Source organism: Salvelinus namaycush, chromosome 25, assembly GCF_016432855.1.
Source record: "Salvelinus namaycush isolate Seneca chromosome 25, SaNama_1.0, whole genome shotgun sequence".
In the NCBI taxonomy this organism is placed as follows: domain Eukaryota; kingdom Metazoa; phylum Chordata; class Actinopteri; order Salmoniformes; family Salmonidae; genus Salvelinus; species Salvelinus namaycush.
The window spans coordinates 30,410,572-30,481,881 of NC_052331.1; the positions used below are offsets into that span (position 1 = coordinate 30,410,572).

The 71,310-nt window shown below is 42.6% G+C and overlaps 3 protein-coding genes and 1 long non-coding RNA gene across 10 annotated transcripts in view; all 4 read right to left on the reverse strand.

Annotated features, from left to right (window-relative positions):
* Positions 1–1,329: 1,329 nt before the first annotated feature.
* LOC120020466 (segment polarity protein dishevelled homolog DVL-3-like) lies at positions 1,330–17,186 on the reverse strand. 4 transcript variants are annotated; one of them, XM_038964158.1, is made up of 15 exons: positions 16,597–17,186; positions 11,947–12,016; positions 9,589–9,710; positions 6,886–6,998; positions 6,198–6,330; positions 5,989–6,079; positions 5,830–5,899; positions 5,513–5,652; positions 5,214–5,290; positions 4,905–4,972; positions 4,626–4,775; positions 4,208–4,339; positions 3,452–3,619; positions 3,134–3,355; positions 1,330–2,518 (listed from the first exon to the last, which is right to left on the reverse strand). In XM_038964158.1, exons 1-15 carry the CDS (start codon positions 16,755–16,757, stop codon positions 2,148–2,150), a joined length of 2,088 nt encoding a protein of 695 aa, XP_038820086.1. In that variant the 5' UTR covers positions 16,758–17,186; the 3' UTR covers positions 1,330–2,147. The 4 variants fall into 4 exon arrangements, with proteins under 4 accessions (XP_038820086.1, XP_038820085.1, XP_038820087.1 ...); XM_038964157.1 differs by having other exon boundaries at positions 9,580–9,710; XM_038964159.1 differs by lacking the exons at positions 9,589–9,710; positions 11,947–12,016; positions 16,597–17,186 and adding an exon at positions 8,040–8,385 and having other exon boundaries at positions 6,886–8,009.
* A 6,989-nt stretch (positions 17,187–24,175) lies between these two features.
* On the reverse strand, positions 24,176–30,011 carry LOC120020468 (piggyBac transposable element-derived protein 4-like). Of its 3 annotated transcripts, none has more exons than XM_038964162.1 (4): positions 29,921–30,011; positions 29,675–29,747; positions 28,927–29,085; positions 24,176–26,888 (listed from the first exon to the last, which is right to left on the reverse strand). In XM_038964162.1, exons 2-4 carry the CDS (start codon positions 29,725–29,727, stop codon positions 24,662–24,664), a joined length of 2,439 nt encoding a protein of 812 aa, XP_038820090.1. In that variant the 5' UTR covers positions 29,728–29,747; positions 29,921–30,011; the 3' UTR covers positions 24,176–24,661. The 3 variants fall into 3 exon arrangements, with proteins under 3 accessions (XP_038820090.1, XP_038820092.1, XP_038820089.1); XM_038964164.1 differs by having other exon boundaries at positions 29,909–30,011; XM_038964161.1 differs by having other exon boundaries at positions 29,675–30,005.
* Positions 30,012–33,584: 3,573 nt separating this feature from the next.
* On the reverse strand, positions 33,585–37,242 carry LOC120020721. Its single transcript, XR_005472449.1, has 3 exons — positions 37,129–37,242; positions 36,688–36,739; positions 33,585–33,623 (listed from the first exon to the last, which is right to left on the reverse strand). It is a non-coding gene; the product is annotated as an uncharacterized LOC120020721 (long non-coding RNA).
* A 16,043-nt stretch (positions 37,243–53,285) lies between these two features.
* Positions 53,286–71,310, reverse strand: part of copb2 (COPI coat complex subunit beta 2) — a 19,866-nt gene continuing 1,841 nt past the window's right edge. Inside the window, exons 2-21 of one of the 2 annotated variants that reach the window (XM_038964166.1) lie at positions 65,229–65,366; positions 65,024–65,110; positions 64,742–64,868; positions 64,466–64,614; positions 64,167–64,313; positions 63,698–63,797; positions 63,360–63,502; positions 62,922–63,121; positions 62,498–62,608; positions 62,234–62,322; positions 61,898–62,004; positions 61,524–61,667; positions 61,273–61,403; positions 58,863–59,070; positions 58,506–58,616; positions 57,932–58,146; positions 54,540–54,816; positions 54,271–54,354; positions 53,867–54,022; positions 53,286–53,708 (exon numbers count right to left, since the gene is read on the reverse strand). In XM_038964166.1, the coding sequence (XP_038820094.1) occupies positions 53,613–53,708; positions 53,867–54,022; positions 54,271–54,354; positions 54,540–54,816; positions 57,932–58,146; positions 58,506–58,616; positions 58,863–59,070; positions 61,273–61,403; positions 61,524–61,667; positions 61,898–62,004; positions 62,234–62,322; positions 62,498–62,608; positions 62,922–63,121; positions 63,360–63,502; positions 63,698–63,797; positions 64,167–64,313; positions 64,466–64,614; positions 64,742–64,868; positions 65,024–65,110; positions 65,229–65,366 (2,820 nt within the window). In that variant the 3' untranslated portion in view covers positions 53,286–53,612. Of the gene's footprint in view, positions 53,709–53,866; positions 54,026–54,270; positions 54,355–54,539; positions 54,817–57,931; positions 58,147–58,505; positions 58,617–58,862; positions 59,071–61,272; positions 61,404–61,523; positions 61,668–61,897; positions 62,005–62,233; positions 62,323–62,497; positions 62,609–62,921; positions 63,122–63,359; positions 63,503–63,697; positions 63,798–64,166; positions 64,314–64,465; positions 64,615–64,741; positions 64,869–65,023; positions 65,111–65,228; positions 65,367–71,310 lie in introns of both variants that reach the window. The other variant, XM_038964165.1, reaches the window with a different exon arrangement.

Consider the following 71,310-nt stretch of genomic DNA (forward strand, 5'->3'; position numbering starts at 1 on the left):
GTGCTCAGTCCCCTCCTGTACTCCCTGTTCACTCATGACTGCACGGCCAGGCACGAATCCAACACCATCATTAAGTTTGCCGATGACACAACAGTGGTAGGCCTGACCACCGACAACGACAAGACAGCTTATAGGAAGGTGGTCAGAGACCTGGCCGTGTGGTGCCAGGACAACAACCTCTCTCTCTCAATGTGATCAAGACAAAAGGAGATGATTGTGGACTACAAGAAAAGGAGGACCGAGCACGCACCCATTCTCATCTACAGGACTGCAGTGGAGCAGGTTGAGAGCTTCAAGTTCCTTGGTGTCCACATCAACAACAAACTAACATGGTCCAAACACACTAAAACAGTCGTGAAGAGGGCGCGACAAAACCTATTCCCCCTCAGGAGACAAATGATTTGGCATGGGTCCTCAGATCCTCAAAAGGTTCTACAGCTGCACCATCGAGAGCATCCTGACTGGTTGCATCACTGCTTGGTAATGCAACTGCTCAACCTCTGACCGCAAGGCACTACAGAGGGTAGTGCGAACGGCCCAGTACATCACTGGGGCCAAGCTTCCTGCCATCCAGGACATCTATACCAGGCGGTGTCAGAGGAAGGCCCTAAAAATTGTCAAAGACTCCAGCCAGTTCTCTCTGCTACCGCACGGCAAGCGGTACCGGAGCGCCAAGTCTAGGTCCAAGAGGCTTCTAAACAGCTTCTACCCCAAGCCATAAGACTCCTGAACATCTAGGCAAATGGCTACCCAGATTACTTGCAGTGCCCCCCCTCACCCCCTCTTTAACCCACTGCTTCTCTTCGTTGTCATCTACACAGTCATTTTAATAACACTATCTACATGTACATATTACCTCAACTAACCGGTGCCCCCGCACATTGACTCTATATCAGTATCCCCCCCTGTGTATAGTCTCGCTATTGTTATTTTACTGCTGCTCTTTAATTACTTGTTACTTTTAACTCTTAACCTTTTTTTTTTTTTTTAACTGCATTGTTGGTTTGGGGCTCGTAAGTAAGCATTTCACTGTAAGGTTGTATTCGACACATGACTAATAGAATTTGATGCTACAGCAGTCCTACCAACTTCATCTCAAAATATGTATCCTGGAACTGCATGATCAAGTCATGCTCCCTTAGCATTTTCCCTTCATAAAGTGTCATATCCAGACCTTTACATTTGGAAGCTTTTTGATGCAGTGGATCAACCAGTTAAAAGGAAGCTTAAATACACACTCACTCTCACACACACAATTCCTTGCTTGCTTTAAAGTGCAAATAATGTCCTTCCCCAGGTTTCTTGCGGACACACACACAAAACAACACATTAAAGTCATAAAACTATTTATAAATAAAAACACATTTCTTAATAAAAGAGTAGTGAGAGTTGGTAAGAAAACCTTTTTTCTCTCCACTGTACATTATCGCAAGACAGAGACACAAATATACCTCTGGTTAACAGACAAATATACTTTAACAATGAGTCTAAGCTGGAAGCTCATGTTAAGTGTTGAAAAATAAACTACATGTATCTGCAACCAGCTATGATAAACACAAGAGAACAGAAAGGGCATCAGGTCTCTTGCACTACATTTTCATAGTCAAACAAAGTCATACAAACAAAAGTCAATTTAAGATTAGTGTTAATTTTCTATTTCTTTCACTTTGCAAACATAAATCGGTTGTTAAGGGACCATTTTAGGTGAAAGAAAGTATGGAGGGAGGGAGGAAGCTTTTTTAACCTTTGTCTCTGATGGACTGGGGTTGGGGAGGACAGAGGATGTGCAGATAAGGAGAGGAAAGACAGAAAATAACAAATTAAAAACATCCAAGTAGAAAAGCGCGGAGTCATCCTCAGCTGTTTCCCCGGCCTCCCTCCCGGTCACGACCCAAACACAACTCTCCTCACAGGGAGGAAACTGACGGGGGGTTTCTTCACTGAAGAAAGTAGAGCAGAAGAGCAAGAGAGGACATTTCCAGCAGGGTTGGGCTCAATTACATTTTAATTCTGCCAATTCAAAAAGGAAATGGAATTGACCCCAACAATGATTTTCTAGAGACCTCCTCCTCCTGTCTGTCCCTCTCAGCACTAAACAAAACAATTCTTATCCACCATTTTGTGGTGTGCCTATGACATGACCTGTGTCACATGACATCGACAAAGAACTCGCCAGGGTTGCCCACAGCTATGCGCAGGGACTGGCGGGAGCCGGTGAGCTCTGGGGGAGCGTTGGCCAGCTCTCGGCCTGGGGGTGCTCCGGGGGCAGCTGTGGCCAGGTGGAGGGGCTGAGGGGGCAGGCCTGGGGGGGCATAGACCAAGCCGGGGCCGTAGGACAGTGAGTGGGCGCTTCGATGGCTGTAGGAACTGCGGGTGCTGCGCTCGCTAGGGGCCACAGAGCGCTCACTGGGGGCACGATGGCTCCTGATCTCTGACTCGCTGCCACTACCACCCGACTTGTTGGAGCCCCCGGCACCGCCTCTGCCCTCGGTCTTACTGCAGTTGGAGCCGCTGCTGCCTGGAGTCAGGGGAGGAAAACAAACAAAGTGTGTTAACATCCAACTATTTGACCTTCATACATGACTGCAAATGTTTTATATGATTGACTGTGTGTACGTTCTGGCTTTGCTGCGTACATGACTTTTAGATATATTCAAATACATTTATCTATTAGAGCAACACTCCTGTATAATCTTAAAATCTCCTTCTGAAGTTTTTCTATATCATTTATTTACGCTGTGACTCAAGTCAGGCATGGTAGTGCTGATTCATGCCGGGGCCAACACATAATGACTGATATTGACTGGCCAACACATAATGACTGATATTGACTGGCCAACACATAATGACTGATATTGACTGGCCAACACATAATGACTGATATTGACTGGCCAACACATAATGACTGATATTGACTGGCCAATAAGTTCAAATGCGGCAGATAAATAGCTCAATAGCTTTTAAATCAACAGGAAATATTGTTACGATTGTATTATGATTATCTTTTACAATGTGTGTTAACTCAAAGTGTTGCATTGTCCTAGGCTGTAGTGTTGGTTAACTGAAACTAGTTCCCCCTCTCTCTGTGTCTGGGTTTGACTGAATTCTGCTGGTGAGTCCCAGCTCTCCTCACCGTCGCTGTGTTGGCTGCCAGCGCTGCCCGCCCCTACTCCTGGGAAGCCCTGGGGCAGGTCGTGTTGGGGCTGGGGGTTGTAGGGGTGGGCGATGGGGAACTGGTAGGGTAGGGCCATGGGCCAGGGGGCCGCCCCAGGGTGGGGCAGAGGGGGCAGGGTGTCCTGGTCCGACGCCCCTCCGCTGGAGCCGTCGTGGTCTTGCAGAGACAGGTGGGTCATGTCTGAGAGAGAGACAGGTCAAGAACATAAATGTTGTAGTTTTGGACTAGGGACTGTTTTCAAACTAGGAAATATGAGGATCTACTGAAAACACTCACTGCCACAGAGGTCTCCGAAGATGTAGTAACACTGCTCGGAGAAGGTGATCTTGTTGACGGTGTGGCGGATGTAGCCGGCCTTGAGCAGGTTACTGGCGTACTTCCTGGCTTCCCTTCGGTCCGAGAAGCCCTCCACGTGATGGAAGAGCCAGTCCACCACGTCTGAGCCTGGGAAGACACACACACGCACACAATGAGTCTAGACACAAACATACACATTCAATGGCAATTAACCTGCAAAAGAGACAAAGTAAGGCCTAGAACAGGGGGAATTTAGAAAGACATCTAGACAAAATGAGAAAGTGAAAAACTGGAGGACAGGAAGACAGACAGATGGGTAGGGGGGGGGGGGGGGGGGGGGGGTAGATAGAGAGAGGGGGGGTAGAGAGAGAGAGGGGTAGACAGACAGACAGAGCGAGCGAGACACAGAGAGAGGGGTAGACCGAGGGGTAGAGAGAGAGGTAGAGAGAGAGGTAGAGAGAGAGAGAGATAGAGAGAGGGGTAGAGAGAGAGAGGGGTAGAGAGAGAGAGATAGACAGAGAGAGAGGTAGACAGAGAGAGGTAGAGAGAGGTAGACAGAGAGAGGTAGAGAGAGATAGACATACAGAGAGAGAGATAGACAGACAGAGAGTGGGACAGAGGGGTAGACAGAGAGGTAGACAGAGAGAGGTAGACAGAGAGAGGTAGACAGAGAGAGAGAGAGAGATAGACAGAGAGAGAGACAGAGAGAGAAAGAGGAAAAGAGAGTGAGCATACCTATAAAAGCATTTGCGATGGTGATCTTTAGCCACATCCTGTCTCGCACCTCCAGGCCCGACTCCGGGGAAGCCATGGCCTTGGCAACGGTTGCCATGTCGCTGTGGATGGACAAGTGGAAATCGTCGAAGCCTGTGAGGAGCAAATGGGAGGTGTGGGTTACTGGGTTTAGCCAGGGTAGCAACCATGGCTTACAGGTTTAGAATGGGACAGTGGGACTCTTTAGTTAGGACGCAGGTTTTCCCCAGTATGACAGTTATGGGTTCCTTTCAAAGATTAGTGGAACTTATTAAAAGGCATCACATTAGGATCTCGTTCACATACTAGACTGTCGATTGCTTCATGACGCAATAAAACAAGAGGTATTATAGAGTGTTTCCATGAGTTTTGATGGGACCCAGGTGTAGGTGTGACTCACGTTCAGTCTCAGGGATGGAGCTGCTGATGGAGGAGCTGGTGGAGGTGACCGTGGTCATCGAGGGGCTCATGCCATAGGCAGGGTACACCCCCGTCATCGCTGCAGTGTGGGACACCCACGCAGCAGGGTCAATGGGCCGGATCGGCTCACCTGGTGGGAGAAAAGGGGGTTAGAGGGACATAGTACACAGATATCACAAAACCACCACAAATATTCACAAACATTAACATATTTTGAGTGGTGTGTTGCGTGAGGAAGACACAGCAGGAGAATACTCACTTCTAGGCAGAGCAAAGCAGCTCCGGGGGTTGGGGTCCCAGCACTTAGCCACAGTCAGAGTGATGGGACTGTAAACAGAGTTTACACACACACACACTTAACACAGAGCTGGCTATGCACACAACACACATTTATAAGGCAAAGCTGCTAAACCTACACCTGTCTTTTTACAGACTGAATACAATACCAAAGAAAGTGAAAGTATAAAATACAACATTCTTTCTCTGTCCTAAGACTGTGGTTGCAACTTGTGTGTGTTTGTAAATGTGCTTGTGAAAGAACACAGGTGTGTATGTGAGAGAGAATCACCCTGGCTTGTGTACGATGTCCCTCAGCACTCGAACCGCATCGTCGTTGTTCATATTCTCAAAGTTGATGTCATTCACCTGTTAGAAGTGAGGAGACAATCTCTGATCTGGTTCGTACCTATTAGGTTTCACCGGAGCAAATTGTAGCAAAACAAGCACTTTCTTATTGGACATATTCAGGTAGTTCCACCCTGTTTCAGTCCATTTAATGCATCATGAACTCAACCCTGAATTCAACTGCTTGATCACCCTGCTCCAATGTTGAATGGGGGCCACACATTTCTGGAGTCACAGACACACCTGCAGCAGCATGTCTCCAGGCTCAATGCGTCCGTCTGCGGCCACAGCCCCTCCTTTCATGATGGAGCCGATGTAGATGCCACCGTCTCCCCTCTCATTGCTTTGCCCCACGATGCTGATGCCCAGGAAGTTATACTTCTCTACAAGATAGAAAGATGGAGAGAGAGGAGGCACATTGAGACAGTGTAGGATTTCTACTTCATATTTGTAGTTAATTAGTTCATATTCCAGTTTGTCAAAAAACGCTTTGAGAACTATCCAAAGTTTTATTACAGTTTATCAGGAAAAGTGAGAAATACAGCAACAGAAATACTTACCCATGTTCAGTGTGACAGTGATGATGTTCAGAGACATGGTGGAGTCTGTGACGCTGCTGAAGGATGAAGACTACAAAAAAAGAGCGGGAGACAAAGCGTGACGAGAGACATAAGGTAATTTACATATCAAAATACTGTGTGCGTGTCCGCCCATCTCACCCTTTCCATGTTGGACGTTTTGGGTTTCCGCCGGCGCCGGCGGTGTCGCCTCATCAGGCGAGAGGAGCTCTGCTCTGTGGAACTGCTGAAGCTGGGAGGAGAAAGCCCAAAAGGGTCACAGTAGACATAAGGCAAAGGTTCCCACTGGAAGGAGGCAAGAAAGTGGAGGTTAGACAAACGTTGCGTGACGGTTAGGTGGAGGGCCTCACCGGCTGGTGGCGTCGTCGTCCTCAGAGTCGAAGCAGCTGGTGGACTCCAGCTCACTGCTCATGAAGGACGAGCAGCTGTCGTATTGGCTCAGCTCAGCCCCTCGGCCCACTCGCGAGTAACCGTTCCTCCCACCTGCAGGGGGCGACACGGCACTGAGCGAAAGGCCTCACGCTATAGGCCCAGGCCCTAGGAACGTCATGTAGTTTGGATAACTATAAAGCTGGATAGTTTCAAATGGTGGTAATAGCTTCCCACTGCCCCTTGATAGGTGCATATTCCACCAAGCCTATCCAAAAACTGTCATTTGTCACATCTTCCACTAGGAAGTGGATGGTAGAGTTAAGAGAGTATGTCAAAGAGGAGTGAAAGAGAGATGCTGAGTGAGTGACTAAAGAGAGGAGTGAAAGAGAGATGCTGAGTGACTGACTAAAGAGAGGAGTGAAAGAGAGGTGCTGAGTGAGTGACTAAAGAGAGGAGTGAAAGAGAGATGCTGAGTGAGTGACTAAAGAGAGGAGTGAAAGAGAGATGCTGAGTGAGTGACTAAAGAGAGGAGTGAAAGAGAGATGCTGAGTGAGTGACTAAAGAGAGGAGTGAAAGAGAGATGCTGAGTGAGTGACTAAAGAGAGGAGTGAAAGAGAGATGCTGAGTGAGTGACTAAAGAGAGGAGTGGACAGACTGCTCTCAGACCAGGCTGGTGAGTGGGTTTCCGGCGCGGGCGCTCCCTCTCTCTCCTCTGGGACACCATCGAGCCCGTCTCAGTCTCGTTGTCCAACGAGTCTCGTCCACCTGTGGCCTTCCCACTGCAGTGCGACATGGAGAAACGGATGGAGAAAGGGATGAGGGAGGGGAGAGAAATTGAGAGTGGGTCAGAGGGGGAGAGAGAAAAGAGTGGCGTGTCACAAAAGTAATAATTATTCCATTGAGCAAGTAGTTGTGCTCACGGTTGTCATGGTTATTAGGCAGATGTTAGAAGCACAAAGGATACATTATTTGTAAATTCACCCTGTCAATCTACACCGACTTAAGAGCTGGTTTGATAAAGCACAGAATAATTTAGGGAAATTACAAACGCCATAAACTTGGTTGTTATGGCAGGTTTAAGAAAACACTGGCAAAAAATATATTTGTGGCCAGTAAGCACGTTTCCATCCACAGTTTATGTGAGTAAAGTCATACCGTATTTTAAAGAAAAATCACAATAGCTGTGATAGAAACAGGAAGTTCTGGTAAAAATTGTACATGCCATCGGGTAATTTGTTCGTTCGACATGGTGGGGTCTTTTTGTGTCTGTAAAATTAATTATGAGAGAAATGGCGGTGGAAACACCTTTATGCACAAATATTGATAGAATACCCATCATATCAAAGTAAACTTAGGAGTCAAGCGATTATATGGTGTTCTTTCATTGTGTCTGGAAGCTAGTAGCTTTTGCGGTTATTTTTGGGCCAGTACCAAAAGGTTGCTGGATCGAATCCCCGAGCTGACATGGTACAAATCTGTCGTTCTGCCCCTGAACAAGGCAGTTAACCCACTGTTCCCTGGTAGGCTGTCATTGTAAATAAGAAGTTGTTCTTAACTGTTAAATAATCATATTCTTTTAATTGCCACCTTTAGCCAGTTAGCTTGGGCGTTTGACCTCCGTTGTTCCGAGTGTTCTAAACCTCACAGTGTCCACCTCGAGTGTTCTAAACCTCACAGTGTCCACCTCGAGTGTTCTAAACCTCACAGTGTCCACCTCGAGTGTTCTAAACCTCACAGTGTCCACCTCGAGTGTTCTAAACCTCACAGTGTCCACCTCGAGTGTTCTAAACCTCACAGTGTCCACCTCGAGTGTTCTAAACCTCAGTGTCCACCTCGGTCAGGGCATCCAGTGTGCACTCTGACCGAACCAAGAACGAAACTCTGCCAATTTATGAATGGGCCCAGAGTGCACTCTGACACTTTAGGGTGATTTTACAAACACACCCTAAGACATATACAGAGTCTTGGAGAGAGAAAGAAACACACTCATTCACAAGCACACATACAACTTCTCTTACACACACACAGACAAAAAATAAACAGTCAAATAGATGTGCTGTCGTGACTGTACTGTGATGTTCCAGATGGGTCGGATCAGCTTCGCATTGGATGACTTCAACCAGACCCTCTCTCACCCACAGAGAGGGGAGGAGGGAACTGGTGGGGGGTGGGGGGGGTGGGGGGGGGGGGGGGGGGGTCGACAGCTCATACCCTGCTGTAAATCAAGGATTAGAACTTTCAGCTGTCTCCTTCTCCAAATTCACACAGGAGTGTGTGTGCCTTTGTTTCACAGAGGTTTTCCCGACAAAACTCTAAAACATCCTATAGCAAATACAGGAACAATATCTCTAACATAGAACGTGGGGGATGGTCAGAGGCCATCTAAAGAATAATAATGTCATTTTGTGACATCATTAAATATTGTTATAAAGGAAATACTGTAAATTGGAAAGTATACATACTACATGTACAAAGTGTCCATCCTCTACGTTGTGTATGAAATAGGACAAACACAGTATTTTTGTTAAGAGAGGGATGTGATCTTAGAAACTATAAGAGGGAATTATTTCTATAACTTTGTACAAGTGAGTAGTCACCGCCCCCTTGAGTGAGGTCAGAGATCGTGTCAGCCTCACGAACCACCCCTTTAGAATGAACCGTCTAAAAAAGGTGGGTTAAGAATTAACATATGAGACCAGAGAGGCGTTGAGCTGCAGCACACGTCCAAAGTGGTTGGATCTCTGAAATCTCAACAAGGTAGTCACCTCCCGGACAATCACTGGTACGGCTGATTAGCTATGCTAAGCATCTAGAAAAGTGAACTTAAGTGGGAGCTACTCTTCTCAAATCACCGTATTCTACTACTCTCATCACCAATGGGAACCATCGACACGGCTGGCTAGCCTATCTTTCTCCATCTCCTTTGTAACAAGCCGCCATATTGAGTCAGTCCACTAGGGACCTGTTTCTAATGTATTAAGTGTGTATGTTTATCCTGTGTTACCATTTAGTTAGCTAGTAAATAAATAATTAAAATAATTTGTGTAGTACAGAATCATAAGTAAGGCTGTTTTTTTTGCAGATACAGGAGGTTACGACTGTTCAGAATGATGATATGATACGAGGTTATGATTAATCCGTTGACTGTTTATGGGCGTGATAGCTAAAGACCTTTAGAGTTTAATTCGGGAGATGGTAACTTTCGTGGTGCCCCAATTCCTAAAGAGTTAATTGTTACATGATTAATTGAAAAATCGGGTAACAAATAAACATAGTTGATTACATAAATAACAGTCATCAGATTAATGAAAGTAAAGTCACAACAGTACATTGCGCACACAGCTGAACAGGCACACACACACAACTAACTGGTAGGATGGTGGTCTGGAGTCCCCGATGCCCCCAGTCCTCTCCAGGGGGGGTGGCGGCAGCTCCAACAAACTCTCAACCACCGAGCCCCCGTCTGAGTGAGCACCGTCCCCTGACACCAGCTGAGGACAGAGAGACCAACGTTGAGACTCCAACAATCATGCACCCTCAAATTGTATTTGCATGCACTATACAGCTATTTTTACAAATGCGTTTTACAACAAACCAGGCCTGTAGCCCCAAAGACCAAGCAGAGAGGCGACAAACAGACATACACCCTGGATACTAAACACATTTCACTAGAACTTAATTTTAGCCTGATCAGACAGAGACCGAGACAGACAAAGCCAATTGACACATACAGACAGATAAATATACATAGACACAACCAGAGATGATGATCATACTTTCCTGACCATGTACTGTATGAAAGAAAGCCAATAACCTAGGGCCCAGAGATATTCCTAGTTATAGTAAGAAGGTAGGCCTACACCCTCTCCCTCCACACACAGTACCTTTCCTTGTCAATCTTACAAATACATACTAGTTCAATGATCATCAACTAGATTCAGCCACGGGACAATTTTTTATTGAGCGGATGGTTGGGGGGGTCCGGAAAATAATTACGAATAATGTGTAGACTGAAAATTGACTGAAAATTGACTGCAAGAAGCCCAAACAGATATGTTTGACTAAAACAATAATTTCAAACCTTGCTTACATTTGTATACAATCACGTGGGAATACTTGAGAACAGATTTCATAAATTAAAATCACTTGGAGCTGATTTCCTGGTGTTTGTACAGTCTTATGTCCAACAAGGGGAAAAAATCCAAGTGTTTTTTTGGGGGGGGGGTCAGAAAAGTTGGGGGGCCAAATTAAACCACCCGGGGGTGTCAGTTGGGGAACCCTGCACTAGTTGTTAATGTCTCCAAAATGAATCTCAGAGTACATACACCATTTCCTTCTTAAACAAACCACCCTTTCACTCCTCACTTTCTTTTGCCACTCTCTGTGATTCAATCTTCTCATTAGGTGCAGTGAAGTTCTTTATTTGAGAGTGATGTCTATGATCCTGTGATTTCAGTTTGTCTTAATCAGAACTCAATTGAGAAAGAGGACAAGCAAGGAGGTGCAGAAAAACACGTCTCAGTCACGAAGACACACACTGGTCTGTGTGTACTGAGAATGTATGAGTTGGAAACAAACAACAAGTGTATTTGGAAGACAGCTAAAAAGATTGACGAGAAATAAAGAGAATGAGAAACAGCGCGTGTGTGTGTAATTAGGGCCGGGACGATACCAGTATTGCGATATTTTTTTCAATGGCAAAAATGAAAACACGAAGCAGATTAAACTCTTTGGTCTTTTAAACCCCCTGCTCTATGTATACTTAACAAAAATCTAAAAACGCAACATTTAACAATTTCAACAATTTTACCGAGTTACAGCTCATAAGAAAGTCAATTTAAATATACATTTTAAGCCCTAATCTATGGAATATACATGACTGGGCAGGCATAGGTCCAAACATTTGGGAGCCAGGAACACACACTGGAGAGCCAGGCCCAACCAATAAGAACGAGTTTCCTCAGCTGTACGAGTGGCTGGTCTCAGAATATCCCGTAGGTGAAAAAGCCAGGTGTAAATGTTGAGTGTCTTCACTGCAAGTAGATTGCATGTTTTAATAAAATATAATAAAAAAGTATATTTTTAAGAAGCCTGGTGTGAAGATCCTGAGATGGCGTGGTTACACGTGTGCTGCGGTTGCGAGGCCAATTGGACATACTGACAGATTCTCTAAAGGAATGTTGGAGGCGGCTTATGGTAGAGAAATGAACATTCAATTCTCTGGCAACAGCTGTGGTGGACATTCCTGCAGTCAGCATGCCCATTGCACGCTCGTTCAAAATTGAGACATTGTGTTGTCATTGTCCCCAGCATAAGGTGCACCTGTGAAATGATACTGTTGTTTAATCAGCTTCTTGATATGCCATACCTGTCAGGTTCGTGGATTATCTTGGCAAAGGAGAAATGCTCACTAAAAGGGATGTATACAAATTGCGAACAAAATTTGAGAGAAATTAGCTTCTTGTGCGTATGGAAAATTTCTGGGATCTTTTATTTCAGCATTAGGGCTGTTTTCTTAAGTTAATTATGCTTTGTGTTGTTTCCTTGCCACAATACTTACGAGTATCGCAATACTGGTATCATCCCGGCCCTAGTAATAATGATATTATCAAACAAATGAGTGAGGCTCCTCCCCAGAGACAGAGTGATGTTCGGAGTCAATAGCAGCCACAACAGATGGGTGTCATTGACAAACACTTAAGACAAAGGTGGTGTGTGTGTGCTTACCCAAGATACCACACGACCATTAAAACAAGGGAGTTTGGCATTGTCATCAGATATCTCTTCTTTCACCACCCTGCGAGGAAAAGAGAGAACAACATTTACTCAACATGTGTACACAAATGCTGGTAAAGAATGCACTGACACTAGGGTGAAACACTCCCAGTCCCAACAATAGGGAAACCAACAGTCTAAAAAAATTAAAAATAAAGTATTTTTTATATAATTCGCTGCTTTAGGCCAAACCCATAAAGACAAAAGACATTCTAATAATTCACCTCATGGTAGAAACATATGGGCCAAGATCTAAGTCTCAATTTTGTTAAATTACTGCGCTAGCTAGTTCAATTACTAAGCTTTGATTTTCTACAACGTGTGTGTCGTGTGCGAAACAAACCTGCAGTGCCAAATTTCAATTTAGCCTGGTGTCAATAGAGCACGTTATTTAGCAGGCCGAACATACATACATACATACATACATACACAGTGCATTTGGAAAGTATTCAGACCCCTTGACATTTTGTTACGTTACAGCAATATTCTAAAATGGATTTTAAAAAATAAACATCTCCTAAATCTACACAATACCTCATAATGACAAAACAAAAACTGTTAGACATTTATAAAAAATAAACTAATATTACATTTACATAAGTATTCAGACCCTTTACTCAGTACTAGAGGTCGACCGAAAATGATTTTTCAACGCCGATACCGATTATTGGAGGACCAAATAAAACATTTTAATATATATTTGTAATAATGACAATTACAACAATACTGAATGAACACTTTTCTTTTACCTTAATATAATACATCAATAAAATCAATTTAGCATCAAATAAATAATGAAACACGTTCAATTTGGTTTAAATAATGCAAAAACAAAGTGTTGGAGAAGAAAGTGCAATATGTGCCATGTAAGAAAGCTAACGTTTAAGTTCCTTGCTCAGAACATGAGAACATATGAAAGCTGGTGGTTCCTTTTAACATGAGTCTTCAATATTCCCAGGTAAGAAGTTTTAGGTTGTAGTTATTATAGGAATTATAGGACTATTTCTCTCTATTATACCATTTGTATATCATATAGCTTTGACTATTGGATGTTCTTATAGGCACTTTAGTATTGCCAGTGTTACAGTAAAGCTTCCGTCCAAAACCTCGCGCCTCCCTGGGCTCGAACCAGGAACACATCGACAACAGCCACCCTCGAAGCATCGCTACCCATCGCTCCACAAAAGCCGCGGCCCTTGCAGAGCAAGGGGAACAACTACTCCAAATCTCAGAGCAAGTGACGTCACCGATTGAAACGCTATTAACGCGCACCCCGCTAACTAGCTAGCCATTTCACATCGGTTACACCAGCCTAATCTCGGGAGTTGATAGGCTTGAAGTCATAAACAACTCAATGCTTGAAGCACAGCGAAGAGCTGCAGTCAAATGCACGAAAGTGCTGTTTGAATGAATGCTTACGAGCCTGCTGCTGCCTACCATGGCTCAGTCAGATTGCTCTATCAAATATCAAATCATAGACTTAATTATAACACACAGAAATACGAGCCTCTGGTCATTGATATGGTCGAATCCGGAAACTATCATTTTGAAAACAAAACTTTTATTCTTTCAGTGAAATACGGAACCGTTCCGTATTTTATCTAACGGGTGGCATCCCTAAGTCTAAATATTGCTGTTACATTGTACAACCTTCAATGTTATGTCATAATTATGTACATTTCCGGCAAATTAATTACGGTCTTTGTTAGCAAAAAATGGACTTCACACAGTTTGCAACGAGCCAGGCGGCCAAAACTGCTGCATATACACTGACTGCTTGCACGGAACGCAAGAGAAGTGACACAATTTCCCTAATTATAAGAAATTCATGTTAGCAAGCAATATTAACTAAATATGCAGGTTTAAAAATATATACTTGTGTATTGATTTTAAAGAAAGGCATTGATGTTTATGGTTAGGTTTGGTGCAACGACAGTGCTAAATCATCACCCGTTTGACGAAGTAGGCTGTGATTCAATGAGAAATTAACAGGCACCGCATCGATTATATGCAACACAGCACACGCTAGATAAACTAGTAATATCATCAACCATGTGTAGTTAACTAGTGATTATGTTAAGACTGATTGTTTTTTATAAGATAAATTTAATGCTAGCTAGCAACTTACCTTGGCTTCTTGCTGCCCTCGCGTAACAGGTAGTCAGCCTGCCACGCAGGCTCCTCGTGGAGTGCAATGTAAGGCAGGTGGTTAGAGCGTTGGACTAGTAACCGCAAGGTTGCAAAAACGAATCCCCGAGCTGACAAGGTAAAAATCTGTCGTTCTGCCCCTGAACAAGAAAGTTAACCCACCGTTCCTAGGGCCGTCATTGAAAATAAGAATGTGTTCTTAACTGACTTGCCCAGTTAAATAAAGGTGTAAAAAAAAAAATCTGTGTCCAAAAATACCGATTTCCGATTGTTATGAAAACTTGAAATCGGCCCGAATTAATCGGCCATTCCGATTAATCAATCGACCTCTACTCAGTACTTTGTTGAAGCACCTTTAGCAGCCTCGAGTCTTCTTCGGTATGACACTACAAGCTTGGCACACCTGTATTTGGGGAGTTTCTCCCATTCTTCTCTGCAGATCCTCTCAAGCTCTGTCAGGTTAGATGGGGAGCATCGCTGCACAGCCATTTTCAGGTCTCTCCAGAGATGTTCGATCGGGTTCAAGTCCAGGCTCTGGCTGGGCCACTCAAGGACATTCAGAGACTTGTCCTGAAGCCACTCCTGCTTTCGCTTGGCTGTGTGCTTAGGGTCATTGTCCTGTTGGAAGGTGAACCTTTACCCCAGTCTGAGGTTGTGAGTGGAGCAGGATTTCATCAAGGATCTCTATGTACTTTGCTCCGTTGATCTTTCCCTTGACCCGGTCTCCCATTTCGTGCCACTGAAAAACAACCCCACAGCATGCTTCACAGTAGGGATGGTATTGGCCAGGTGATGAGAGGTGCTTGGCATTCAGGCCAAAGAGTTCAATATTGGTTTCATCAGACCAGAAAATCTTGTTATCATGGTCTGAGAGTCCTTTAGGTGCTTTTTGGCAAACTCCAAGCGGGCTGTCATGTGCATTCTATTGAGGAGTGGCTTCCGTCTGGCCACTCTACTATTAAGGCCTGATTGGTGGAGTGCTTCAAAGATGGTTGTCCTTCTGGAAGACTCTCCCATCTCCACAGAAGAACTCTGGAACTCTGTCAGAGTGACCATTGGGATCCTTCAACACTTCAGAAATGTTTTGGTACCCTTCCGCATATCTGTGCACTGACACAGTCCTGTCTTGGGGCTCTATGGACAATTCCTTTGACCTCATGGCTTGGTTTTTGCTCTGACATGCACTGTCAACTGTGGGACCTTATATCGACAGGTGTGTGCCTTTCCAAATCATGTCCAATCAATTGAATTTACCACAGGTGGACTCCAATCAAGTTGTAGAAACATCTCAAGGATGATCAATAGAAACAGGATGCACCTGAGCTCAATTTCAAGTCTTGTAGCAAAGGGTATGAATACTTATGTAAATAAGGTATTTATGTTTATCATTTTAATTGTTTGGCAAACATGTCTAAAAACCTGTTTTGGATTTGTCATTATGGGGTATTGTGTGTAGATTGATGAGGACATTTTTTAGAATAAGGCTGTAGTGTAACAAAATGTGGAAAAGGTGAAGGGGTCTGAATACTTTCCCAATGCACTGCATCTCAGTGGTGCATTCAGTCCCATTGCAGACCGGTTTGAGATCAAATACATAACCTGTCCTGACCCTCAATCTGAGGAGTTGGACTTCTACCAGGAGCTCAATCTGGCAAAGCCCATTGGGAGTTCCCCACCGTCCGGATAGACAGTTAGGCCTTAGCCATTCTCTATAAACAGGCCATTGAGGTGTTTCACTTTTTTACATTTTACTCAACGAAATATTCAACACTGATGTTACCCATTTCTGACATGCACTGTATTTTGAAACACCCAAACGCTCTGAAGGAACACAAGATCTATCCCAAATCACCTTACTGTTAAGTTTAAGGCCATTTTCAGTGATTAATGGGACATGGAATCATTTCCTTTACCATTTCACACGCAAAGGGCTGGCTTGTAAACATGCCAGTGAACAACAGCGCATTCCAGAGTAAGTGACCGACGGTAATGTCCAACCAACCAGTCTACTGCATCCCTTTTTTTGACAACAACAGCAGGAGGAGAGAAGAGACCATTATCCTGGTCTGGTCTGTTGGCCTTCTCCCTGATGTAAGCCACTTCACTGGCTATTATACAACCGATAGGTAACTAGATAGCCCACCTATCTCAATTATCCATACTTGAATCTTGTGCAATAGGAAAATTGTCAATGTTGCCTAGTTTCGTATATCATTTGAACGTTAGTTAGCTAAAATATATAACTGTTACAATAGCTAGCAAACTAACGTTAACTGTGTAATATAAAAAAAAGCGACGAATAACGTTAAACAAAGGAATAACACTCATGCCATGATTAACATGAAAACGTTGATTAGCTAACGTTAGCCAACCCGTTTTGACAAATTATAATTTCATTGTGAAAGAATAGCTAACGTTCCCGTAGCAGACTGTTTAGATGCTAATAATGCTCACCCAAAATCGTCATCCATAGATTTGAAGAAGAACTTGTAGTTAGGTTTCTTCAGAACATTTTTGAAGTCTGCAAGTGTGACCCTGTCCGCGGGCACTGCCAATTTGACCAGGTAAGGTGTTTCCTGGTCGTCGAGGTGATATATGACTTTGGTCTCCCCCATTGTGGGATGCTGGGGCGAGGCAGGCAGGGTACATCAAGCCGCGGTCCTGGAAGGCTCCCTTTCGGGCCTCGGCTCCCCGCGGTGCTGCTGTGATTCCCCTGGCTTTCTGGCTAGCCGGCTAGCTACCAGTTGTTATTTTGAATCCTTTTAGCTAGTTACGGTAGCAACCTAACGTTAGCTAGTATTAGCTAGCTATTTAGAAGCACCTCGCTCCACAAAGGTTCAGCCAGACGAAGACTATTACGTACCCGGATATTATGTTACCAATTTGAAAGGGCGCAACCTACCAAATGTATCTACTTTCCAATCTTGACTAAATGTGAATTTAGGCAGTAGTTGTTCACGCTAGCTGGCAGTTACTTTGTTGAATAAACACGAAGAATCTTTCCTCCTGAGTTCAGAATGCAGTCTACAACAAACAACCACCAACCCTAAGCTAAAAGTGCTCCCTCTACCGGAGAGGAGGAAAGAAAAAGAATCGCAATGGCTTTTCAAGGAATAACGTTACTTCGGGATTTTGGCAATGAAACCCGTTTTCTACTTCCCCAGAGTCAATAAGCGAATGTATAAATATTTATGTCTCTGCAAGTTAGAGACAGTTTCGCGAGTCATTGCTAAATTGTATGTAGCTACACCACAGATAGAACAATGTCGAGACAGATATTTCACTGGATGTATAAATGTGTAGCATAAAACTTGGGAGGAAGCCCACTGGCCAGCAGTGGGAGAAGATGGAAAGAGGTGGATTTTGGCCGACATTCTGAACATTTTATCATTGATGAAACATTTGATCTCAATACAGCTTTCTGTTCCCAAAACTAGAATATGTTATGAACAGTGTGTTGTAGACTTTACCCTTTGCAAAATCGCGTTGTTTAGGAGTGCAAAGGCGAATTTAGTTATTGCACACGCGCACTTCATAGAGGTGTTCCCTAACGGAAATACGCAGATTATGCTAGAACGCGCCAATAGGATCTCGCTTTCGGCTCTTTTATTTAACTAGGAAAGTCAGTTAAGAACAAATTGTTATTTACAATGACAGCCTATCCTGGCCAAACCCTAACCCGGATGACGCTGGGTCAATTGTGCACCGCTCTATGGGTGCTTCCAATCACTGCCGGTTGTGATACAGCCTGGAATTGAACCAAGGTCTGTAGTGACGCCTATTGCACTGAGATGCAGTGTGTTGATGACACAAGTTTACTGGAGAACTGAGACGAAGTAGAGACTCTGGACAGGGTGGATATTCGTATAATAAAAAACAGTTTTATTCAGAGGTAAAGATATCTGATACAAGCATGCTTGGACTCGTTCATTCAGCTCGTAAGGAACCTGCAGACAGAGCCCAGATAACAGAAATACATAGTCATTTTATACAGGACAGAAAGTAGGTTGAGTCTGGTAGATCTGGTTTTCTGGTTGGTCCTGATCAGGTTGTTGTCTTCTCAGATTGGTCCGGATGAGCTGTGCGTCATCCTTCTGAGTCTTGCATCAAAAGTTCTTTGTTACCAAATGTTCAGCTAAAACAGGAGATTTAGGTGTGTGCGCAGATGTTCCTATCTAATCGGTGTTTATGAAAGGTTTACGTCAGCCCTCTGTCCTTGGTTATGTGTGTGTCTCATTATTTCGTGAAATGCAGACCCAAGCACTCTTTTCTTATCAGTGTTTATGGAAGGTCTGTGCCAGCCCTCTGTCCTTGGGTGTGTGTGGGTCTCAGGTTCTGCTTGTGAGAAACCCTGTTTTTTAGAAAGAAGTTAGTTATAACAATGTAATAGCAATATGCTTGTGTTATTTACAATGGTATTTCTTACAAATCCCCCTCTTCACGTCTCATAAGAGACGTGACAAAAGCTAGGACAAAAGCTATAAATGGCAAAATTAGAGTAAACTTTATCAAGTGCCTTAGACCGATGCGCCATTCTGGCTCTGCCCACCTTCTTGCTTGTTCTGCCCACTATGACTAATTTGTTCCCATTTGAGACTGTAGCCTATAAATCTTGTGTTAGCGCAATGACTGGAAGTCTACGGTATCTACTAGCATGCTTGCAGTTAGCAAATGCGCTAATGCTAGTTAGCAACTTCCTTCAAACTGCATGAGGACATAAACTTTTAATTTATTTTTCTATAGTCTATTCCCTTTCAGATATATACAATGATTCCCCCATCACATACTGTGTTCACGCATAATACAAAACTATAATACTGTTTCACATAATATTTGTTTCCCTCTCACATACATAATATGAAATGTGTATTAAAATATGTTTAGATAATAAATGTAATTAGTTGATGCACCTTTGGCAGCCATACCTGAAACTTTTGGGATTCGTATCTAGTACATACAGTGCCTTCAGAAAGTATTCACACACTTTGACTTTAACAACATTTTGTTGTGTCATGGTGAAATCCCTGAGCAGTTTCCTTCCTTGTCGGCAACTGAGTTAGGAAGGATGCCTGTATCTTTGTAGTGACTGGGTGTATTGATACACCACCAATCATGTTAAACACTATTATTGCACAGAGTGAGTCCATGCAACTTATGTAACTTGTTAAGCAAATGTTTACTCCTGAATTTATTTAAGCTTGCCACAACAAAGGGGTTGAGCACTTATTGACTCAAGAAATTTCATTTTTTCATTTTTTATTCATTTATAAACATTTCTAAAAACATAATTCCACTTTGGCATTATGGGGGTATTGTGTGCTGGCCAGTAACACAAAATATCAATTTAATCCATTTTAAATTCAGGCTATAATGAGGCCAATGGAGACGTTTAAACAGAGTTTAATGGTTGTGATATGAGAACTGAGAATGGCTCAACAACATCTAATTACTCCACAATACTAACCTAAATGTCAGACTGAAAAGAAGTAAGCCTGTAAAGAATAAAAAATATTCCAAGAAATAGATCCTGTTTGCAACAAGGCACTTATGTAATAATGCAAAAAATGTGGCAAAGAAAGGAACTTTTTGTCCTGAATACAAAGTGTTATGTTAGGTGGAAATCCAACACAACACATCACTGACTACAACTCTTCATATTTTCAAACATGGTGGTGGTTGCATCATGTTATGGGTATGCTTTCAAATAGCTCTTTGTTGACTGTTGCTGGGTGCTAACGTCCTCCATCAGCACCGGCCTGTACCCTACCTGCCCTAAGCTCTCTCCTGGCCCCTTACACTAAGTCTGAATTTGTCCTGCTAGGTGACCTAAACTGGGACATGCTTAAACCATTTTACCAAGTCCTAAAGCAATGGGACTCCCTAAATCTTTCTCAGATTATTACCAATTCCACAAGGTATGACTCCAAACACCCAGAAAATGCTACTCTCCTTGATGTTATCCTCACAAATAATCCTGATAGGTATCAGTCTGATGTTTTCTGTAATGACCTTAGTGATCACTGTTTTACAGCCTGTGTTCATAATGGCTGCTCAGTGAAACGACCTGTCCTGATTTGTCATAGACGCTTGCTAAAAAACGTAAATGAGCAAGCCTTCCTTCATGAACTGGTCTCTGTAAAATGGTATAGAATCAGTTTCATCCCCTCTGTCGAAGACGCTTGGACCTTCTTTCTATATATTTTCAGTGGTATTGTTAACAAACACGCCCCCATAAAGAAAATTTGAATTAAAAACAGGTTCAGCCCCTGGTTCGACCGTGATCTTGCAGAGTTACTCCACCTCAAGAATTGCATTTGGCGAAAGGCTCGGCACATGCATACTCAGGCTGACTGGCTCTCGTTCAGGCAAATGAGAAATAAGTGCACTCAGGCTATCCGGAAGGCCAAAGTTAGTTACTTTAAGGAGCAGTTCTCTCTCTGTGGGTCTAACACCAAGAAGTTCTGGTAAACAGTTAAAGACCTGAAGAATAAATCCTCCTCACATCTGCACATGTCCCTTAAAGTTGATGTGGTTGTTACTGACAAGAAGCACATGGCTGAGCTCTTTAATCACCACTTCATTAAGTCAGGGTTCCTATTTGACTCAGCCATGCCTCCTTGCCCGTCTGACATTTCCTCATGTCCCACTCCTTCTAATGTGACTATCCCCGATGCTTCTCCCTCTTTTTCCCCTGCCCCGCTACAAAGTTTCTCCCTGCAGGCTGTCACTGAGTCCGAGGTGCTAAAAGAGCACCTGAAACTTGACCCCCAAAAAACATCTGGGTCTTTAAAAAACATTTTTTACTCCTTTTCCCCCAATGTCCTAGTATCCAATTGGTAGTTACAGTCTTGTTTCATCGCTGCAACTACCGTACAGACTCGGGAGAGGCGAAGGTCAAGAGCCGTGTGTCCCCCGAAACACAACCCAGCCAAGCCAAGCCGCTTCTTGACACAATGCACACTTAACCCGGAAGCCAGCCGCACCAATGTGTCGGAGGGAACACCGTACACCTGGCAACCGTGTCAGCGTGCACTGCGCCCGGCCCGCCACAGGAGTCGCTATTGCGTGATGGGACAAGGACTTCCCTGCTGGCCAAACCCTCCCCTAACCCGGACGACGCTGGTTGATGCTTATTTATAAAACCCTCTTAGGCCTCACTCCCTCCTATCTGAGATATCTACTGCAGCCCTCATCCTCCACATACAACACCCGTTCTGCCAGTCACATTCTGTTAAAGGTCCCCAAAGCACACACATCCCTGGGTCGCTCCTCTTTTTAGTTCGCTGCAGCTAGCGACTGGAACGAGCTGCAACAAACACTCAAACTGGACAGTTTTATCTCAGTCTCTTCATTCAAAGACTCAATCATGGACACTCTTACTGACAGTTGTGGCTGATTTGCGTGATCTATTGTTGTCTCTACCTTCTTGCTTTTTGTGCTGTTGTCTGTGCCCAATAATGTTTATACCATGTTTTGTGCTGCTACCATGTTGTGTTGCTACCATGCTATGTTGCTGTCTTAGGTGTCTTCTTTATGTAGTGTTGTCTCTCTTGTCATGATGTGTGTTTTGTCCTATATTTATATTTTAAATTGTATTTGTAATCCCAGGCCCACATCCCCGCAGGAGGCCTTTTGCCTTTTGGTAGGCATTCACTGGAAATAAGATTTTTTTCTTAACTGACTTGCCTCCTAGTTAAATAAAGGTTCAATTTTTTTAATATATATTTTTTTAAATCGGCAAGGACTAAGGAGTGTTTTTTTTCGGATAAAAATAAACAGAATATAGCTATAAGCAAAGGCAAAATCCTGGAGGAAAACCTGGTTCAGTTTGCTTTCCAACAGACACTGGGAGACAAATTCACCTTTCAGCAGGACAATAACCTAAAACACAAGGCCAAATATACACAGGAGTGGCTTACCAAGACGAGATTGAATGTTCCTGAGTTTTGACTTAAATCGGCTTGAAAATATTTGGTAAGACATGAAAATGGCTGTATAACAATGATCAACAACCAACTTGACAGAGCTTGAAGAATGCAAATTTTGTGCAATCCAGGTGTGCAAAACTCTTAGTGCCCGATTCCCGACAGAGTAATTACGCCTTTCCTATTAACCCCTGTCCTACGCACTTCTCAGTAGTTAGTATTGACTTACCTTATGAAGGTGCGTAATGGGCTTTGCAGGGCTGTTTCCCTTGCGTGTGCTGAATAAAATGTAATTCAACTGCTGAAAACCCTCCAACTTGCTGGCCAACAGAATTTCTCATGGAGTTTATTACATTTATCTTAAGCCATCCCTTTAAATACGGTGTACCGTCAATTAGAATTTTGTTGACAGACTAGAATACACTGAGTGAACGGGTTCAGAAAACAGGCATCAATGAAAGAAAGCCATCTAATTATATGCCTATTCATCTCCGTTTTAATACTAACTGGTAAATCTAAAAAATAACATGTTCTTGTAGATTATTTAGGCACATTTTAGGACTAGGAAAGTATATATGAATCATTAAAAAAAAAATTGGCACAAAATATACTGATTAATCAAAAATACAGTGGTTTGATTCATTCTGAAAATTGCCACATTGTTATTTAACCCACGGTGATGTTGGAAGATTAGTGTACATAGAAATATAATAGGGAGAATAATGTACAATAGTAGTCTATACCCTCTATTGCCTGCACTAACCATGGAACTGTGTGATGACACAGCCAAGTGTTGTGCCATGGGTCAGGATGAAACTGTAACGGCTTGGTCTGCGCTCTGCTCCATAAATATTACGTATTTTTTAATGTTATGAACTGTTACTAATGATCCTCAGCAACACCCACATGGTTGTGACAGCATTTACAGAGGAAACAAATTAAGGTAAATTAAGCAAGTTAGGCTATACCAACTGAATGGAACTAACAGTAAATTGACAGTTGAATATGTCTGGTTATTAGGCCTACTGACGGTCGATACTGATAGTGACTAATATTTAACACGATAGAAATAGGAAACAGAGAAAGTCGGGGTAGCATATAATTAAGACATTCGAGAGTGCTCATCCCTGCAAGTTAAAAGGCCATACCATTCAAATTCTGCATAATACCACAGCATTTCATAAACTTCAGTGGGAAAGTTGATATGCTTTCAGTTTGCTGCCATATGACTGGTTTCACATTTATCTCCACCGATTACAATGTAAATAGATCTAAAACACGTGTAATTTATATTTCCTTTTCCTAAACGGATGACTCATTAACCTAACTCTTATCGTTGCAAATTACAGTATATGGAGAATGCTGGCATTTCTATCGGAAAAGTTGATGCTTTTTGTTGATAAAGTTGATGCTTTTTCCACTTGGAACCGGCAGATTTGCTCAACATGGTTTCCTCTTGCTTAAAGGTGGCGGAATTAAGTCAAGGTCAGAATACGGCGTATCTATTGACACCTCCGCCACACCTTCATTTATTTGATCTCCACCCAGAACGAATAGCAGGTGAATAGCGTGCTATTCTCATGCTTAAATTCAAGGTAGGAATACGCATAGAGAGAAAAGTGCATAAAAATGGAATAACATTCCATTTACGCACACATAACTCGGGTCGGAATCAGGGCCTTAGAAACTTACCCAGAAAGACTCACAGCTGTAACCGCTGCCAGAGGGGATTCTAACATGTATTGATTCAGGGGTGTTAATACTTATGTAAATGAGATATTTCTGTACATCATTTTCAATTAATTTGCAAATATTTATAAAAACATGTTTTCACTTTGCCATTATAGGTTAGTGTGTAGATGGGTAAGATTAAAAAAATAATAATAATCAATTTTGAATTCAGACAAAATGTGGAATAAGTGAAGGGGTATGAATACTTTCTGAAGGCACTGTATATACCAACTTTGCACACAGGCTTGGGGCAATATTAATCTAATCCTTTTTTCTATTACGTCCCCATGAACTTGCAAAATCTTGCCAAGTTGAACAACACTCTTCTATTACCCATTTCAGAAAGCTTATAGTCCAGGGAAAAAACATTTGCATCAGTCTGTTCATTGTCTTTAATCACATTCCATATTTTTAAGCAGTTTCTGGCAAGACTAACTCTGCAAAATCATCTAAATAATCATTGCACAAATGACACTTCATGTGTACAGTACATCTGAGAGATTTTAAGAGTGCTGGGATCATTCATGGGCACAAATATTAATAGAATAAACTAAAATAATAAAACAATACAAATAATAGGCCTAACCATAATAATAATAATCATTACCATAATCATCATCCCACTTGAGACCACTGGTATTATCAATGCAACTGAAAAGTTGTGCCAGAGACATTCTATTGATCCGTATGCCACACTCAGAACCGGAAGCAGTGCCTGTCTTCTATCATACAGAGCGGCGCCTGACAGGTCTCACAGTGCCAGTTGGTCTTGCACAGACAATAGTTCTTCCTGCCCACGGTTTCTCTTTGAGAGATGTCAATAGTGGTAGGATCATTAGTGTGCACAGGACAGCAAAATAGTTTTACTTCCTGTTGTTCCTCAAGCCAAAATGACGTTTAATGAAACTCTGCGCCTGTTTTTGAGACTTAAACTCAATTTTCCCCCCCCCATATTCCATCCAAGGATGGGTAGGGTATGGGTTGTACTTTATATGCCTCTTGAAAACTTCTGCTACGAGATCCTTTTTATTCATGTGCCAAACTCTGAAGCAGTTTCTGTCTGGTATCATACAGAGTGCTACCTGACAGGACTCACACTGCCAGTTGGTCTGGCTTTCCTTGCACAGACAACATTTTTTCCTGCCACTAGATTTTCTTTGAGAGGTGTCAACAGTGGTAGGATCAATTATGGGTACAGGGTAGCATGGTCGCTTCACTTCCACCAATTCCTTCTCTTCTTCTGGTTGTTCTTCTTCTTCCTCCTCCTCCTCCTCCGAAGACTCTTCTTCAGCCTCCTCCTGCTTACCAATGTCAGCAAGCTGCAGGCACAGCTGCTCCCTGAACTGCTTGTGGGTCATTGGCTTTTTCTTCTTCATCTGGGCCATGTCCTTCTGCAGGAGGAAGCTGTTCACCACAGCAATGTCTACAAAGTGGAAGAAGAAGGTCTTGTACCACTTCATGGTTTTGTGGGCCACACTATAGCATTTGATAAGGGCATCAGACAGGTCCACACCCCCCATATACTTGTTGTACGGCTTGATTGCCTCTGGGACGGGTATGCACTGTGTTGTCCAGGATCCATTTTTGCTCTGTTTCCTGATTTTGACCTGCTCCCCTGCAAATGCCTTATGAATAGTGGTACACATGGTGACTGGTTGTGCGCCCATCCACTTGGTGAAGAGCAGCTCCCCATCACGGAGCCAGCGGATGGTTCCTTTCTCTGCTCGAGCAGGCATGCTGTTCTCTCGGATGCCCACACGGATTTCACGTATGGTTCCACATGCTCCCAATTTCTTTTTGTACAGGTCACGGAAGAAAGTTGTGCTGGTGAAATAATTATCAACATAAATGTGGTATCCTGTGCCCAAGTAAGGCACCTTCAACAGGTTCATGGCAACATCATAGCTCTCCCCTTTGCCTGAAGCAGATGGGTTTTTGGTCATAAAGACATTGAAGTCGCAGGTGTAGCCATTTCTTGAATCTGCTAAAACATACAGCTTGAATCCATACCTGTAGGGCTTGGATTTAATGTATTGTTTGAGGCTGTGGCGGGCCTTGGAGTGCACCATGCGCTCATCAATGGAAAGATTCTGGAATGGGTGGTAGAAGGCCCTGCATGCATCCAAAATCTGGTCTTTGAGAGGTTTGATTCTCATGAGCCGATCATACCCTGCAGTCCCCTTCTTCTTGTCGTTTTCCTCATCCTCTGCTGGGTCACTCATGTGCAGTGAATAGGTGATTGCCCGAAATCTTGTCATAGTCATGACTGTACAACAAAAAGGAAGACAATATATTCTGTTTCGATTCCAGTAGTCTGATACAGTGTGCACATTCAGCAGACCCATATAGATTACAATGCTGAGGTATTTGTACATTTCCTCCACAGATACAGGTTTCCATGGTTCTTTGATTCCATGTTCTTGTCTTCTCTTGGCATTCTTGTTGGTGTTTGAGCAGAGAGTATCAACAATGTCATTACTGAAGAAGAGCTGGAAGAGCTCTAGAACAGTGTAGTTCTTTGAAGTGTCTAGCTGGGGTCCAGGAGTCCTAGCTGGTTCAAAAGGTAACAGTTTATGCTCTTGGTCTGGTTCATCCTCAGTCCTCCACTTCCTCTCTGACCCACTGAAAAGAGGTGTGGCTGCATGAGCTCTGTTTTTGGATTTGGCAGGGCTGGGTGTCCAGGGGGGAGAGGATGGAGGCCTGGCCTTCCTTTGCGGTGCTGCTTTGGGGCTAGAGATGAGTTTTGTTATTTTTGAAGCCCTGCTCTCGATGACTTCTGTATCAGGGGGAAGGTCTTCTCCATCTTCCTCACTTGACTCTGAAGCTTCTATCTTAGGGCGAGAGGAGATGCCCCTTACCCTGAGCCGTGTCATAATTGGAGGAGAGTCATCTCCCCCTCTAGTCTCTGTAACTTCTGTCCCATCTGGAGGGTATTCATCCTCCTCTATAGTCTCTGTAACTTCTGTCCTGTTGGGAGTGAAGTCATCTCCCCTTCTAGTTTCTGTAACTTCTGTTCCATTGGGAGGGGATTCATCCCCCTCCATAGCCTCTGAAGGTTCCGTCAGATAAGGAAGGTCTTCATTCTCATCTCTGAAAAACAATTAATAAAATAATAGAATGTTTTAGGTGGTGCCATACATATAAACAGCATCATTGTGACAATCTGGTTTCTACCAACTTACTTAGAGAAAGGTTGGGTTTGTTGATAAAATTACAGATTTATGCAAAATTACAGATTTAGGAAAATAATACTGAATGGAGAGCTTGACAGTCCATAAGGCCAATATGATAGGTTTTCTAACCCGTTTTATATTGTTTGTTTACAAATACATTTTATACAGTTCAACTAAGCCCATGAGACATTAGTGTTATTTTTCAAGAATCAATAGATATACACTACCGGTCAAAAGTTTTAGAACACCTACTCATTCAAGAGTTTTTCTTTATTTTTTTACATTGTAGAATAATAGTGAATACATCAAAACTATGAAATAACACATATGGAATCATGTAGTAACCAAAAAATAATAATATTTTAGATTCTTCAAAGTAGCCACCCTTTGTCTTGATGACAGCTTTGCACTCTGTTGACATTCTCTCAACCAGCTTCACCTGGAATGCTTTTCCAAAAGTCTTGGAGTTCCCTCATATGCTGAGAACTTGTTGGCAGCTTATCCTTCACTCTGCGGTCCAACTCATCCTAAACCATCTCAATTTGGTTGAAGTCGGGGGATTGCGGAGGCCAGGTCATCTGATGCAGCACTCCATCAATCTCCTTCTTGGTAAAATAGCCCCTACATAGCCTGGAGGTGTGTTGGGTCATTGTCCTGTTGAAAAACAAACCAGATGGGATGGCGTATTACTGCAGAATACTGTGGTAGCCGTGCTGGTTAAGTGTGCTTTGAATTCTAAATAAATCACAGACAGTGTCACCAGCAAAGCACCCCCACACCATAACACCTCCTCCTCCATGCTTTACGGTGGGAAATGCACATGCGGAGATCATCCGTTCACCCACCCCGCGTCTCACAAAGACACGGCGGTTGGAACCAAAAATCTCCAATTTGGACTCATTAGACCAAAGGACAAATTTCCACCGGTCTAATGTCCATTGCTCATGTTTCTTGGCCCAAGCAAGTCTCTTCTTCTTATTGGTGTCCTTTAGTAGTGGTTTCTTTGCAGAAATTCGACCATGAAGGCCTGACTCACGCAGTCTCCTCTAAACAGTTGATGTTGAGATGTGTCTGCTGATGTGTCTGCTCTGAAGCATTTATTTGGGCTACAATCTGAGGTAAAGTTAATTGCTGATTTCTGAGGCTGATAACTCTAATGAACTTATACTCTGCAACAGAGGTAACTCTGCGTCTTCCTTTCCTGTGGCGGTCCTCATGAGAGCCAGTTTCATCATAGCGCTTGATGGTTTTGAGACTGCACATGAAGAAACTCTCAAAGTTCTTGAGATTTTCCATATTGACTGACCTTCATGTCTTAAAGTAATGATGGACTGTCGTTTCTCTTTGCTTATTTGAACTGTTCTTTCCATAATATATACTTGGTCTTTTACCTAAAAAGGCTATATTCTGTATACCACCCCCACCTTGTCACAACACAACTGATTGGCTCAAACACATTAAGAAGGAAAGAAATTCCACAAATTTACTTTTAACAAGGCACACCTGTTAATTGAAATGTATTCCAGGTGACTACCTCATGAAGTTGGTTGAGAGAATGCCAAGAGTGTGCAAAGCTGTCATCAAGGCAAAGGGTGGCTAGTTGAAGTATCTAAAATATATTTTGATTTGTTTAACACTTTTTTGGTTACTACATGATTCCATGTGTTATTTCATAGTTTTGACATCTTCACTATTATTCCACAATGTAGAAAAAAATAAAGAACAACACTTGAATTAGTGGGTGTTCTAAAACTTTTGACTGGTAGTGTATATAATTAACAAAATATAAATATCACACTGGGTGTGGTAATTTCAATAAATAAAAATGCAAATGACTCAATATCAAAATGTGTAAAATGGGTGTTAGAACATTAAAGATATTTAAGCAAACAATACTGAGTGGATGCTTAAATTAAAATTCTATCCACTCTGAATAATGTAATAGTTCAACTCACAGGTCCAAAAGTCGATCCATCGCCTCTTCAAAGATGGAATCTAGAAATGAATCGTTGCTGCCACATCCCTGAAATTCTCCATCAGAATGAATTTCTCCTGCTTCCTTTCCATTATCATCTTGAACAACGCTGCTGTTCTCAGGTTGCATTGCCTTCTTCCTGGAAGGCATTTCAGACAAAAACAATGGAAATGAATTCACACAAATTAAGTGGGAGCCCAAGACTGGAGCACAGAGCAAACAATTGATCATATGATGCATGTTCTCAACTCATTAACTGTGTGTGCGATATTTCTAAATGCCAGTAGATTGATCAACATCAAATGTGGAGAAGGGGAGCAAAGACTGGAGTCATACCAGATTTGTAGCTTGCAGCAATAGGAGTCAAGGTGCAGACAAAAATCACAAGAAAGTCAAGAAATATAGGTGTGACTCTTGCCCTCAGGACCACCCTATGAAGGCTAAAATGTAATGTATTTAATCAGCAAGGTATATTAAAATAGATTAATCTGGCTGTGACTCACTATCTTGCTGTTTTGTGCAATCGTTGATAAAAAAACAGCTTTTCCTGTTTGTGATAAAATACTTTCATAGAGACGTAATGCAGAACCATTCATTTGCATTAGAACACATTTTTGGATTTTATGTGACGTAATGGTTATAAATGGTCATTTTTTGGAATACGTGTTCTTTGGGAGAAGTATTTTAACATGTTTGTAATTTATATGAAAGTACTTCAGGCATACTACCTCTTATCGCATTCAGATAGGGAGCGTTTGTCCTGCACCTCCTCCAGCTCCATCTTGGCTGTTTGTCCACTGCCTGAAGCCAAAACACATGATCGCAGCCATAACGTCATTCTACCAAACCCATATGGTTCCACAGCAGCACTTGGGCCTTTCGGTTATATATGCTTAATATTTACGTTTCTAACATGTTACATCACCCGAACACCATCCCAAATTTTTACTAGAGATATGCACCTCTGTTATTACCTCTCTCTTCCGCCGCTGCTCAACACAGAGTTCGCACAACAACGCAACCAAAAACTACACATAGCACATACACGCCACCTACCAATTCTACTTCTTCTTTTTTGGTATTTTGACTGTCAGCATACAGATGTAATAGTTGCATGCCGCCACCTACTGTATTGCCTATGTATCAGCCTACTATTCGGAGGTATGAATTCATAGAGTACAACAGTATGAGCCACAACACCCATAAAACCTAGCGGTCAAACAAGGAAATTGTTCCAATCGTTTTTCCACCATTCATGTTTCCCCTAGGGCAGGGGTGTCAAACTCATTCCACGGAGGGCCTAGTGTCTGCAGGTTTTTGGTTTTTCCTTTCAATAAAGCCCTAGACAACCAGGTGTGGGGAGTTCCTAACTAATTAGTGATGTTAATTCATCAATCAAGTACAAGGGAGGAGCGAAAACCCGCAGACACTCGGCCCCCCGTGGAATGAGTTTGACACCTGTGCCCTAGGGGATTTTAGAAACAATTAAAATGAGGACTATGTTTTGTGTAGACTTACCCTGGCGTGACGTTTTGATAACCAACTAAATCTCTCTAGGACAAGGTGACTTTTATCAATATATTCGCCTGAATTTATCCCCACAAAAATGAAACGCTAATTAGGCTATCATAAAGAACTACAAATGCCATGATGTAACTCTGGACGAGACTGACTAATCGAGACAAAGGTAAGAATCTCTGGATTAACTATCTAATGTTAGCTACATTTTGTAATTAATAAATTGGCTACATTTCTTTAAATTGTCAATTCTGTGAACTGCCTTGTGCAAGTTTTACATTGACACAATATCTGTTAGGAAGGTGTCAGCTAGGGATGGCGGGCAGGAGCTCGCAAGGATTTGTAGTATTGCGTTATGTCTACTTTGATACTAATTAGCATTTTCAATTTGGAGAGTAAATAGTGCCGAATATACGGATAAAAGTCACCTTGTCTGAGAGAAATTTACATGGTTATCAAAACGTCACGTTCGTTCAACACTATCGTTCAAAACATCATGTAACTCTTCTGCAGTAAAATCTTGTACACCAAAGTACTTCTCTGCAGCTGCCACCACAACATCTATCCTCTGTGATTTATGTTCCATTCCTGCGGTACTATTGACAACCATGGCCATGAACGCCCAAAAAATATATCTTATTGAAGCACAAGTTGTTTTTATCACTCTCTATTGGCCTCGTCCTACTCACAGGGATCCTCTTAGAATCCCTCACCCTGGATCTATCTTCCTCTCTTCACTGCCTCAGCAGTCAACACCTTCTGTACTACTCTGATCCTGGCAACCTCAACCTGCCTTTCTCTCACCGGACACCTCTGATCTCCAGCACGATGGGTACCCCTACAGTTTACACATACAACTTTTTCCACTGATACTACACATTCCTTTGTCTCATGTCCTCCTGCACACTTCTCACATCTAGGAATCTCTCTCCTACACACTGCTGCCACATGACCATAAGATTGACACCTAAAACACTGTAATGGGTTCGGGGAAAAAGCTCTCACGGGATAACTGACACATCCTAACTTGACTTTATCTGGTAAAGACATGCATCAAAATGTAGTAGAACAGACAGTGTATTGTCTGTTTAACCACGCTCTCCACCGGTCTGCATCACACCAAACGGCGGGCGTCACAGACACTGGGAAACTTCAACTTCAGCTGACCTTCCTCAACACTTAACGCCACTCCAGTTATCACTCCTTTCAACGGCACCCTGCTCTGGAGAGGAAAGCAAGTCACAGTTCTTCTCCCCAATCGCGTGGTGCGGAGCGCACGCTCCCTCTGGACAGCAGAAATGCAAAAAATCTACATGATTCCGCTTCAAGTCACTTTCACCGACACAACATTCCCCAACCTCTTCTCCACCCAACCTGACACCCCATATGGATCTGCCAGATGTTAAGGATCCATTTTCTCCAGAAATTTCACTCTCACTGGACCAGAATAGCTCTTCCAAGGGTTCTGTGTGATCCATATTAACTCGAAACATGTTCCACTTTCCTCCTTTTTTCCCCCTGTACGCGGTCCATGCTGCCCCCCCACATCTTCCAGCGACCATACCGCCATCATCTTCAGCTTAATCAGATCTTCCAGAAGACATGTGCATTCCCCAATTCCATATTATTTACTTATGTTCCACTTTTCAAGATTTTGTTGAACATTGCAGATAGAAATAACATGAATAGAGCCGATGTGAGTCCTTATTCCATATGTCAGAGAGGCATGTTTGTGCTACATAGCCTATTTCTATCTGAACGTTCCAAAGCGTTGCGTCCTGCTGAACAGGAGTGTAATCATTATCCAAACAGTTGCAACGAAAACGAGAGTTTTCATGTAGTTCCGTTTGCTTTCGTTTAAGAAAACGTTTTGCAACAGAATCGGTGTAATGAATACATCCCAGTTCTTTGGGGTCGAAGAAAGCTGTAAAAACAGTCAATACATGCGTCTTTTAAGGCCTTTGTATTATCTGTCATTTGTTGTTCTTGTTTGTTTGTATACTGGTCTTTTGTGGAGTGCAAATAACCTTGGCGTGACCCTGGACAACACCCTGTTGTTCTCTGCAAACATCAAAGCAGTGACCCACTCCTGCAGGTTCATACTCTACAACATCCGTAGAGTACAACCCTACCTCACACAGGAAGCGGCGCAGGTCCTAATCCAGGCACTTGTCATCTTCCGTCTGGACTACTGCAACTCGCTGTTGGCTGTGCTCCCTGCTTGTACCATCAATTTCATTTTAATTTTTTATTTAACCTTTTATTCAACTAGGCAAATCAAATCCCTGGAATTTATCCAGAACGCTGCAACCCGCCAGGTTTTCAACCCTCTCAAGTTCTCCCATGTCACCCCACTACTCCGCACACTCTACTGGCTTCCAGTCTAAGCTCGCATCAATCAATCAATCAATTTTATTTTATATAGCCCTTCGTACATCAGCTAATATCTCGAAGTGCTGTACAGAAACCCAGCCTAAAACCCCAAACAGCTAGTAATGCAGGTGTAGAAGCACGGTGGCTAGGAAAAACTCCCTAGAAAGGCCAAAACCTAGGAAGAAACCTAGAGAGGAACCAGGCTATGAGGGGTGGCCAGTCCTCTTCTGGCTGTGCCGGGTGGAGATTATAACAAAACTATGCCAAGATGTTCAAAAATGTTCATAAGTGACAAGCATGGTCAAATAATAATCATGAATAATTTTCAGTTGGCTTTTCATAGCTGATCATTAAGAGTTGAAAAACAACAGGTCTGGGACAGGTAGGGGTTCCATAACCGCAGGCAGAACAGTTGAAACTGGAATAGCAGCAAGGCCAGGCGGACTGGGGACAGCAAGGAGTCACCACGGCCGGTAGTCCCGACGTATGGTCCTAGGGCTCAGGTCCTCCGAGAGAAAGAAAGAGAGAAGGAGAAAATTAGAGAGAGCCAAGATTTTCAAAATGTTCATAAATGACAAGCATGGTCAAATAATAATCAGGAATAAATCTGTTGGCTTTTCATAGCCGATCATTAAGAGTTGAAAACAGCAGGTCTGGGACAGGTAGGGGTTCCGTAACCGCAGGCAGAACAGTTGAAACTGGAATAGCAGCAAGGCCAGGCGGACTGGGGACAGCAAGGTGTCATCATGCCCGGTAGTCCTGACGTATGGTCCTAGGGCTCAGGTTCTCAGAGAGAAAGAGAGAACGAGAGAATTAGAGAGAGCATACTTAAATTCACACAGGACACTGGATAAGACAGGAGAAGTACTCCAGGTATAACCAACTGACCCTAGCCCCCCGACACATAAACTACTGCAGCATAAATACTGGAGGCTGAGACAGGAGCGGTCAGGAGACACTGTGGCCCCATCCGAAGAAACCCCCGGACAGGGCCAAACAGGAAGGATATAACCCCACCCACTTTGCCAAAGCACAGCCCCCGCACCACAAGAGGGATATCCTCAACCACCAACTTACAATCCTGAGACAAGGCCGAGTATAGCCCACAAAGATCTCCACCACAGCACAAACCAAGGGGGGGCGCCAACCCAGACAGGAAGATCACGTCAGTAACTCAACCCACTCAAGTGACGCACCCCTCCTAGGGACGGCATGAAAGAGCACCAGCAAGCCAGTGACTCAGCCCCTGTAACAGGGTTAGAGGCAGAGAATCCCAGTGGATTCTACAAGACCATGGTGCTTGCCTACAAAGCAGCAAGAGGAATTACCCCTCTACCCCTCTCTATGCTCAAACCCTACACCCCAACCCAAGCACTCTGTTCTGCAACCTCTGGTCTTTTGGCCCTTCCACCCCTATGGGAGGGCAGCACCCGCTCAGCCCAGTAGAAGCTCTTCTCTGTCCTGGCAACCCAACAGTGGAACAAGCTGAAGCTAGGACAGCAGTCCCAGCCATCTTCCCAAAAGCATCTGATATGTCATAAATGTAAAAAATTTGGCCATGTGTCAAGTTTTTGCAAACAGAATATCATTATTGAATACTCACAGCTGAAACATTGCAGGGAATACTGTCTGAATATGCTTCGCCCTCTCAGGTTCCAGAGCCTGTGTAGGGATCTGAGTACATTTTACTAAGTGAAGGAGTTTTACTAAGTGAAGGAGTACATTCACTTTTGATTTGTTTTTTTGAAAATAATGATTTATTTTTATTACGTGTCTCCGTTTTTACCCCCACCCAGTAGGTGTCGGCAATACACCTTTTGGGATGTAGCCCGACAAAAAAACTTGGAGTAAAAAGTAATACTGCACGGAATTCCCGCCCGTCACATAATGACGTAGACGAGATGTTTTCAGTTTGGCCACGAATTCGCGCGTCCATCATCTTGAGGTCGATATGAAACATGCTTGCTAAGATACATAGTTTGTTGTGTTGTGAAGAAGAGGAAGCGCTTGTGAAGATCACATGGCCAAAGTTTCCACTGCTCTCAAGGTGTACACTATATTTGTCCAACAGCAGTATCTTACTAGTGTCTAGAATAGGTGCTACACCAAGCCAGACCATCCCTGCCACGTTCACCAGCTATTTGTTAGCTACACGCGTTGGGAAGCATCTGAGCACGCTTGGCAAAGGTGAATTGTTCATGTGTGATTCCATTCTGCCATTGTTCAGTTATTGTAATAACGTGGTGTCTATGTCATAGCTGTAACTATAGCTAGTTATGTTAGCTAGCTAACGTGCTTTCACAAGGCAAACCGCGGGGGAGTGGTTTCTATCTTGGCGTGGAAATCGCAACAACGTATCAATCTATGGGTAACTGAATTTCATTCAATTGGCGACAGATTATCATGCGAATATTCTATAATCCGTATAGTTGAAGAAAACATGCACATTTCCTCACCAGTGGTGTTTCCACACAAAGGATTTGTTGAGGATAAAATTAAGTGGGCGATGACTTAGTGCACACAAGGTACTTGTGTTTACATCGCATTTTCAACTCTACGGATAGTTTTGTCACAAACTGTTGCGTTTAATAGCAAATGTGCTCTAGCCGTCAGTTTGCAGATACAGTGGTGGTAAAATAGTCTACATCAATGGCTCCCAACCCTTTTCGGCTACAGTACCACCAACGTGATTTTGCTCTGCCCGGAGTACCCCCTCATGTGCATTTTACCAGCAAACCTATGGTCTCATGAGTCTTCTCTTGTACCCCCTGTGGATAGGCTATGCACCCCCAGGGGTCCTAGTACCCCTGGTTGGGAATCACTGGTCTACATGATGATATTATTATAGTTAAGAGCGAGAATATTTTTATTTGTCAAATGACAGGCAAGCATCGATCATCATGTCACCAGAATAAGTCCCTCTATTTGTTGGAAAGGAGCGTCAAGATCACTGTGCACTTTCACCACCCTGCGAAGTTCATTTCATAAACTGCATGGTTTCCTGAGTCATAGTGGGAGGACCACACACCATATCATCACGTGACCCCAAGTTTACTTCGATATGATGGTTATTATATCAATATTTACACATAAAGGTGTTTCCACCACCATTTCTTGCATAATCGAAAAGATTTGGCATGGGTCCTCAGATCCTCAAAAGGTTTTACAGCTGCAGCATCGACAGCATCCTGACTGGTTGCGTCACTGCCTGGTATGGCAACTGCTCGGCCTCTGACCGCAAGGCACTACAGAGGGTAGTGCGAACGGCCCAGTACATCACCTGGGCCAAGCTTCCTGCCATCCAGGACCTCTATACCAGGCGGTGTCAGAGGAAGGCCCTAAAAATTGTCAGACTCCAGCCACCCTAGCCATAGACTGTTCTCTCTGCTACAGCACGGCAAGCGGTACCGGAGCACCAAGTGTAGGTCCAAGAGGCTTTTAAACAGCTTCCCCCAAGCAATAAGACTCCGGAACATCTAATCAAATGGCTACCCAGACTTTGCATTGCCCCCCCCCCCTTTCTACGCTGCTGCTACTCTTATCTATGCATAGTCACTTTAACTCTACCTACATGTACATATTACCTCCATCTCGACACCGGTACCCCCTGTATATAGCCTCGCTATTGTTATTTTACTGCTGCTCTTTCATTATTTGTTACTTATATCTCTTACTATTTTAGGTATTTTCTTAACTGCATTGTTGGTTAAGGGTTTGTTAGTAAGCATTCCACTGTTGTATTCAGTGCATGTGTCAAATAAAATCTGATATGATTTAATACATTTTACTGACACACTGATCCCACCATGTCAAATGAATAAATGATCTCCAGCCATTTATAAAATTGTACCTGTTTCACAGCTCATCATTTGTTTTCTACGGTATGCCTTTACTGGGATAAACTGTGGATAGAAACATGGTTTATGATTATGAATCAGCTGGGCTTTTTTTCCGACTATGTTGTGTGGTTTAAGATGGTTCATATGATTTCACCATACAGGAGGAAAATCGACTTTAAATTCCCATGTGTATGACTGACAACAGTTGATAATCAAACATTTATAATAAATCAAAAAATAACCTTAAACAGTGCAAGGGCAGACATTTTACTTTTGGGGATTTCCACCCTCCTTTTCGATTTGATACTTAAGTGTGTTATCTAGTCAGTATACAACCATTATTCTTCCCTAAAATCAGACTTCAATACCAATTATTGGTATACAGTCAAACAAAGCACTGCAAAATCAGGGACATTTTTACAAACCAGAATGTTGAATTAAATTACATTTACATTTACTCTGGGTTGTCTGTGCGGTTGGTCCTTCAGCTGCTCAAAATTTGAGACTAAATATCCACAGGAAAGTATTGTTTACCTGACTTTTTAGAGTGTCGGTACTGAAATAGAACTTTCTATCACCTGGCACATGCGCAAAACCATGTAAATACCTGTTAGTATGCACACATGGCGTACATGTACTCTTGTGCACGTGCCTTCAGTCATGAGCAAACATCTTGATCGCCACCCACACAGACCCGCGTTTTGAAGTTGATTTAGTAATATTTTACTGTGTGTACTTTGTCTCAAATTTCAACCAGGTGAAGAACCAACACCACGGACAATCAATCGGCAGAGTAGGTTCAAATATAATTTTATTCAACATTCATGACAGACAAGGAACGTTTTGTTGTTTTTCTATGTAAATGTGAATAGTGTTGCCTACACAATTGAAGGCATCGCCGTTTCGTGACTAACTTAACTTATTCATTACATTGAGCCATTGGACTTTAGCCTTGACGCAAATACCCTGATGCTGCCCCAATTTTCTAAATCCAAATACGCCTCATGCGATACAGTTTTGGAAACATTTGGAACTTAACTTTCATATACAGTGCCTTCAGAAAGTATTCACACCCCTTTACTTTTTCACATTTTGTTGTGTTACAGCCTACATTTTTAAATTGATTACATTTTGATTTTGTCACTGATCTACACACAGTACCCCATAATCTCAAAATAAAACAAAAGCTGAAATGTCCTGAGTTAATAAGTATTCAACCCCCTTTTTATAGCAAGCCTAAATAAGTTCCGGAGTAAATATCTGCTTAACAAATTGCATAATAAGTTGCATGGACACATTCCGTGGCCAATAATAGTGGTTAACATGGTTTTTGAATAACTACCCTCATCTCTGTACCCCACACATACAACTGTAAGGTCCCTCAGTCGAGCAGGGAATTTCAAGCACAGATTCAACAACAAAGTCCAGGGAGATTTTCCAATGCCTTGCAAAGAAGGGCACCTATTGGTACATGTGTGTGAAATTTTTTTTATTTGTTATTAATTAGGCTTTGGCTGCTGTGTCACTACACCCAGTCACTACAAAGATACAGGCGTCCTTCCTAACTCAGTTGCCGGAGAGGAAGGAAACTGCTCAGGGATTTCACAATGAGGCCAATGATGATTTTAAAACAGTTACATAGCTTAGTGGTTGTGATATGAGAACTGAGCATAGATCAACAACATTGGAGTTACTCCACAATACTAACCTAAATGTGTAAAGAAGGAAGCCTGTACAGAATAAAAAATATTCCAGAACATGCATCCTGTTTGCAACAAGGCACTTAAAATACAGCAAACATTGTGGCAAAGAAATTACCTTTTTGTCATGAATACAGAGTGTTATGTTTGGGGCAAACATGCTTCTACACCTGCATTGCTTGCTGTTTGGGGTTTTAGGCTGGGTTTCTGTATAGATACATTTGATCTCATTGAGTCTTCATATTTTCAAGCATGATGGTGGCTGCATCATGTGTTGGGTATGCTTGTCATAGGCAAGGACTAGGGAGTTTTTTAGGATTAAAATAAATAGAATACAGCTAAAAGCACAGGCAAAGTCCTAGAGGAAAGCCTGGATCAGTCTGCTTTCCAACAGACACAGGAATTCGGCTTTCAGCAGGAAATAACCTTAAACACAAGGCCAAATCTACACTGGAGTTGCTTACCAAGATGACATTTAATGTTCCTGAGTGGCCTAGTTATAGTCTTTGCTTAAATCGGCCTGAAAATCTATGGCAAGTAATGGTTGTCTAGCAATTATCAACAATCATCTTGACAGAGCTTGAAGCATTTAAAAAATAATAATGGGCAAAAATATTGTACATTCCAGGTGTGCAAAGCTCTTAGTCTAACCCAAAAAGACTCATTGCTGTAATTGCCGCCAAATGTGCTTTTACAAAGTATTGACTCGGGTGTGAATACTTTTGTAAATGAGATGTTACTTTATTTAATTCAATACATTCGCAAACATTTCTAAAAACATGTTTTCGCTTTTTCCCCCTATGGGGGGGAAAAATATATTTAGTCAGTTACAATGACGGGGGAACAACTGCCTTGTTCAGGGGCAGAATGACAGATTTTGTCAGCTTGGGGATTTGATCCAGCAACCTTTCGGTTACTGGCCCAACGCTCTAACCACTAGGCTACCTGCCACCCTTGAATTCAGGCAGTAAAACAACAATGTGGATTAAGTAAAATGGCATGAATACTTTCTGAAGGCACTGGAAATTTGAGAAATCTAATTCAAAAGATGCACTTACTGTACGTAGTTAAGGAAAGTTTCACCCGGCTGTATTTTGAGAAACAGGATCAAGACAGAAATGTGGAATGCGAGCGGAAGGTGGTGTGGCGTGGCGGTGTGTGAAAACAGCTGGGTGCAACTTTGCACAATAAGTGTATCTTTGTATTTGAAGGATTTTTTTTCTCTCTCGCTGTTATGAAAGTTTAAGTTCCATATTTTTACCAAAACCGTATCACAAGCAAGGATTATTAACGTTTCTAAACATTAAAACTAGTGATGCACCGATATGACATTTTTGGCCGATACCGATATCCAATATTTTCCTTGCCAAAAAAACGATACCGATATTTAAAATTTGAGCGGCCTTTTAAGCATTCTAGTACAGTTAAATAGTTCAAACGCACACAGCGGTCTAAGGCACTGCATCTCCGTGCAAGAATCCAGGCTGTATCACATCTGGCTGTAATTGGGAGTCCCATAGGGCGGAGCACAATTGACCCAGCGTCGTCCGGGCCGTCATTGTAAATAAGAATTTGTTCTTAACTGACTTGCCTAGTTAAATAAAGGTTACACACACACACACCACACTGACCAAAAGGTTATTTTGTTGCCATTTACGTATGTCCCCATTACCAGTAAAACGTAATCAAAACCTATTTCTTTCACTTACTTGCTGTGCTGTTTTGTTGTTCATTTGTTCAGTCGTTTCATTCTCAACCAGGATTTCTATGGAATGCCGTTTGGGTCTTTGTGGTCAATATATGCACGTCAAATAAGCTTGTTGACCAATCAGGACCTGAATATGATTGCACGTCACATAATTTAACGCGTTCATGATTTTTTTAACGTAGTTATTACACATTGATTACACTATCACTTGTATTTCATATGTCACAACAATTCATCGATACGTATGCTATGATGCTGGTAAAGTTGTCTCGCGTACCTACTATAGGTCGACCGATTTTATGATTTTTCGATACCGATTATTGGAGGACCAAAAATGCCTATTTTTAAATATATATTTGTAATAATAACAATTACAACAATACTGAATGAACAATGAACACTTTTATTTTAACTTAATATAATACATCAATAAAATCAATTTAGTCTCAAATAAATAATGAAACATGTTCAATTTGGTTTAAATAATGCAAAAACTAAGTGTTGGAGAAGAAAGTAAAAGTGCAATATGTGCCATGTAAGAAAGCTAAAGTTTAAGTTCCTTGCTCAGAACATGAGAACATATGAAAGCTGGTGGTTCCTTTTAACATGAGTCTTCAACACACATGGTTGATGATATTACTAGTTTAACTAGTGATTATGTTAAGATTGATTTGTTTTTTATAAGATAAGTTTAATGCTAGCTAGCACCTTACCGTGGCTCCTTGCTGCACTCGCATAACAGGTAGTCAGCCTGCCACGCAGTCTCCTCGTGGAGTGCAATGTAATCGGCCATAATCGGTCCAAAAATGCCGATTACCGATTGTTATGAAAACTTGAAATGGGACCTAATTAATCGGCCATTCCGATTAATCGGTCGACCTCTGGTACCTACGGTGCTGGTCATAATAAAAAAAGCTAGCAAGCTCATGGATGCAAACAATGTTCTTCCCCAAAAACATAGCAAAACGACATCTGTTTCAGTAGCTATGTTCTCAAGAGCTAGTTAGTATGTATTGTGGTTAGTAGTAGAGCCTGACCAATAATAGGATTTTGGGGGTTGATACTGGGAGTCAAAATACATCAATTCCAATATCTACTGATTTTTGTATTATTGTTTTTCAGATTGCTTGGTTGTTTCTCTTTTGAAACTCAAAGTTACTTTTTAATGCCGATTTTCCTTATTTGAGACTTTATGAAATTCACACAAGTACACTGCATTAGCCTATAGTTAGGTTATGGAGGTTGAACAGGTCATTTCTGAAGGGGGTGTTGAATCAAGTGTGTGTTGTGGTTTCAGGCTGTGGCGTGAGCAAGTGGCCAAATATCGACCGAAGACAGCCATGGTGAAGCAGAAAGAAAAGCTGCAGACAAATGGTCATCAGGCCAAAAGGGTTGTGTTTGTACGCAACAAGAGGTGAGTGCTTATAAACAACACTAGATGATGGGGCTGGGCGACGAAACTAGTTGTCTATCAAACTGGCACTACAGTCCGAGGCTCTATGTGTAACGACACAACTTATTTTAAACACAACTTGCTAAGAAAAGACAAACTAGTTGTTTGCGGACAGTAAGATATAAACTAATAGTGTAATTATAGAACGCTTGTGGTTTTATAATAAGAAGCAAAGTGGAACTCGGCATCGTTGTCACCAACATTGCTGTATCTGACAGTAAACGGCTCGGCAAGTGCTCGAGTGACGGGGGGCAGGGCTTGGTGTGGGAACCGCATGGGGGAGCGTGCAGGAGGGGGGAGAGAGAGCGAGACGACTAAAGTAGCAAATTGAGTCAACTATAAGAACGGACATTACACGCGCCGGAGTGGCGCTTATCACATTTAGCAGAGCAAACATTGAAATCAAATCAAAGTTTATTTGTCACGTGCACCGAATACAACAGGTACAATACAATACAACCTTACAGTGAAATGCTTACTTACAGGCTCTAACCAATAGTGCAATAAAGGTATTAGGTGAACAATGGGTAAGTAAAGAATTAAAGCAACAGTAAAAAGACAGGCTATATACAGCAGCGAGGCTATAAAAGTAGAGGCTACATACAGACACCGGTTAGTCAGGCTGATTGAGGTAGTATGTACATGTAGATATGGTTAACGTGACTATGCATATATGATGAACAGAGAGTAGCAGTAGCGTAAAAGAGGGGTTGGCGGGTGGTGGGCGGGACACAGTGCAGATAGCCCGGTTAGCCAATGTGCGGGAGCAGTGGTTGGTCGGCTCAATTGAGGTAGAGTGTACATGAATGTATAGTTAACGTGACTATGCATATATGATAAACAGAGAGTAGTAGCAGCAGCAGCGTAAAAAAGAGGGGGGGGGGGGGGGGGGGCACACAATGCAAATAGTCCGGGTAGCCATTTGATTACCTGTTCAGAAATACTGTTTATAGAAGGTAAAGTAAAATTCTTAACTGCTCCGTGTATCAATAATGGTATATCGTAAAATACAGTGAACCGCCAAGCCCTACTAGATGATTCACATTATGATTGAAATTGTTTTCCATCAACCAAGCCCAATTTGCCTATAGCGAATGTGCTCTTGAGCTAAAAGACCTCTGTGGACAGATATTGTCCAGAAATTACCTAATTAACAGAGGGGCACACCACCTCAAATCCAGGAGCAAATAAACACAACACATCACACATACAGTGTATTCGGAAAGTATTCAGACCCCTTGACTTTTTCCACATTTTGTTACGTTACAGCCTTATTCTAAAATTGATTAAGTTTTTTTATTTTTTTATCAATCTACACACAATACCCCAAAATGACACAGCAAAAACAGGTTTTATAAATGTTGGCACATTTATTAAAAAAAATGTCAAACTGATATCACCTATACATAAGTATTCAGACCCTTTACTCAGTACTTTGTTGATGCACCTTTGGCAGCGATAACGGCCTCGAGTCTTCTTTTGGTATGACGCTGCAAGCTTGGCACACCTGTCAAGTTGTAGAAACATCTCAAGGATGATCAATGAAAACAGGATGCACCTGAGCTCAATTTCGAGTCTCATAGCAAAGGGTACTTACGTAAATAAGGTATTTCAGTTTTTTATTATTACATTTGCATTTGGCGCTGGATACCTGATTTGGTTGGAAAATGGGTTTACCTAGGGAAACTTGCGGCTTGCTAACACTTCACCCAGTTAGCAGTTAAGATTTCAAAATATGATTGTCTTTTCTTGAGTCACGCTATAGTATCCTTAAGTTATTAGTTGTTAGTGACCTTAATTCTTGCCACTATAGGGGGTGCTGTTTCGCATTAGCATAATTTGCTCTACAGATTAAACGGCTTCCTACTCAATTCTTGCTCGTACAATATGCATATTATTATTATTATTGGATAGAAAACACTCTCTAGTTTCTATAGCCGTTGGAATTTTGTCTCTGAGTGGAACAGAACTCCTTCTACAGCACTTTTCATGACAGGGAGTCAGATTTCAGACATCTTGGCCCCTGATCTGGGGTCGGTTTAAAGGTCCCTGTAAATGCTATGGAGAAACAGACACTGCTTACGTCTTCCCCTGGGTGTCAGTACGTGGTGACGCTTTGAATGGAGTCGATTGCGCAATCAGGGCCTGTATAAAACAGCAAATACCGGAAGTAGCTTCCCTTTGCTGCCTGCGCCTGACGCACGAAGGACGTCGGACTCGCCTCCTTCCAACCTGTTGTTTAGCCAGTAATATTTCTCCGGTCATGTTTTTACTCGTTATAGGTGTTAAAAACATCATAAGGTAGTTAATTTAAACCGTTTTATAGCAATTTATATCCGTTTAGTGCGATTTTGAGGCATTTCTTTCTGAGACACTTTGAACCGCTGGGCACGTTTCCAGTTCATGCCGAACGTTAGTGGGCATTTCCACATGGCAAGAGGACAGCTTTCGACCAAAAGACGATTAGACCCAAGAAAGGATTCATTGCCCAAGATTCTGATGGAAGAACAGCTCATAGTAAGAACAATTTGATGATAAATCGTGTTTCTGTCGAAAAATGTTAAACGCTTATGCCGCCATTTTGTTTTGTATAGCTTCGCTTGGCGCAACCTGTATTGAAAAGTAAGGATAATTTAAAAAATGTAATTCAGCGATTGTATTAAGAATGAAATTGTCTATCAATCGCTGTCCACCCTGTATTTTTTAGTCAAGTTTATGAGTATTTATGTATAAGACTAGATCACTGTCTAATATGGCGCATGACATTTTCTGACCAGCTGGGCTACTTTTCTCATTGTCTAACCATGATTTTGGTGGCTAAATATGCACATTTTCGAACAAACTCTATATGTATGTTGTAATATGATGTTACAGGAGTGTCATCGGAAGAATTCTGAGAAGGTTAGTGAAAAAATTAATATATTTTGGCGATGATAACGATATCGCTCTCTTTGGCTTGAATCAATGGTCGGGTAACGTTTGCATATGTGGTATGCTAATATAACGATTTATTGTGTTTTCGCTGTAAAACACTTAGAACATCTGAAATATTGTCTGAATTCACAAGATCTGTGTCTTTCCATTGCTGTGAGTTGTGTATTTTTAAGAAATGTTTTATGATTAGTAATTAGGTAATACACGTTGCTCTGTGTATTTATTCTAGTCGAGTTGTGATGGTGGGTGCAATTGTAAACTATGATTTCTACCTGAAATATGCACATTTTTCTAACAAAACCTATCCTATACAATAAATTTGTTATCAGACTGTCATCTGATGAGGTTTTTTCTTGGTTAGTGGCTATCAATATCTTTATTTGGCCGAATTGGTGATAGCTAGTGGTGGAGAGAAAAAATGGTGGACAAAGAAAAATGGTGTATTTTGCTAACGTGGTTAGCTAATAGATTTACATATTGTGTCTTCCCTGTAAAACATTTTAAAAAACAGAAATGATGGGTTTATTCACAAGATCTGTATCTTTCATCTGGTGTCTTGGACTTGTGATTTAATGATATTTAGATGCTACTATTTAATTGTGACGCTATGCTAGCGATGCTAATCAGTGTGGGGGGGGGGGTGGGGGGTGATCCCGGATCCGGGGTTGAGGCTCGTGAAAGGTTAACAGTCATTTTATTTGCTGAGTCCATTGTTGTCTGGACATAGCCTATTCATTTCCCCCCCTTTTTTCCAGAGAAGAATGAGGACCCACAGTTGGCTATGACAGAACCACCAGAGACTAATCTAAGTGGTGAGAGTAATCCGCCTGAGAATAATACAGGTGGTGACTTTCCTCCTCTCATGACGGAATCTTCAGACTCAAATGAGGAAAATTAAGACCTTTCTAGCGACACAGAAGTCCTAGAAAAAATGCCTCAGAAGAGGAAAAAATAGATCTCCAAACCTGAAGCAGCACAGAGAAAGAAGGCCAGGCCTCAACCCTCTCCCCCGTGGACACCCAGCTCTGCCAAATCCAAAAGGAAAGCTTGTGCTGCCACACCTCTTAGTCAAGGCAATGACTTTTCTCCTCTCATGACAGAATCTTCAGACTCAAATGAGGAAAAATACCTGTCTGAAGAGATGGAAGCAACAGAAAGCAGGGCTTCAAATAAGAGACAAACTATATCCAGAGCTAAAGCAGCAGAGCATAAGGGGAGAAAGAAGGCCAGGCCTCAACCTTCTCCCCGTCATGCAGCCACACCTCTTATCAGTGCGTCAGAGAGGAGGTGGAAGACTGAGGATGAACCAGACAAACAGCCTAAATTTTTCAGCTTCCGCCCAGCCAGAACTCCAGGAGCACAGCTTGACCTTTACCAGAACTACACCCCTCTAGAGCTCTTCCAGCAGGATGTTGTTGATACGCTCTGCTCAAACGCCAACAAGAATGACAAGAGAAGACAAGAACGAGGAATGGCAAACCTGCGTAGCGACATATCTGTGGTGGAAATGTACAAATACCTTAGCATCGTCATCTACATGGGTCTTATGGGTGGGCATGCAATTGGAGTCTAAAAAAAGCCATAGACTTCCTTTCGCCCCCTCTGTCATGAAAGAGAACACATTTTTGGCCATCTCAAGGTCCCTGCACATGAGCGACCCAGCAGAGGATGAGGAAAATTACAAGAAAAGAGGGACTGCGGACTATGATCGGCTCATGAGAATCCAACCTCTCAAAGACCAGATATTGGCAGCATGCAGAGCCTTCTACCACCCATTCCAGAACCTTTCCATTGATGAGCGTATGGTGCGCTCCAAGGCCTGCCACGGCCTCAAACAATACATTAAATCCAAGCCCTACCAGTATGGTTTCAAGCTGTATGTTTTAGCTGATTCACGAAATGGCTACACGTGCGACTTCAATGTCTTTATGTGCAGATCCCATCTGCTTCGGGCAAAGGGGAGAGCTATGACGCTGTGATGAACCTGTTGAAGCCTCACTTGGGCTCGGGATACAATATTTACGTTGATAACTATTTCACCAGCACAACTTTCTTCCGTGACCTGTACAAGAAGATCTTTGGAGCATGTGGAACTCTTCGTGAAAATCGGATCGGCCTCTCCATCATCCAAGAGAACAGCCTGGCTCCTCGAGCAGAGAGGGGGACTATCCGCTGGTTTCGTGACGAGGAACTGCTCATTACCAAGTGGATGGACGCACGACCCCATGTGTACCACCATCCATAAAGCCTTCGCAGAGGAGGAGGTTCAGCGACGGAAGCGGTGTGCGGATGGCTCCTGGTCAACACAGTCCATACCCATTCCAGAAGTCATCAAGTCCTACAACAAGTATATGGAGGGTGTGGACCTGTCTGATTCCCTTGTCAAATACTACAGTGTGGCCCAGAAAACCATGAAATGGTACAAGACCTTCTTTTACCACTTTGTGGATGTCGCTATTGTGAACAGCTTCCTCATTCACAAGGACATGGCTGTGATAAAGGAAAAGAAGCCCATGACCCACAAGGAGTTCAGGGAGCGGTTGTGTCTGCAGCTTGCTGACCATGACAAGGAGGACGATCATAAGGATGAAGATTATGTCCTCGGACCCGAGGGACAGGTTGTGGCACACAAAAGGAACCTCAAGCGCAAGATTACAGAAGCGAACGAACCAACATTCTGTTGCCCTGTGTCCATAGATGATCAGACCACCATTGGTATTGGAAAAAGATCAATTTATGGAAGGAGAAACTGTCGTCTGCGCTTTTTGAAGACCAACTGGATGTGTGAGTATTGCATGTTGCCACTCTGTACACTACCAGACAGGAACTGCTTCAAAGAGTGGCACTTGAACGAACTGCAGACCACATTGTCAAAGTAACGAGCTCTGTTCATAGTCACCGCTACTCTCTGACCCGGTGGTAGCTCTGTTCATAGTCACCGCTACTCTGACCCGGTGGTAGCTCTGTTCATAGTCACCGCTACTCTCTGACCCGGTGGTAGCTCTGTTCATAGTCACCGCTACTCTCTGACCCGGTGGTAGCTCTGTTCATAGTCACCGCTACTCTGACCCGGTGGTAGCTCTGTTCATAGTCACCGCTACTCTCTGACCCGGTGGTAGCTCTGACCTGGTGGTAGCTCTGACCCGGTGGTAGCTCTGTTCATAGTCACCGCTACTCTCTGACCCGGTGGTAGCTCTGTTCATAGTCACCGCTACTCTCTGACCCGGTGGTAGCTCTGACCCAGTGGTAGCTCTGTTCATAGTCACCGCTACTCTCTGACCCGGTGGTAGCTCTGACCCGGTGGTAGCTCTGTTCATAGTCACCGCTACTCTCTGACCCGGTGGTAGCTCTGACCCGGTGGTAGCTCTGTTCATAGTCACCGCTACTCTCTGACCCGGTGGTAGCTCTGACCCGGTGGTAGCTCTGTTCATAGTCACCACTACTCTCTGACCCGGTGGTAGCTTAATGGAAGCAAAGGAAAAAGACGTAATGTGTTCTAAGAAGATTTACTTCCGTTTAAGTTGCAGTTAATTTGAACATCTTTGTACATATGCAAAAGGATACATAACGTGATGTCATACCATACTTTTAAAAACCGTTAAAATATGTAAATCAACCTAAATACATGGACAGGGCATCAGTAAGTCCTACACAATACCTTAATAAATGGGTCTTTTAGTGAATGAAGAGGTCATTTCCATAGATTGAGATCCCCTAAGACCATAGTGCTTTGTCTTGGTCCGAGTTGTTGCATTTAAATATTGCCTTGAACTCATTAGATATCATATTACAATATTAAAGGTCAACTTTGGGCTAAAATAACGGTGTTAAATTGTATAATTGATCAATGCACCATCGTACCAGGTCATTTAATGCTAAAAAACTTGGGGGGGAAATATTGGTGAATAAGATACTTGGCTACAGAAGTGCCATTTCTTACTGATCTTTACAGCTTCCTTCCAAAAACAAATCCTGTGAAATGACGTCAACACGTACTGGAGTTACTGGCTAGCAACGGTGGCTAGCTTAGCTAACTAACTAGCTAATTCGTTTGCGGCACACATGACCAGAATGACACAGATGAACCACCAAAGGCACACCCCATTGCTGTTTGAATATGGAGAAAGAGGTGAAGTTGGGCTGTTTTTTGTGCCCAAAGTCTACCTTTAATGTATTCAGCTTAGCCTTTAACTCATTAGAAGTACACCATATGATTATTTGACATTGGAAATCACCATGACTTTATCCTGCTGCTAAGGGATGTAATGCTTGGCTGGAGAGATTCATTTAGCAATCAGAGGCTTAATTGGCTTTTTTCACAATTCCTCTTACAAAATCTCAATTTCTTTACTGATAGTTTTTTTTTTTTTGATTCTCACTTGTTTAATGCAAGTCTTTTTTTTAACAGAATATGTGCATGTAAAAAACGAAGTAAATGGGGGATAAGAGAATCGGTTGTGAGGGTTGGGACAGAAGATTGGTGGGATAAGGATGTGTTATTGCTCATGTGTCGCTAATAAAAATGTTGATTTTGAATTGTTCTGTCATTATTTACAATATAACTAATTTACATGTCTTTTTGCGTTTTCAGTATTTTTTTGTCTGGATTGTCTAGTTACTGAGAAAGCCTTTGGGAATGATTTGGGACATTTTGAGCTAATTTGGTGTAATTTGTGGTATTGGCTGGGTTTGCATCCTTGTCCATAGACTTCTTCTAAGGTTAGAAAATAAATATACTCATCAAGGTGAACAGAGCCAAGCACTTCCTTGAGCTCTTATGTTATGAATGGATATTGATGGCACTGGTTCCATGTGAAGTAGTACATAAAATGTCTTAAAATATCATTATTCTGTGTAAGTCTTATCATTCCATTCGTTTTCTAGATGTGCAGAATGCAAATGCGCAACTGCCAGTTTGTCTTTTTAGCAGTCGTGATGAGCAGATGTCAAAATGCCTGCAGAGGTGTTTAACGTCACCCATAGCATATAACCATAGATATAACAATCTTCTGTGATGTGCAGCTCGACAGCAAAAAACAACCTAATTGTCCTGGATTTCTGGTTGTGCTCTAGGAATCTATGGCGCGCTGCTACCGGTATAATAAACACACTTATTGAAATTACAGCTGAGTTGAGACTGACTGATCTACAAATAATCTTGCATCGGACAGTAACCAAAAACGTTCATGCAGCCACACCTCTTATCAGTGGGGGGGTCAGAGAGGAGGTGGAGGGCTGAGGATAAACCAGACCAAGGGCCTAAACCAGGGGTGTCAAACTCATTTTGCCCCTGGGGTCGCATTTGTCTTCAAGGGCAGCACAATATTTTTGTTGTCCTCTATCCATCATTTGGGGAACTTTTGATGCTCCCTGACTTTCTAGCTTTCATTTTGGTGACATAGTCAAACTGTATGAACATACACTACTGTTCAAAAGTTTGGGGTCACTTAGAAATGTCCTTGTTTTCCATGAAAAGAGTAACAAAATGAATAGGAAATATTGTCAAGACGTTGACATGGTTATAAATAATAATTGTGTCCTTCAAAGAATCCTCCATTTGCAGCAATTACAACCTTGCAGACCTTTAGCATTTTAGTTGTCAATTTGTTGAGGTAATCTGAAGAGATTTCACCCCATGCTTCCTGAAGCACCTCCCACAAGTTGGCTTGATGGGCACTTCTTACATACCATACGGTCAAGCTGCTCCCACAACAGCTCAATATGGTTGAGATCTGGTGACTGTGCTGGCCACTCCATTATAGACAGAATACCAGCTGACTGCTTCTTCCCTAAATAGTTCTTGCATAGTTTGGAGCTGTGCTTTGGGTCATTGTCCTGTTGTAGGATGAAATTGGCTCCAATTAAGCACAGTCTTAATTGGAGCCAATTATGGCATGGCGTTGCAAAAAACAAGTGATAGCCTTCCTTCTTCAAGATCCCTTTTACCCTGTACAAATCTCCTTCTTTACCACCACCAAAGCACCCCCAGACCATCACATTGCCTCCACCATGCTTGACAGATGGCGTCAAGCACTCCCAGCATCTTTTAATTTTTTCTGCATCTCGCGAATGTTCTTTGTGATTCGAACACCTCAAACTTATATTCGTCTGTCCATAACACTTTTTTCCCTAATCTTACTCTGTCCAGTGTCTGTGTTCTTTTGCCCATCTTAATCTTTTATTTTTATTGGCCAGTCTGAGATATGGCTTTTTCTTTGCAACTCTGCCTAGAAGCCCAGCATCCCGGAGTCGCCTCTTCACTGTTGACGTTGAGACTGGTGTTTGCGGACTAGGGTGGCTGGAGTCTTTGACAATTTTTAGGGCCTTCCTCTGACACCACCTGGTGTAGAGGTCCTGGATGGCAGGAAGCTTGGCCCCAGTGATGTATTGGGCCGTACGCACTACCCTCTGTACTACACTCCCACAGGAACACAATTTAAATATAATATATGCTCTTTTAGCCATCCAATTCTTGTGAACCACAACATTATGAATGTATATTTAACATTTACTTTATCTTTTCATATATTACTACAGTCACCAACCAGTAGATCTCCAAGCCATTCCTAGTCTATCACCAAACATCTTTGTAAAAAAACAACAATAAAGCCTGTCTCATTGTCCCTAAACAAGATCAATAAGGGAGCTTTTTTGAGCTGCATGTCTCACGTCTTCACTGTTCTTTCATGCACCATGGCCTCCGCTTATATTGGAGAAGTTTTGAATGATTTCATGTGTGGTATGATTACTAGTTATCAGATCTGGACAACTATCCACCTACCACTATTGTCATTAAGAATGATGGATAGAGGGCAGAATGGACACAAACCGGTAGACTACATTGACCTGTGTGGTATAGTTAGCGGGCAGGAAAGCATAGTGCATAAGGGAAGTACCAAAACACCTTGAAATAGGAGAGAGACATACATGTTTAGGGACAATACAATTATCCTACCTAGACTAGCCTACAACACTACATTGCAATGAATTATTGAATTTGGCTATTGTTTACAGGTGAGTACAAAATTCGACTCTAGGCATGTATACTGCAGTGAAATTGTCATTTGAATAATGGCACAAAAGCCCTGTGATTTTCTATATTTCATTCCATTTTGATCAGTTGTGGTCTACTCTCAACAGTTTATAAAGTAGAGAAAGGAACAGTAGCAGCCCAGTCTGGCTGTATTTTAAGTTCTGATACTGGGGCCGGCAGGTAGCCTAGCGGTTAGAGCTTTGGGCCAGTAACCGAAAGGTTGCTAGATTGAATCCCTGAGCTGACATGGTAAAAATCCGTCATTCTGGCCCTGAACAAGGCAGTTAACCCACTGTTCCTAGGCCGTCATTGCAAATAAGAATTTGTTCATAACTGACTTACCTAGTTTAATAAAAGGTAAAAATAGATAGTAAAACCTGCAAAAGACCTAATGTGAACATGGGGGAAAAAACGCACTACCCCATCTGTGCCCAATAAAAAAAAGTTAGACATTTCTTAATGTGTAGATAAATAACGTTTAGTGCATATTGGGTTTTAGTCAACCTCTGGATAGTATTCATCTGAGCAAAATGATTGAAACCCAAAGGGAGTCACCATTGTAGGCTCTTATGAACAATTTAGATACATTTGGTCCACAAAAACTCACACCACCATGTTCTTCTTCTTGCGTTCAACGACAGTGCGTTTGGCCGCGCCACCATTTCTTTTTTCCACTTCCTTTTGCTCCACCATGGCCGTCGTTGGCCACAAAAACGTGGAACAACATAAACACCCCCGGCCTAAGTAGTTCAGATGATATCCCACACAGAAGGACTACAACCCTCATTTGCACTCATCCACGAAATCCCAAGCCATCTCGACATCTTGTAAATGAAATGTTAATGTCAGAACATTGCAATCCATACCCTTCGCCGCTAAACTGGCGGCTATTCCGCTTGTTGTAGCTAGTAGTAGCCAATGCTACCTGTGTTTCCGCGGGAACGTAAAATGAAAACAATGTTGCTACTTTAGGCAGATAAAGCCATCTCCTTATTTGCTGTGGCCATATATCTAAAGTAGCTTGTTTGAACGATTTTATCTGGTTGAGAAACACCGGATTTTCAGATTAAAACGAAAGTGTACTCCTGAAAAGCTCTGTATAAAAGATCGCGCCAAGAGACCATTGTGCTTAAAGCCAAGAGCAGACAAAGCTACACGTGTTTACTTGAAGTGTAGGACCGGTCACTTGAAGAGGGGGAACGTTTGAGATCGACTACATTGCAGTTAAGCTGCGCAGACACACACACACACACTACACTCTCTTTTAGACGTGGTTAATTGTTGAATCAAACGTTGAATCCGTGAGGGATTTAGACAAAATACGATAACGCTAGATTTCTACACATTTTTCTGAATATTCCACAATTGTGTGACCTGCTGAACACAGGACTGAACTAGATGCAGGTACTGTTTATATTTAGGTGCAGCAACAAGCAGTAGAAAATGTGAGGTACTGTCACTCGGTTCCGGTGAGCACCTGGTCAAGTCAAGCAGTGTACCTACTGGTCAAAGCGAAAACATACTTTATGATGGCTTACTGGCAAGTTATAATAACGGTTGCTTTCAAACAATTTGAAATAACATTCAAAACCAGCTAGTTTTATACATGAGGAACGAGAAATGAAGCTAAAAAACTGAGTTAACAACAATCAAGTCTACTGTGAAAGAACGCTGATAAACACAGCACAAATTGAATATTGAACTTTTTAGACGTCAGTTTAAAAGCCAGCATCTAATGATTACACCCCCAATGGATCAAAAAGGTCAAACTGACAACACCAGTGTTTGACATACATGTACATCATTTGCAATTTATTTGGCGTAAATGAACACTGATTTGCCATTGAACACATACAGGGGTGAAAATATATAACTCAATGCACAGATAATTAGTGAAGGCAAGGTCCTGGATGAAGTTTAAAAAAAATCTGCTTTAAGATTCAAGACATGTATAACTCGCCTCTCTTTCCCTCACCTGGGAATCAGCATCATAATCTACTTAGTCTTCCAAACACTGTAGGACAAAAATAACACAGGTAAAGTAAAAATACAAAAGTGGGTTTGGTCTCTTAAATAAATTGATAGCGTGAATGAGAGAGGGGGAGTTCTCAGTCATCTAGGAAGTCTTCGTCCAGGTTGATGTCCGAGGTATCAATGTCGTCCAGCTCCATGTTGTCCAGGTCGTCTTCAAGTTCGTCCAGGACCTGGGGAAGTAAACACACAACGTTAACACCTGGCCCATAACACAGCTAATGGTACTGATATTGCAACAGGTTATGTTCATACATCTCGATTTCTTCTCACTGTGTAAAGCGCCTCACCTACTGAACAGTTGTCTATTTCTAGGGAGGCTGTTGCCTACCTTGTCCTTCTGTGACTCAGATGAGCTTGGGCTTTCCTCCTCAGGTGCAACCTCAGGCTCTGCCTCCGAAGGGATCATGGCTGCAGCCACTACCGCCGCCAACACGGACGCCATCACACCTGCAGCCGGCATGGTCTCCTCGCCGCTGTCTTCAGCCTGCTGGTGGACGCACACACACAGACATGAGCAGGACTCCACTCCTCTTTTTAGCATCTCCCCTGTTTCCATCTTTAATCCAGCCAACATGTGAGGGCTTCTCTAGATGTGAAACTCTACTTTTCTACTTCTAGGTCTGTGATATCAAAAACATATTGTCTGTGTAGAACTAGAACTACAAAGCCTTAATCAAGTTGGCTACCAATTAGTCTTTGTAGTGGAGATTTCTGAGAAGAATTAAGACTTACCAGTACCGGTGTAGCGAGGGAGAGTGGAGCTCCTTTGGGCTCGTAGCCTGTGGCCTCCTCTAGTATATTACGTTCTTCATTGGGCTGGAGAGAAGAGACACGAGGAATGGGTGTTGTGTGTCAACGATCAGACAAAGACAGCAATGGATGGAGAGAGTGGACTACTTCTGTGATGCAAATATGCATCCATAACTATCTTTCAGCTTCGAGATGTGAACGTCAGATTATTCACATTTATTAGAGCTCCACCTCCAACCCCCACCACTCACCGTGATGAGAGGGTAGTCGGTGGCCGGCCGGGAGTTGCCCAGGCAGGTCTCACGGAGGAACTGCTCGGCCACGAACGACTCTTTCAGCCCGGGGAACAGGTTCTCATACTCAGTGGGGTCGGCCAGTGACTCAGCCGCCTTCTGGTTGACCTTGGCCAGGCTCTCCCTCCACAGCTTGACCACTCTGGACACCTGGCTGGGTAGGTAGGTGCGGGCCAGGAAGGCCGCCTCGGGCAGCCGGTTGGTCCGGATCAGCAGCTCCAGACAGTGGTCCAGTCTGAGGACAGACAGCCAGACACCAGTGTCAGAGAGAGGTCCAAAACACTCCTACTAATCACATGTTCTATCATAAAGTGTAGAGTTATGTACTTTCCAAGAGCTCATTGTTAACAGCTACAACAAGGAAGTCGGATGCCTCACTGACATGGATGAAGGAATAGCGCCGGTGACAGAAAGATTCCATTGGTAGTACACTGAACAAAAAAACTAAACAAATATAAAGTGTTGGTCCCATGTTTTATGAGCTAAAATAAAAGATCCCAGAAATGTTCCAAACACACAAAAAGCTTATTTCTCTAAACTTTTGTGCACACATATGTTTACATCCCTGTTAGTGAGCATTTCTCCGGTGTCAAGATAATACATCCACCTGACAGGTGTGGCATATCAAGAAGCTGATTAAACAGCATAATCATTACACAGGTGCACCTTGCGCAATAAAAGGCAAGTCTAAAAATGTGCAGCTTTGTCATAGAACACAATGCCACAGATTTATTTTTAGGGAGCATGCAATTGGCATGCTGACTGCAGGGATGTCCACCAGAGAATTTAATGTTAATTTCTCTACCATAAGCAGCCTAAGCTGTTGTCTATCAACAATGACAAGCCACCAGGGTCTGACAACTTGGATGGAAAATTACTGAGGATAATAGCATACGATATTGCCACTCCTATTTGCCATATTTTCTATTTAAGCCTACTAGAATGTGTGTGCCCCCAGGCTTGGAGGGAAGCAAAAGTCATTCCGCTACGTAAGAATAGTAAAGCCCCCTTTACTGGCTCAAATAGCTGACCAATCAGCCTGTTACAAACCCTTAGTAAACTTTTGGGAAAAAATGTGTTTGACCAGATACAATGCTATTTTACAGTAAACAAATTGACAACAGACTTTCAGCACTTATAGGGAAGGACATTCAACAAGCACAGCACTTACACAAATGACTGATGATAAATTGTGGAGGCTGTTTTGTTAGACTTCAGTGCGGCGTTTGACATTATCGACAATAGTCTGCTGCTGTAGTTTTAATGTTATTTAACCTTTATTTTACTAGGCAAGTCAGTTAAGAACAAATTCTTATTTACAATGACGGCCTACACTGGCAAAACCCGGACGATTCTGGGCCAATTGTGCGCCGCCCTATGGGACTCCCAATCACGGCCGGTTGTGATACAGCCTGGAATCGAACTAGGGTGTCTGTAGTGACGCCTCTAGTACCGAGATGCAGTGCCTTAGACCGCTGTACCACTTGGGAGCCCAAGCCTCTCCAACATAATCTAGGTAGAATCAGGAATTCCCCAGGGCAACTGTCTAGGCCCATTACTTTTTTCAATCTTTACTAATGACATGCCACTGGCTTTGAGTAAAGCCAGTGTGTCTATGTATGTGGATGACTCAACACTATATGTCAGCTACTAGAGCGACTGAAAGGACTGCAACACTCAACAAAGAGTTGCAATTAGTTTCTGAGTGGGTGGCAAGTAATAAGTTAGTCCAAAATATTTCTAAAACTAAAAGCATTGTATTTGGGACAAATCATTCACTAAACCCTAAACCTCAACTAAATCTTGTAATAAATAAGGTGGAAATTGAGCAAGTTGAGGAGACTAAACTGTTTGGAGTAACACTAGATTGTAAACATATTGATACAACAATAGCTATGATGGGGAGAAGTCTGTCCATAATAAAGAGCTGCTCTACCTTCTTAACAGCACTATCAACAAGGCAGGTTCTACAGGCCCAAGTTGTTGCACCTGGACTACTGTTCAGTCGTGTGGTCAGGTGCCACAAAAAGGACTTAGAGAGCTAATAATAATAAGCATGTCAATCTCTCCTTGCTCAACATGGACGAGAGATTGACTTAATCACTGCTTGTATTTATGTGAGGTATTGACATGTTGAATGCACCAAGCTGTCTGTTTGAACTACTGGCTCACAGCACAGACACCCATCATTACCCCACAAGATATGCCACCAGAGGTCTCTTCACAGTCCCCAAATCCAGAACAGACTATTGGAGGCGCACAGTACTACAAAGAGCCATGACTACATGGAACTCTATTCCACATCAAGTAACTGATGCAAGCAATAAAATTATATTTAAAAAACAGATACAAAAAACACCTTATAGAACAGCGGGGACTGTGAAGCAACACAAACAAAGGCACAGACACATGTATACACACACACACAATAACATACGCACTTTACACATGTACACATGGATTTTGTACTATAGATCTGTGGTAGTGGTGGAGTAGGGTTCTGAGGGCACACAGTGTGTTGTGAAATGTATTGTAATGTTGTGAATGTATTGTAATGTTTATTATCTATGCATAGTCACTTCACTCCCACCTACATGTACAGATTACCTCAACTAACCTGTAACCCTGTACACTGACTCGGTACCGGTGCCCCCTGTATATAGCCTCGTTATTGTTATTCTTATTGTGTTACTTTTTATTTTAGTCAACTTGGTAAATATACATTTTCTTAACCTGTCTTCAACTGCACTGTTGGTTAAGGGCTTGTAAGTAGGCATTTCACGGTAAAGTCTACACTTGTTGTATTCGGGCATGTGACAAATAACGTTTGATTTGATTTAATGTTGTAAATTTTATAAACTGCCTTCATTTTGCTGGACCCCAGGAAGAGTAGCTGCAATGGGAATCTTAAATAAATACAACATTGTTTTAGAGAATTTGGCAGTATGTCCAACCGGCCTCACAACCGCAGACCGGGTGTTACCCCGCCAGCCCAGGACCTCCACATCCGGCTTCTTCACCTGTGGGATCATCTGTGGGGGGAGGGGTGCTGAGGAGCATTTCTGTCTGTAATAAAGCCCTTTTGTTGGGAAAAACTCATTCTGATTGGCTGGGCCTGGCTCCACAGTAGGTAGGCCTATGCCCTCCAAGTCCCACCCATGGCTGCACCCCTGCCAAGTCATGTGAAATCCATAGAGCCTAATGAATTTATTTCAATTAACTTAATTCCTTATATGAACTGTAACTCAGTAAAAACGTTGAAATTGTTGCATGTTGCGTTTATATTTTTGTTCAATGTAAATCACATGATGTGCTCCATCCACCTGCCTGTTCCCCTCTTCTGTACTCACTTCCCCTGCAGGAAGTAGGTCATGAATGCCACGTTGTTCTTGCCGTCCCGCTCGGCGCCCTCGGCCAGCTTGCCCACCATGGCGGCGTTGCCCGAGGCGGTGGCCAGCAGCAGCAGGCCGCCGTAGTCCTGGGCGTGATGAAGGCACTCCTGGGCCAGGCTAAACTGGCACTTACTGATGGCCAGCTCTGCCAGCTGCTTCCACTTCTGCTCCGACTGCCACCAGAGAAAACAACGGTTCTAATGTTAAACGTTTACATTCACGTTATACAGTACTGTCAGTTAGACGGATATCGTACGAAGTTGAATCCTCACTGCAAGCTAAAACAATTACATAGTTAAGCATCGTTTAGTGTAGCTTAGCTGAAGGACGGTTAATTTAATTTAACAATTTGACTACAAAGTCCATTCAGATCTAAATCAGATGTTGACTAAATAGATTTAAACCGATAAGATAGTCTTCAGTATTGAATAACTAATTGTAGAATGACTGACATACATTCATCTTTAGTCTTTGAACTCTTGTAGTGTGTGTGCAGTGGTCTCTCCATAGCCTATTGTACTGTAGGTCTCACCTCTGCCTCCACAGCCAGCTGATAGGCGATCTTCAGCTCCCCCAGCTGCAGAGCAAGCTCAAACCTGTGCTCCGAGTCTGATGACACGGCCAGAGCCTGCTGCTTGAAGCCCTGGATGACCAACAAGAACATATCAGTAAACATTGTAACATTTCACGCAAAGACACACAGTCAGTTCACACAACATACAACAGCAGCCACATACAATTTTTGTTTTGAAATGGAGAGTCCAGAAATGCTAGCATCCCATAGTCTAGCTAGAATTCCCGTTGCACCCCGGCTCCACCATAGATTCAAAATACTACATTTTACTTCATCTATTCGCCTCACTTCCTCTGTGAACAGGAAGTTTCTGACCTGTTTCTCCAGGAAGTGTGCTACGCGGGTCCTCTGCTCCTTGGGGATGGTGGGCAGCACTTTGTCGGCCATGCCAAAGTCCCGGCGCATCACAGCTGTCTGGTACTCCAGCACAGACACCAGTAGGGAGTAGCTGACGATGTTCAGCTCCTTGTCGCCCAGGTACAGGCGGTCGTCCTTGGGGATGTAGCCCAGGAGGTACATGGTCCTACGGATGGAGCAGATAGACAATGTGTAATAGGGATTTAAAAGGAAACTGATCACACTTTGAGATGGCGTTCTAGGGCTCGTTTCCAATGCACAGATAAAGCCTAGTTGTAGACTAAAAAGCATGCTGAATGAAGGAAGATCTTTTCATAGGAAGATCTTTTTAGTCCAGGACTAGGCTTAACGTGCGTGAAATCTGATACAAATCTGTTCATATACACCCCAAGGAAGAATATGACGCCCCCTTATTTATTTAACATTTTCTGAGCACTTTCATAGAATGTTTGGGAATGACGTAGAGTAAGGCATTTGTGAAAATTCTACAATAATATATAGTGAGAAAGCGTCCATGCGTTTGGACAATTAATAGACACCGCAGTAAATAAAACCTAATAAAGATGTGTCGGCCCTGTCCTGGACCAGACTCTACATAGACCGGTGCGCCATAGACAATCAGAACTACAGTAGGCATGTATGCAAATAAGACATATGGGCCTGCCATCACTCACTTTCAACTGGACTGTGTTTACAGGCAGTAGGGCCTGCCATCACTCACTTTCAACTGGACTGTGTTTACAGGCAGTAGGGCCTGCCATCACTCACTTTCAACTGGACTGTGTTTACAGGCAGTAGGGCCTGCCATCACTCACTTTCAACTGGACTGTGTTTACAGGCAGTAGCAACAGTGCGACTTTAGATCATTAAAAAGCATTCGCACAAGACACAAAATGGGTGGCTTGTGCATTTGCACAAGACCTGAATGGGTTTCTGCAGTAATGTAAATACCACAGGAGTCCTCTTATATTTGGGAACTTTACAGTCCTATTGATCAAACCACCATGAACAGGTAGGCTCTCTTCCTCCCTAAAATCAACAACAAAAGTTAGCCAGAGCCAGATGAGCTCAAATCTAGAGTGACAAACCCTCTTCTTCAGCTTAAAGTTGGCCGTCAAAATTGCACTGATAAACGATGGGGAAAAGTAGTTTGCTCGCCCTTCTGCAGCTTGCCTGCCAATGCATGCTTTGAATGGGAACTGCCTGCCTGCCCATTTGATCGATGCAAAATACATTTGATTGACGCCAAATACATTTGATTGACAACTAAGAGATATTCATTCTGTGGAGAAAAGATGTTCACATTTCTCGCTAGCTAACCAAATGACACCTGCATCTTTAGCTGTAGCCACCGAAAAACGGTGAGGGGAAAAAGTCAGTCACTCACCCACTTGTCCAATGACATGACATCCTCCCAGCAGCTAGCTAACTAACGTTGGGCTCTGTATTTGTAGCTTGCTAATAGCTTCCTAAATAGATAAGTAGCCTATTAGCCATGTTATGACTGACTTGTGATCATTGTCCTTGCTAGTTTGATTATATTGACATTCCCAGCCTTAGTTACATTCATACGTTTTTGTCCCCAAAAATGTAGTAATTGAAACTGAAACAGTGCATCCCGAATAGAGGCAGCAAACAATATACCAGGCCAGCTTCGATTTATAACCTGATTGCAATCTTTTTTTGGTCTACCAAGAAATGTATTGGTGAATTATATTAATCATGTTCTGAACAACATCCATCTATTCTGCCAACAATGTCTTACTTTGTTTTTGTTGGTTTTGTAGCATAAACTGTGAATTTGATATTTTTGACTGATATGACTGTCTGTTTGATATCTGCAAAGTAGTTAAAACGCTGTCAGTTCCACTTTAATCTCTGTCCAGAACAAAAAAAATACACTTAGGAGATTGTTGAGTAAGTTAGTGGGGTTCCCATCTCCCCCTATTTATTCAGTTCAGTTATTTGTTGGATAGTCTTGTTGTAGAATGAATGTCAATGTAGCCCAAGCACATCTGCTGCTTTCAACACAAAAGGACTTGACTGATTCAAATGTTGCCCTAAAGAGGAGACTAGTGGGGACTTTTGGCTTTACATTAGCTGACATAACACAAACATTTAGCCTATTTAGCAAATTTACAGAGGTTATTGTTTCTGGGGTCGCACTCAAAGCAACAGCAGTACTGAGCTCCACTTATTCTTCAACTCCAGTCTCTTACTCCTGGATCGTATTCACTATGAACCAAACAGAAGCAAACAGAGAGGGACCTACCTCAATTTGTCCAATAAGAAATATTTGTTTTTGTTTTCTGTTGCAAAACGTATTGCTACGCTGTGCTCCAATAAATATAACCCTGGTTCGCCGTACCTGTCCAGGTGAGCGATGGTGACAATCTCTCCCCCCACAAAGTAGTTGAGTCTGTTGACAGAGCTGGTGTAGATGAAGCAGTCTCCCACCCATAGGCCTGTCTTCACCACCTCCTGGATCTCCCCCTGGACCTGGAGGATCAAAACAGACACAAAATGGCCGACAGATTAGGGAGGAGGAAGGGGGGGTGGGTGTTCACTGGTGTTCTGTTGTCGAGGGCACCAGAGTATTTGCCTGTCACACACACACACCTCAAAGGCGTCTTCGATGCCATCCTCGGTCACTCCCTCATTGTTCTCTTGGGAGGAGGCTACTTTCTCTGACAGGTAGCGCAGGATGAAGAAGGAATCCTCTGTGGCTATACACACCAACTCCCCTGAGTCTGACCAGAAGATCTACAAACAGAGAGAGAGGGAAAGAGAGAGGAGGATGCAGTGTTATCTCATGCTTCGCTTACAGTCCTGATGTCATGATGATGAAAATGTTAATGTCATATGCACATTTCTATCAATACGGTACTGGGTAGAAAAGCAAACATTCACCGAAACAGACCCTTGTACATGCTAGGATGCTCCTGTACATATCTATATTCTGATAAAGATGCTATTTTCTCTACAGTACTCACATGTTTGGGCTGGATCTCGATGCGGCGGATCAGCTCTGTGTTTTCCCAGTCATAGAAGGCCAGACCGTTCACTGACCTGACGCCTAGCAAAAAGCCTCCATAGATACCTGCAGGGAAATTTATATCAGGGTCATATTCATTGGGCACCAGTTGGAAGAAAACATACTGAAACACATATGGACTACCTGGATTTGTCCAATAAGAACGTTAATTTCATTTTCTGTTGTAAAACATTTTTCCATTACCTGCCGTGTTCCATCAAAACTGTCATAACAATTGGTTTGCAGTGTCTTTGTTCATACTACTAACTACCTGGGCCTGCCTTCTTCCACTTACCTTCAGCACCAAAGTCTGGCTTGAAAGACTTCTTCTCCTTGAAGTTCTTGAAGATTTTGACCACACTGTTGCTTTCCCTGATGGCATACCTATGACAAGACAGACCATGGACATTTGTGAGTGACAGAAAGTAATCATCCATTCTGAAAAGAAAAAAACTAAATCACATACCATAAAAACTTTGATTGGTTATTTAATTAAATTATATAAAGCTAAATCCCAATTGCTGTGAATGAATTGTAGGGGTGTGTGTGATGGACTCACTCGGAGGAGTCGTGTGCCCAGACAAACTCCTGCGCTGAGCCGAAGCTCTTGTTCCTCAGGGCCATGGCAGTGTAGATGATGTACTCTCCGTCTCCACACACCACAACAAACCTGACAACACAAACAACAATGCATATGGATTAAAGAGGGGCTCTATAAAACATCCAGATTTTCAACAGACTTTGAAGTTGAGGTGTGTTTGGAGAAAGAGCCATTTATTTCTGGAGATGTGGAACACGTTTTAAAGTATGTGTGTGTGTGTGGGGGGGTCCACATGTTTTCTAACAAATTCGTTTTTTGATATAACATTTGAAAACAGCTTTGCCTTTAAAGGTGTGGCACACAAATATGCAGTTGTTGTGCAAGACATTTGGATAGATTCACTGAATAGCTGACACGGGAGTCCAATGCAGTGCGGACTGACCTTCCGTTGGGGTTGTGCTGGATGGTCTGGGGGTAGATCTCACAGCTGCCCATGTCTTTGACGGCCAGCGGCAGCCTCTCTCCATCCTTGATCTCCGTGTCGCCCATGGCCTTCAGGTTTGCCTGCTGCACCTCCGAGTGCTTGGCCCAGATGATCTTCCCACTGGTGTCCATGGACATGGCTGGCTCCTCACGCCCCAGCTACAGATCACAGGAGAGGATGGAATAAAGTACCAAGGCTTTCAGGAGGCGCAGAGGAGATGTCACTGAGTAGTTGTTTCAACATAGAAAGGTAGTTAAAGAGTACGTGTGCAATGTGTACAAACAGAAATTCTATCAACCTCACAGTGGAAACCCATCAGTGTGAAAAAAATAAAAATAATCTTGAGTTTTGACTCTTATGCACAAATATATAGTCATTGACGTTTCTATTGAACACCTTGATGATGATGCTGCCTTCGTCGTAGCCCAGCGCCACGTTGTTGGAGCCTCTCAGGCCACACACACACCACACGCGCTCCATGCCGTAGTTCAGCGTGCTCTCCAGACGGTACGTACTCGAGTGCCAGATACGCACAGTGCCTAAGGAACCAGAGAATGGATTTAAAAAAACATTTTTGGGACTTGTGTGCATGTTTTTGTGTGGTTTTATTTAACGTTTGTATTTTTCAATATGTAAAATCATCCAGAGTGGAGCAAATAGATCTGCTCACCATCAACAGAAGAAGTACTTTCAGAGGATCAGAATATGATAGAGTGTATAAGGAATTTCCTCACCGTCCTCTGAGCCTGTGATGATGATAGGCAGCTCTGGGTGAAAGCTGACACACGACACATTCTGGGCGTGGCCCTCCAGGGTCTGCACACACGTCTTGTTCTGATGGGAGGAAATAAAGAGAGAGAGAGAGTGATCCTCTGCTACAAACATCTATAATACAACTTTTTTCTTGGTGAGAGACAAGGGGATGAGAACGGCAGCAAGACTAAAATAGTCATGCGCAAACACACAGTCCACTAACCCCGCCTCCATTGAGTAGGTGAGGCACAGGAAGGCACTCACCCTTAGTAACACAGTAGTGAATGGATGCTTTGCATGGTGTCTTACTGCATTTACTACTGACAGAGTTACACAGAATTTGGCCATGCTCATCTACATATCAATCTGAATCTACTACAGTAGAAGGTAATTTCACTGCTTGTTAAGATCTGGAAGTGGTTACCTTGTTTCATCCCACCGCTGTCTTACCTGGTAGTCCCAAATCTTGACCAGACGGTCATCAGCACCTGATATGAGGTACGGCTTGTCCCCTCCGCTGTAGTAGTCAATGCAGTTGACTCCTTTCTCATGGCCCTCAAGAGTGAAGTTAGGAGAGGAGGAGCCCAGCTGCCACACCTGGGATAAGACAGACCATGTGTCAGAAAAAAACACTCACAAACATCGAAACTCTATGGTTGTTGTAAGCACATGACTTTTGTTAGGCAGTCATCACACACACACACACACACACACACACACACACACACACACACACAGTCTGGTGTTACCTTGATGGTTCTGTCCAGAGAAGCGCTGGCAAACTGGTTGTTGTCTTTAGGGTTGATGACGATCTGCATGACGTAGTGGGTGTGGCCCTCAAACACCTGACTGCAAGACCACTTCTTCTCCCAGTCCCACAGCTTGATTAGCATGTCGTCTGGACACACACAGGATGTAACAGTCACTTAATATCATACTTGTGTGACAGAGAATGAGTTCATGCATTTGACACAAGTATAAAAAGACGGGAGCCCCCCAAAAAAGAAGAGTTACTGATTGCGTACCACTGCTTGTGAGGATGTAGGGCTGGGTGGGATGCACGGCGATACAGCGGATGTAGTCAGAGTGGGCCTCAAACATGTGGACCCTCTCCAGGGTGTTGTAGTTGAACACACGGATCTGCATGTCATCCTACAGAGAGAAAGGAGGAAAGACATTGCAAATGCAGTGAGCGAGTAGTCTCCATTCTACAAGTCCACACAAAGTGGTGGAAGATAAGATAGACCATCAGAAGGTCTCTTTTCTCATTAGATGCTTGTCTTGAATGTTAAATCAGCATCACTCACCGCGCCGGTTATGACCCAGTTCTTCCTGGCTACAAACTTCGATGCTCTCACTGGAAGGTCACACACTTCGAAGGTCTTCACCAAGGTCTGGATTGGAGATATTTACAAATCGTACATTTTAATTGCATATAAGTTTCGCTTCGAGTTGTTTATCTCCATGGTGCAAGTACTCAACATCAAACTGGAACTGTGTGTATTTGTTTACCTGTGTTTCGTGGTTCCAGACACAGACACTACCATTGTACAGGCTGGCCAGCATCCACGGCTCGGTCGGGTGGAGGTCCACGCTCTTCACGCGGTCTGACCGGGCTGTCAGCTTCCGCTTGATGTCCAGCCTGAGAGGCTGTGAGACAGATGAGATGCTGTCAAGTCAATCCAAATAAACTGACAGAGCAGTGCACAGTGTACTGATCTGGGGTGTAATCATTAGTCCAAACAGTTGCAATTTGCAACGAAAACTAAAGTCTATATTGGACAAATTCAGGTAGGCCCCTCCACATTTCATTCCGTTTGCTTCTGTTAAAGAAACGTTTTGCAACAGAATCGGCTTAATGAATAAACCCCAGATTGCAGATCATAGCTAGTTTACTAGCTAACGTTAGCTAATGGTGATATAACTTTAGCTGGTACACAATTACTAATCCTTCCAAAATCCCCAAAAATGTAAACACAGCACAGTAGCTAGCAATGCAGCTACCGTACCATCAAAATATTTTACATGCAAAATGTAGAAAGATAGCTAGCTAGATAAATATTGACTACAATATTGGATATTGATTACAGCATTGTTGGGTTTAGAGCTTGTAAAAAGGGCATTTCACTGTAATTATGCATGTGACATTAAACTTGTAACTGCTCACGCGTAACGGTAGTAGGGAAATGTGATATGTACTGTAGCTAGCTAACGTTAACTAGCTTAATTAACTAGCTACGAGGACAAGAGCATCATTGCCAAAGGATAGCTAGCCTAAGCCACAAGACTCCTGAACAGCTAATCAAATGGCTACCCATTTGTACGCTGCTACTACTCTGATTATTATTCATGCATAGTCACTTTACCTCTACCTACATATACAGTACCAGTTTAAAAAGTTGACACACCTAATCATTCAAAAGTATCTTTATTTTTACTATTTTCTACATTGTAGAATAGTGAAGAAGTCAACACTATGAAATAACACGTGGAATCATGTAGTAACCAAAAAAGTATTAAGCAAATCAAAATATATTTTATATTTGACATTCTTCAAAGTAGCCGGCCTCCCATCTGGTTTGCGCTTAGTGTGACTATCATTTGTTTTTCAACAGGACAATGACCCAACACACCTCCAGGCTGTGTAAGGACTATTTGACCAAGAAGGAGAGTAATGGAGTGCTGCATCAGATGACCTGGCCTCCACAATCACCCGACCTCAACCCAATTGAGATGGTTTGGGATGAGTTGGACCGCAGAGTGAAGGAAAAGCAGCCAACAAGTGTTCAGCATATGTGGGAACTCCTTCAAGACTGTTGGAAAACCATTCCAGGTGAAGATGGTTGAGAGAATGCCAAGAGTGTGCCAAGCTGTCATCAAGGCAAAATATAAAATATATTTTGATTTGTTCAACACTTTCTTAGTTACTACATAATTCCATAGATGTGTTATTTCATAGTTTTGATGTCTTCACTATTACTCTACAATGTAGAAAATAGTAAAAATAAAAACCCTTGAATGAGTAGGTGTGTCCAAACTTTTGACTGCCACTGTAAATTATATCCAGCTCAGGGCTCCAGCTATGCATTTGGTTTGCTAACTTGCTAGCTAAGTGGCTATCTTGCAAGATCAAGCTTCTTGGTTACATCAGAGACAATCAATTCCCTCTTGGATCAATATCCCTAAATTAGTTTTGTGCATCAAAAAAGTATTAGTATTATTCTTTACGTTTGGACAGTAATAGCACCTTGTGTGTGCACTGCCAGTAATACCTGTATGTCCTGGTAAGGTACAGGAACGGTATGAGGGTATTCAAATCTGGATACAGCCCAACCCTAGTATCTGTTGATGCTCATCAAATGACTTGTATGATCAAAATTAGCGTGGAGTCAAATATACAGTAGGTCAGTAGCAGAGAACAGATAATGGAGTTAAAGAGGCAAGATGTTCATTATCTTGACTGGAACTGTACCCCCGCACATTGACTCTGTACCGGTACCCCCTGTATATAGCCTCGCTACAGTTATTTTATTGTTGCTCCTTAATTACAGTTGAAGTCGGAAGTTTACATACACTTAGGTTGGAGTCATTAAAACTTGTTTTTCAACCACTCCACAAATTTCTTGTTAAAACAAACTATAGTTTGGGCAAGTCGGGTAGGACATCTACTTTGTGCATGACGCAAGTAATTTTTGCAACAATTGTTTACAGACAGACTATTTCACTTATAATTCACTGTATCACAATTCCAGTGGGTCAGAAGTTTACATACACTAACTTGACTGTGCCTTTACTGTGCCTTTAAACAGATTGGAAAATTCCAGAAAATTATGTCATGGCTTTAGAAGCTTCTGATAGGCTAATTGACATAATTTGAGTCAATCGGAGGTGTATCGATGGATGTATTTCAAGGCCTACCTTCAAACTCAGTGCCTCTTTGCTTGACATCATGGGAAAATCAAAAGAAATCAGCAAAGACCTCAGAAAAAGAATTGGAGACCTCCACAAGTCTGGTTCTTCCTTGGGGGCAATTTCCAAACGCCTGAAGGTACCATGTTCATCTATACAAACAATAGTACGCAAGTATAAACACCATGGGACCACGCAGCCGTCATACCGCTCAGGAAGGAGACGCGTTCTGTCTCCTAGAGACGAGTGTACTTTGGTGCGAAAAGTGCAAATCAATCCCAGAACAACAACAAAGGACCTTGTGAAGATGCTGGAGGAAACAGGTACAAAAGTATCTATATCCACAGTAAAACAAGTCCTATATCGACATAACCTGAAATGCCGCTCAGCAAGGAAGAAGCCACTGCTCCAAAACCGCCATAAAAAAGCAAGACTACGGTTTGCAACTGCACATGGGGACAAAGATCGTACTTTTTGGAGAAATGTCCTCTGGTCTGTTTGGCCATAATGACCATCGTTATGTTTGGAGGAAAAAGGGGGATGCTTGCAAACCGTGGGGCGTGGGGCGACGTACAATTGGCATAGCGTCGTCCGGGTTAGGGAGGGTTTGGCCGGTAGGGATATCCTTGTCTCAGTATGTAAAATGTAATAAAATGTATGCACTCTACTGTAAGTCGCTCTGGATAAGAGCGTCTGCTAAATGACAAAAAAAAAAAAAAAAAAAACGAAAAACACCATCGCCCAACCGTGAAGCACGGGAGTGGCAGCATCATGTTGTGGGGGTGCTTTGCTGCAGGAGGGACTGGTGCATTTCACAAAATAGATGGCATCATGGGTAGGGAAATTATGTGGATATATTGAAGCAACATCTCAAGACATCAGTCAGGAAGTTAAAGCTTGGTCGCAAATGGGTCTTCCAAATGGACAATGACCCCAAGCATACTTCCAAAGATGTGGCAAAATGGCTTAAGGACAACAAAGTCAAGGTATTGGAGTGGCCATCACAAAGCCCTGACCTCAATCCCATAGAAAATTTGTGGGCAGAACTGAAAAAGCACGTGCGAGCAAGGAGGCCTTACAAACCTGACTCAGTTACACCAGCTCTGTCAGGAGGAATGGGCCAAAATTCACCCAACTTATTGTGGGAAGCTTGTGGAAGGCTACCCGAAATGTTTGACCCAAGTTAAACAATTTAAAGGCAATGCTACCAAATACTAATTGAATGTATGTCAACTTCTGACCCACTGGGAATGTGATGAAAGAAATAAAAGTTGAAATAAATCACTCTCTACTATTATTCTGACTAGAGGTCGACCAATTAGGATTTTTCAATGCCGATACCGATTATTGGAGGACCAAAAAAAGCAGATGCCGATTAATCAGCCGATTTATATATATATATCTATATCTATATATATATATATATATATATATATATATATATATACATGTGTGTAATAATGACAATTACAACAATACTGAATGAACTATGAACACTTTTTTTTTAACTTAATATAATACATAAATAAAATCAATTTAGTCTCAAATAAATAATGAAACATGTTCATTTTGGTTTAAATAATGCAAAAACAAAGTGTTGGAGAAGAAAGTAAAAGTGCAATATGTGCCATGTAAAAAAGCTAACGTTTAAGTTACTTGCTCAGAACATGAGAACATTTGAAAGCTGGTGGTTCCTTTTAACATGAGTCTTCAATATTCCCAGGTAAGAAGTTTTAGGTTGTAGTTATTATAGGAATTATAGGACTATTTCTCTCTATACGATTTGTATTTCATATACCTTTGACTATTGGATGTTCTTATAGGCACTTTAGTATTGCCAGCTTCCATCCCTCTCCTCGCCGCTACCTGGGCTCGAACCAGGAACACATCGACAACAGCCACCCTCGAAGCAGCGTTACCCATGCAGAGCAAGGGGAACAACTACTCCAAGTCTCAGAGTGAGTGACGTTTGAAACGCTATTAGCGTGCACCCCGCTAACTAGCTAGCCATTTCACATCGGTTACAGCAGCCTAATCTCGGGAGTTGATAGGCTTGAAGTCATAAACAGCGCAATTCTTGAAGCATTGCGAAGAGCTGCTGGCAAAACGCACAAAAGTGCTGTTTGAATGAATGCTTACGAGCCTGCTGGTGCCTACCATCGCTCAGTCAGACTGCTCTATCAAATCCTAGACTTAATTATAACATAATAACATACAGAAATACGAGCCTCAGGTCATTAATATGGTCGAATCCGGAAACTATCATCTCGAAAACAAAACGTTTATCCTTTCAGTGAAATACGGAACCGTTCCGTATTTTATCTAACGGGTGGCATCCATAAGTCTAAATATTCCTGTTACATTGCACAACCTTCAATGTTATGTCATAATTACGTAAAATTCTGGCAAATTAGTTCGCAATGAGCCAGGCGGCCCAAACTGTTGCATATACCCTGACTCTGCGTGCAATGAACGCAAGAGAAGTGACACAATTTCACCTGGTTAATATTGCCTGCTAACCTGGATTTCTTTTAGCTAAATATGCAGGTTTAAAAATATATACTTCTGTGTATTGATTTTAAGAAAGGCATTGATGTTTATGGTTAGGTACACGTTGGAGCAACGACAGTCCTTTTTCGCGAATGAGCACTGCATCGATTATATGCAACGCAGGACACGCTAGATAAACTAGTAATATCATCAACCATGTGTAGTTAACTAGTGATTATGATTGATTGTTTTTTATAAGATAAGTTTAATGCTAGCTAGCAACTTACCTTGGCTTCTTACTGCATTCGCGTAACTGGCGGGCTCCTCGTGAGGCAGGTGGTTAGAGCGTTGGACTAGTTAACCATAAGGTTGCAAGATTGAATTCCTGAGCTGACAAGGTAAAAATCTGTCATTCTGCCCCTGAACAAGGCAGTTAACCCACCGTTCCTAGGCCGTCATTGAAAATAAGAATCTGTTCTTAACTGACTTGCCTAGTTAAATAAAGGTGTAAAAAAAAAAAAAAAAAATGAATCGGCAAAATCGGCGCCCAAAATTACCGATTTCCGATTGTTATGAAAAGTTGAAATCGGCCCTAATTAAAATCGGCCATTCTGATTAATCGGTCGACCTCTACTTTCGACTTTAACTGTATTTGTTATTTTCCTTATTTTTTTATAGAATATTTACTTTTTATTTTTGTAAATACTTTCTTGACACTTATTTTTCTTTAAACTGCATTGTTGAGACAGGCTAGCCACTTTGCTGATCCTTAACACTGGGGCCCCACAAGGGTGAGTGCTCAGCCCCTTCCTGTACTCCCTGTTCACCCATGACTGCGTGGGCATGCACGCCTCCAACTCAATCATCAAGTTTGCAGACGACACAACAGTAGTGGGCTTGATTACCAACAACGACAAGACAGCCTATAAGGTGAGGGTACTCGGAGTGTGATGTCAGGAAAACAACCTCTCACTCAACGTCAACAAAACAAAAGGAGATGATCATGGACTTCAGGAAACAGCAGGGGGAGCACCCCCCTATCGACATTGACGGGACAGCAGTGCAGAAGGTGGAAAGTTAAGTTCTTCAGCACACACATCACAGACAAACTGAAATGGTCCATCCACACAGACAGTGTGGTGAAGAAGACGCAACAGCGCCTCTTCAACCTCAGGTGACTGAAGAAATTTGGCTT

Bases quoted from the DNA above. Each gene is read 5' to 3' on its own strand.
- LOC120020466 (XM_038964157.1), bottom strand. From the start codon at position 16,757: ATGGGGGAGACCAAAGTCATATATCACCTCGACGACCAGGAAACACCT. The intron at 6,999-9,579 runs GTGTGTGTGCCT...GTCGCACTGCAG, and splicing joins CCATCCTACCAGTTAGTTGT to TGGGAAGGCCACAGGTGGAC. The intron at 4,776-4,904 runs GTGAGTATTCTC...TTCTCCCACCAG, and splicing joins CTGCTTTGCTCTGCCTAGAA to GTGAGCCGATCCGGCCCATT.
- LOC120020468 (XM_038964161.1), bottom strand. From the start codon at position 29,784: ATGACGTTATGGCTGCGATCATGTGTTTTGGCTTCAGGCAGTGGACAA. The intron at 29,086-29,674 runs GTAGTATGCCTG...AATGCCTTCCAG, and splicing joins CTATCTGAATGCGATAAGAG to GAAGAAGGCAATGCAACCTG. The intron at 26,889-28,926 runs GTGAGTTGAACT...ATTGTTTTTCAG, and splicing joins ATGGATCGACTTTTGGACCT to AGATGAGAATGAAGACCTTC.